General features: G+C 32.8%; 5 protein-coding genes and 4 long non-coding RNA genes across 13 annotated transcripts; 8 read left to right on the forward strand and 1 right to left on the reverse strand.

The window, feature by feature from the left end:
• Positions 1–5,837: 5,837 nt before the first annotated feature.
• Positions 5,838–8,200, forward strand: LOC144545329 (uncharacterized). 2 transcript variants are annotated; one of them, XR_013508475.1, is made up of 5 exons: positions 5,838–6,193; positions 6,779–6,864; positions 6,979–7,016; positions 7,358–7,427; positions 7,964–8,200. It is a non-coding gene; the product is annotated as an uncharacterized LOC144545329 (long non-coding RNA). The 2 variants fall into 2 exon arrangements; XR_013508474.1 differs by having other exon boundaries at positions 6,782–6,864.
• Positions 8,201–13,466: 5,266 nt separating this feature from the next.
• On the forward strand, positions 13,467–20,007 carry LOC144544924 (putative LRR receptor-like serine/threonine-protein kinase At1g51880). Of its 4 annotated transcripts, none has more exons than XM_078293484.1 (13): positions 13,467–13,774; positions 14,046–14,604; positions 14,916–15,379; positions 15,463–15,622; positions 15,776–15,847; positions 16,492–16,563; positions 16,645–16,728; positions 17,149–17,277; positions 17,609–17,840; positions 17,952–18,078; positions 18,185–18,244; positions 18,616–18,805; positions 19,340–20,007. In XM_078293484.1, the coding sequence occupies exons 1-13, from the start codon at positions 13,696–13,698 to the stop codon at positions 19,770–19,772; spliced, it is 2,661 nt and encodes an 886-aa protein (XP_078149610.1). In that variant the 5' UTR covers positions 13,467–13,695; the 3' UTR covers positions 19,773–20,007. The 4 variants fall into 4 exon arrangements, with proteins under 4 accessions (XP_078149610.1, XP_078149607.1, XP_078149609.1 ...); XM_078293481.1 differs by having other exon boundaries at positions 17,149–17,273; positions 17,515–17,840; XM_078293483.1 differs by having other exon boundaries at positions 15,484–15,622; positions 17,149–17,273; positions 17,515–17,840.
• Positions 20,008–23,739: 3,732 nt separating this feature from the next.
• LOC144544925 (putative LRR receptor-like protein kinase At1g51890) lies at positions 23,740–51,824 on the forward strand. The gene is made up of 11 exons (XM_078293485.1): positions 23,740–23,877; positions 23,986–24,124; positions 24,274–24,345; positions 24,872–24,943; positions 40,060–40,143; positions 40,560–40,684; positions 41,322–41,557; positions 41,666–41,792; positions 41,899–41,958; positions 42,278–42,467; positions 51,377–51,824. The coding sequence occupies exons 1-11, from the start codon at positions 23,832–23,834 to the stop codon at positions 51,816–51,818; spliced, it is 1,593 nt and encodes a 530-aa protein (XP_078149611.1). The 5' UTR covers positions 23,740–23,831; the 3' UTR covers positions 51,819–51,824.
• Positions 31,381–32,393, forward strand: LOC144544755 (putative LRR receptor-like serine/threonine-protein kinase At4g20450). Its single transcript, XM_078293317.1, has 4 exons — positions 31,381–31,609; positions 31,774–31,900; positions 31,995–32,054; positions 32,347–32,393. Exons 1-4 carry the CDS (start codon positions 31,451–31,453, stop codon positions 32,391–32,393), a joined length of 393 nt encoding a protein of 130 aa, XP_078149443.1. The 5' UTR covers positions 31,381–31,450.
• On the forward strand, positions 47,388–48,525 carry LOC144544926 (uncharacterized). Its single transcript, XR_013508360.1, has 4 exons — positions 47,388–47,532; positions 47,638–47,776; positions 47,928–47,999; positions 48,488–48,525. It is a non-coding gene; the product is annotated as an uncharacterized LOC144544926 (long non-coding RNA).
• LOC144544756 (leucine-rich repeat receptor-like serine/threonine-protein kinase At2g14510) lies at positions 48,952–50,800 on the forward strand. Its single transcript, XM_078293318.1, has 6 exons — positions 48,952–48,983; positions 49,143–49,276; positions 49,476–49,801; positions 49,890–50,016; positions 50,099–50,158; positions 50,604–50,800. Exons 1-6 carry the CDS (start codon positions 48,952–48,954, stop codon positions 50,798–50,800), a joined length of 876 nt encoding a protein of 291 aa, XP_078149444.1.
• Positions 51,825–54,008: 2,184 nt separating the features above from the next.
• Positions 54,009–54,499, reverse strand: LOC144545235 (uncharacterized). The gene is made up of 3 exons (XR_013508437.1): positions 54,392–54,499; positions 54,183–54,321; positions 54,009–54,100 (listed from the first exon to the last, which is right to left on the reverse strand). It is a non-coding gene; the product is annotated as an uncharacterized LOC144545235 (long non-coding RNA).
• On the forward strand, positions 54,019–54,528 carry LOC144545236 (uncharacterized). The gene is made up of 2 exons (XR_013508438.1): positions 54,019–54,088; positions 54,169–54,528. It is a non-coding gene; the product is annotated as an uncharacterized LOC144545236 (long non-coding RNA).
• A 6,588-nt stretch (positions 54,529–61,116) lies between these two features.
• LOC144544927 (cysteine synthase) lies at positions 61,117–66,476 on the forward strand. The gene is made up of 11 exons (XM_078293486.1): positions 61,117–61,275; positions 61,470–61,525; positions 61,620–61,729; positions 61,826–61,883; positions 63,064–63,327; positions 64,654–64,791; positions 64,876–64,927; positions 65,283–65,362; positions 65,470–65,529; positions 65,633–65,713; positions 66,233–66,476. Exons 2-11 carry the CDS (start codon positions 61,484–61,486, stop codon positions 66,323–66,325), a joined length of 978 nt encoding a protein of 325 aa, XP_078149612.1. The 5' UTR covers positions 61,117–61,275; positions 61,470–61,483; the 3' UTR covers positions 66,326–66,476.
• The last annotated feature ends 5,613 nt before the right edge of the window (positions 66,477–72,089 follow it).

A 72,089-nucleotide genomic window follows, 5' to 3' on the forward strand; every position in this document is an offset into this window, starting at 1 on the left:
AAAGAATGCATTTAATCAAAGGAAGGAAGATTTTTTGACTGTAGGGTTCAGATTCAATCCGAATTTAGATCAATAAATCCCAGCCACACGATTTTCTGTCATCTAATTCAATTTAAGGTGCATAATATAGATGAGAGATGAGAGATGAGAGATATATGTATATATAGATGGGATATGGTACATTGCAATGCATAGGCATTTTTGTGCATTCGACCATAAATCACCGATTCAAAGTCCAAATGACCAATCCAAACCGTTCATCTTGTTCTCCATATTAATATGTGCTTGGAGACCAAAATTTACATTTTTTTGGAATTTTTTTACTATTTATTAAGCCACTTTGAAAATCGCTGATCCAACAGTAACAGTAAAATCAAAAGGCATCGTTGGATCAACGATTTTTAAAGTGGCTTAATAAATAGTAAAAAAATTCCAAAAAATGTAAAATTTGGTCTCCAAGCACATATTAATATGGAGAATAAGATGAACGGTTTGGATCGGTCATTTGGACTTTGAATCCGGTGATTTATGATCCAATGCACAAAAATATTTATGCATTGCAATGTACCATAACTCATCTCTCTCTCTCTATATATATATATATATATATATAGAGTTAGGCTGGGGTGCTATGGATAGCATAGTGGCCTCTATGCTACGGCTCAATATTCGAGTTTTCAAAATCCAAACGGTCGATCCGAACCGTTCATCTTATTCTCCATATTAATATCTGCTTGGAGACCAAATTTTACATTTTTCTGAATTTTTTTACTATTTATTAAGTATTTTACAAAATTGTTGATCCAACGGTGGCTGCACAAAACAGTAAAACCGTTGGATTAGCGATTTTCAAAGTGGCTTAATAAATAGTAAAAAAATTCAGAAAATTATAAAATTTGGTCTCCAAGCAGATATTAATATGGAGAATAAGATGAACGGTTCGGATTGACCGTTTGGATTTTGGAAACTCGAATATTGAGCCGTAGCATAGAGGCCACTATGCTATCCATAGCACCCCAGCCTAACTCATATATATATATATATATATACTCATATATATATATACTCATATATATATATATATATATATATATGAGGAGGGTTCAAATGCCTCCATGTTTTTGTGCCTCCATCATGCCTCCATCTCTCTCTATCATTTTCAAAGTTCAAACAGTCGATCCGAACCGCTCAACCTAACCTCCATACTAAAATATATTTGGAGACCAAATTTTATATTTTTAGGAATTTTTTTACTATTTTTTTAGATAGGTACAAAATCAGTAAATCTGAACCATCTAAAAACAGTATTTTTGTAGCTATCTAAAAAAATAGTAAAAAAATTCCTAAAAATATAAAATTTGGTCTCCAAACATATTTTAGTATGGAGGTTAGGTTGAGCGGTTCGGATTGACTGTTTGAACTTTGAAAATAATGGAGAAAGATGGAGGCATGATGGAGGCACAAAAACATGGAGGCATTTGAACCCTCCTCTATATATATATAGAGAGAGAGAGAGGAGGGATCAAGTTAAAACAAGTTATCACAACCATTTTCTACATTTTCAAAGTCCAAATCGTCGATCCAAACCGTTAGATGTGATCTCTACAATAAAATGTGCTTGGAGACCAAATTTTACATTTTTTTTGTATTTTTTTACTATTTATTAAGATGGGTACAAAATTGAATGGTCTGAATTTGACTAGTTTTTGTACCCATCTTAATAAATAGTAAAAAATTCCAAAAAATGTAAAATTTGGTCTCCAAGCATATTTTATTGTAGAGATCACATCTAACGGTTTGGATCGACGATTTGGACTTATAAAATATAGAAAATGGTTGTGGTAACTTGTTGTAACTCAAAAATTGTTGTAACTTGATCCCTCGTCATATATATATACATATAAAGAGATGGACTATGGTGAGTTGCGAAATAAAATGTGTTTCTACTTCATGCAATATCTTCATTTTCAAAGTTCAAAATGTCAATCCGAACCGTCAGATGTATCTCCATATTGAAATGTGCTTGGAGACCAAATTTTACATTTTTTGGAATTTGTTTACTATTTATTAAGCCACTTTGAAAATCTGAAAATCCGGATGAACAGTAAAAACAGTAAAAATTTCTGGATCATTGGATCGGTGGTTTTCAAAGTGGCTTAATAAATAGTAAAAAAATTCCAAAAAAATATAAAATTTGGTCTCCAAGCACATTTCAATATGGAGAACAAGATGAACGGTTCGGATCGACGTTTTAAACTTTAAAATCACAAAATATGAGTGTGAAGTAAAATAGTCGCTTTACTTCGCAACTTACCGTAGCTCATCTCTCTCTCTCTCTCTATATATATATATATATATATATAAGTTGGTTACTCTACTTATATAAGCATATGAGGGTATATGCTTATAAGTCATTTTTTTTGTTTTCAAAATCTAAAAAGTCGATCTAAACCGTTATATGTGATTTCTATATTGAAATGTGCTCGGAGACCAAATTATATTTTTTTGAATTTTTTTTACTATTTATTAAGCCACTTTGAAAATTGCTAATCCAACGGTGGCTTCTGATTTTACTTTTTTGTTAAGCCACCGTTGGATCAGCGATTTTCAAAGTGGCTTAATAAATAGTAAATTTTTAAAAAAAATGTAAAATTTGGTCTCCAAGCACATTTCAATATAGAGATCACATCTAACGGTTCGGATCGACTTTTTGGATTTTGTACCTATCTTAAAAAATAGTAAAAAAATTTCAAAAAAAATATAAAATATGTTGAACGGTTCAGATCGATAATTTGAACTTTGAAAACGAAGATATAAAATATGAGGTATGATGAGGTATAAAAAAGATGAGGCATTAGAACCCTCCTCTCGCTCTCTCTCTCTCTCTCTCTCTCTCTCTCTCTATATATATATATATATATATATATATATAGTACGGCTAACGCGCTTCCTCTAGCATATGGGCCGAAATGCTTCCGGTGGAAATTTGAAATTTCAAAATCCAAAAAGTCGATCTGAACCGTTCATCTTCTTCTCCATATTAATATCTGCTTGGAGACCAAATTTTACATTTTTCTGAAATTTTTTACTATTTATTAAGCCACTTTGAAAATTGCTGATCCAACGGTGGCTTACCAAACAGTAAAAATCAGAAGCTACCGTTGGATCAGCGATTTTCAAAATAGCTTAATAAATAGTAAAAATTTTCAGAAAAATGTAAAATTTGGTCTCCAAGCAGATATTAATATGGAGAAGAAGATGAACGGTTCAGATCGACTTTTTGGATTTTGAAATTTCAAATTTCCACCGGAAGCATTTCGGCCCATATGCTAGAGGAAGCGCGTTAGCCGTACTATATATATATATATATATATAGAGTAAGGCTACCATACATTGCAATGCATAGGCATTTTTGTGCATTGGACTATAAATCACTGGATTCAAAGCCCAAATAACCGATCCAAACCGTTCATCTTGTGCTCCATATTAATATGTGCTTGGAGACCAAATTTTACATTTTTTGAATTTTTTTTACTATTTATTAAGCCACTTTGAAAATTGCTGATCCAACGGTAACAGTAAAATGTATATATATGGAGTAAGGCTACCATACATAAATTTTAGAAATTTCTGTTTATACTCAAATTTCTGTTTCATTCTACTCAAATTGCATAATTTATACCCTAAATTTCTGTTTATACCCCCTTTAGGTTGATTTTGTAAAATTGAGTTGAACCCTAAATTTCTGTCTATTAGAGTATCAAAGATGGACAAGTACTATAAGAGGACATCTAAATCTCCAATTGATTCAACTTCACAAGAATCACATGAGGTCGATATTGTTGAACAAGAACCTCCCTTTGATCCTGCCCTAAGGCCACCTATATCTGAATATAATCCAAATGAGCATGACAGAATTCGTCAATTTTATCTAGTAAAAGGCCCATGTCAACCTAATAACCATGATTTTCCCCAAAGAGATATAGTCATTGGCTTGAAAATTTCGTACTTATTGTTGGATTATTGAAGTTATTAGATCAATAGATGAATTCTTGAATTGTTGAATTTTTTTAAAATTTTCATATTTATTGGTGAATTGTTGGACTTATCGGATCATTGTATAAATCGTTGAATTTGTTGAAAATTTTGTATCTATTGTTGAATTATTCTGCCCACCTCTGGCTCAAATTCTGGCTACGCCACTATATATACACACACACACACATATATGTAGATATATATATATATACACACACACACATAGAGGTTGACTAAGATCAAAGTAGTAGTTCCTAAGCTTTGGTGCTACCAATTCGTTTTTTATTTTTCAAAGTTCAAAACGTCGATCGAACCATTCAAGTTGATCTCTATATTAAAATATGCCTGAAGACCAAATTTTACATTTTTCTGAATTTTTTTACTATTTATTAAGCCACTTTGAAAATCGTTGATCCAACAGTGGCTTCTGATTTTACTGTTTTGTTAAGCCACCGTTGGATCAGTGATTTTCAAAGTAGCTTAATAAATAGTAAAAAAATTTAGAAAAATGTAAAATTTGGTCTCTAAGCATATTTTAATATAGAGATTGACTTGAACGGTTCGAATCGACGTTTTGAAATTTGAAAATTGAAAAATGAATTGGTAGTACCAAAGCTCAGGAACTACCACTTTGATCTTAGCTAACGTCCACACACATATATATGTAGATGTATATATATACAAACACACACACACACACACACACATATATACACATATAGAGTAAGGCTACCATGCTTTGCAAATTAAAGTTTGTGTTTTAATTTGCGCTCATATGTCTAATTTCAAAGTTCAAATAGTCAATCCGAATTTCTCAACATGTTCTTCATATTAAAATGTGCTTGGATACCAAATTTTATATTTTTTTGGAAATTTTTTACTATTTGTGGAGAATTTTTCAAAATCAATGTTTTTCAGAAAATTCTGGACCATAAAAAACAATGATTTTCAAAATTTCTAAAAAAATAGTAAATAATTTCCAAAAAATATAAAATTTGGTCTCCAAGCAAAATTTAATATAGATATCAACTTGAATGGTTTGGATTGACTATTTGAACTTTGAAACTTGAGATATGAGCGTAAATTAAAACACCCACTTTAATTTGCAAAGTATTGTAGTGTAAGTGATATTTGCCATCGGTTGAGTCATCGAAACAGATGACAAAGCTAAGTTATCTAAGACTTGTCAAATGCAACTCAAACAAAATATATGTTGTTAAGCACCATTGACATCGGTCGAAAAACGCAAGAGATGTCGACTAGTGGAAAAACTAGAATCAGGATCGGCCTATTTGGATCGGCTATATGAAACAACTGATCCTAATAACTATCTGGATCGGTTTTTTTAAAAAAACCGATCCTAAAAACTATTCAGATCGGGTTTTATGGTCAACCGATCCTAATTTATAAACTATTAGGATCAGTTGTTTGTTAGAACCGATCCAGATACTATCAAGATCGGTTTTTATAGACAACCGATCCTAATAGTTCATTAATTAGGATTGGTTGTTTGTAAAAACCGATCCTGATAGTATCTGGATCGGTTCTAACAAACAACTGATCCTAATAGTTAATTAATTAGGATCGGTTCTTTATAATAACTGATCCTAATAGTATCAGGATCGGTTATTTCGAAAGAACCGATCCTGATAGTATTAGAATCGGACTTCTCAAAATAACTGATCCTGATTATTTTTAGTATCGGTTTTTTTCAAATTAACCGATCCAGATAGATTTTTTATTTGGCACTAGGGTTCTTTATTTTCGTTTCGCGGCTCTCCCAATCTCTTTCGTTTTCAACTTCGAAAATAATAATCTGCCTCTCCCAATCTCTCTCTATCTCCGTCTCGCCCAATCTCTCTCAACTCCTCCGTCTCTCCCTCTCATTCTCCGCCAGTCTCGTCACCCTCTCCGCCACTGCCACCGGTCTCTCCCTCTCATTCTCCGCCACTGCCACCGATCTCTCCCTCTCATTCTCCGCCACTGCCACCAGTTTCCGTCGGTGAGAGCGGCGATCGTCTCACTCGCGCTGCTAAAGTTAGTTTAGATAGTTTTATCTTTGATTAATGAAAATTAGAGAAATTGCAAAGACCAATTGAGTGCTCGTAGCTTGGATAAACTGGAGGCGGCTATTTCCCTTCTTTTCTTCTCCGAGGTTTATTTCTCTACTCTACTCTACCTCGCTTTATTTCTGGTTCGTGTTTAGTTCTTTTTTATTGCTACCAATTTGTGTGAGGTTGTTTTATTAGTTAGTCGATTTGTATTTTAGATTTCTTGATAAATTGATGATTTTGTAAGTGGATTCCTTTAAAAATAGTTTATCTCCTTACTGAATTCCAAGAAGTATTCTTTCTAATTAGCTCCCAATTTCTCTCATCTTTTGCTTAATTAGTTGCATAAAACTGAAATAAATATATTCAATTTCAAGCCCTCGCTTGGATAAACCTATCTTTTAGTTCTTTCGACCAACAGTTGCATGCTCAAGTTGCTCTTTTGAGAGGTTTATAATATATCCTTGCATTCACCTGCATTTAGTTGTACTGTTCTAAAGACTTGTTGTTTAGTTATTTGGTTTGCTTCAAAGGTTTTCAAATTTTAGATTGGGATTTTGATGTAAGAATTATATTTCCAAGAAATAACTTATTTTGTCAGAAGAGAAAATTGAAAAATCATTCATTTGTTCTGAGAATTAGGTTGCTTTGACAAATAACAGCTTTCTTTTTTTTTTTTTTTTTAAAAGAAGAAAATTTAATAGGATGGATCGAAAGAAGAAGAAAATTGCGATGGCGAAAGAAATGTCCATTATATGCATTATCCATTTATCAGGTATACATAATAACACTCTAGTTATTTCAATTTATATATTTTATAATTTCTTCTAATAAGTTTGGGCATAACTAATATTAATCTGATATAAACATTTTTACTTTACATAAATAGGAATGGGCCAGCGACCATGATGAAATCGATGTTCAAAGGTATGAAATGATAACCTTTTATAAGTTTACATTAGTAGTGTTTAGTTTTTGTTGTTATTGTTTAGATCTGTGTGTAATTTAGGGGGTACATATATTGACAGAGCCAGTGCCAGTACCGGTGCTGTTCAACATTCATATGATGTGCCATATTGTAGCATACCAACTGTACCAACTGTGATAAATTGTCCTACAGATACTAGTAACATGCTGCCTGAACTAATTGATGAACTAATTGAGGATGATCAAAGGTAAAAATAAACATAGCTGTATTTCTTGCCCCAAATATGCATATGCTCCCTTCTTCTAATAAGTTGCTCACCATTCTCTATTTTTCATTTTAGGAGGTTAATATATATTCAAGGCATGCTAGAGTGCGACTCGTTGGTATATGAGGGGCTTGACTGTACCAGTGTAAGCCTTTTTCTTTTCTGAACTGATTCTATAGTTCTTGGTTTTATTTGGGTATAGTTCCTGATTATGGCTTTTGGGTATTTTGGGTGTTTTTGTGTTTTTAGTTGGTAATTTGGGTTAATTATGCAAATTTGACCAACATATTACACGAGTATAATCAATATACAAGGGTGTGTTTGTTTGTGTAGATTTAGATATACTCAAATTGAACCTAATACAGCAAGCAATTGGCCACCATATTTGCATGTTGTTTATGACTACAAAAACATAAATATTTTTATTTACGATCTTGCTCATTAACCATTGCTCTTTTTGGGAGGTGTGAATGCACAACATTTAAACACTTCGGTCTATTTCTGCTACTTAGTTAACTTAATTTTTGTATGAAATCTTCAACAGAACTGTATGGTCTATTTCTGCTACTTAGTTAACTTAATTTTTGTATGAAATCTTCAACAGAACTATATGGTCTATTTCTGCTACTTAACTTAATTTTTGTATGAAATCTTCAACACTTGGCTTTTATATCCTTATAGAGCTTGCCATCTTGGACTGCGCTGGATGATGGAGAAAGTGATTTTGAGGTGGTATCAGACCTTGAGGCAGATTGAAAAATGGAGTCACGCTTGAAGTCTCAAAGTTAGTTAGTATAGACTGTAATAAATATGTACTGCTGTGTGTAAGTATTAAAATACTGGTTTAGGAATTAGTATTTTTCTTAAGCTTGTGTATTAGTTAGAACTACTCATGTATAATTTTAATGGTTAATGAAATGGACCATCGGGTATGAGATTTTAGATTTTTTTTTCTACCAATAGTGCATAATATAGCTAGCCAAATACAAAAATGTTTTTTAAAAAAAAAAAGAAAAAAAAAAGTAGTTTCAGGTTCGGCTATTTCTAAAGTCCGACCTTGATAGTGTATAATTAGGTTCGGCTGTTGCAATTGCCCGATCTTGAAAGTTCAAATTAGGAACGGCTGTTTTAATTGTCCGATCTTGAAAGTTCAAATTAGGATCGGCTGTTTTAATTGTCCGATCTTGAAAGTCAGAATTAGGATCGGTTATATTAAACAACCGATCCTGATAGTTACTATCTGGATCGGTTGTTTAAACAACCGATCCTGATAGTTATTATCTGGATCGGTTATTTAACCGATCCTGATTATTGTAGTATCAGTATCGCCTTCATCAGGATCGGTTGTAATCCGATACTAATATGCGTGTATAACCGATCCTGATTCTATAGTTTCCACCAGTGGTCATTACATGGCTAACAATGTTAATTTATAACACTGTTTGGAAGCAACGCCATTGGTTCATTACCTCGACCCCAATGATGTTACACCATTAAATGACTTAGTTAACGATTGAACAACTATTATTCCCATTTGTTCATCACCTCGAATATATGGCCTTAGGTAACATAAAATGCTATTTCCTGATATTGATGTTTAATTTGTTGGTGGAATCGGTACCACGTCTATTGTAATAAAAATATTGACAACTTGATTTTATATATTATTTTGAGCTATTTGACTTCAATTAATACTTTGCTCATTACTATGCAAATTGAAGTCAACATCTATAATTAGTATTAATTGAAGTCAAACAGCTATAATTAGCTCAAATTAAAAATATTGGCAATTTATTTATAGCTGTTTGACTTCAATTAAACAATCAATTTGTTCATCACCTTGAAAATAAAATATTGACAACTTGCTCCAATATTATTGTTATATGAGAAGGGTTAAAATGCACCATCTCTTTTGTACTCCTAACGTGCATCCTTCTCTCACATCTTCATTTTTAAAGTTCAAATAGGCGATTTGAATCTTCTAACGTGTTCTTCATATTAAAATATGCTTGGAGACCAAATTCAGCAAAGTGCTGATTTCCAAATAGACCAAATTTTCAAATAGACCAAATTCATATTAAAATCTTCTAAAGTTCAAATAGACCAAATTTTACATTTTTTGGAAATTTTTTACTATTTATTTTAGAATTTTTTTATTAAACTAAACAATAATAAAAAATTCAGCAAAGTGCTGATTTTCAAAAATTCTGAAAAAATAGTAAAAAATTTCCAAAAAATGTAAAATTTGGTCTCCATGCACATTTTAATATGAAAAACACGTTGAAAGGTTTGAATCAACTATTTAAACTTTGAAAATGAAAATATGATGAGAGGATGCACGTTAGGAGCATAAAAGGAAGGGTGCATTTTAACCCTCCTCTTGTTATATCAGTCATTCAAAATCAAAATTAAATAGTTCAGAGACTCTAGGTAACATAAAAAAATCTCAATGGATAACCGTGAGATCAGAGTGCAGTCAGCAGGTATTGCAAAATTTCTGATTACTCCAGAAATTTGAAGAACCAATCTTCTTTCTTCTTATTTTGGTATACAAATTACTACGTAACGAGCATGACATCATTGTATTAATTTATGTTTTCTTTTGGAAAGTCAAATTTTCATTTTCTAATTGTACTAAATTAAACATAATTAATTCATTTTATCAAACTGTTGCATTACAAAAAGCAGCCTAACTTCATTCTTGGTTATTTTCAAGGGGAGGAAAACATCTGATTGGCCTCCTTGAAAAGAATTAATGGTTCTGTGGCGCATAATTCTTCTGCTAATATTCGCAGTTACAATTCGAGTTCATAGCCAGCTTGATTCTAACGGTTAACCTCTTCATATGTAAATCTTCCCTCTCTTTTTACATACACAAGTGCAGAAAAAGCCATCATACATGATCCAAAAAGTTAATGACACACGGTTACACAACCGTGTCAGTGAGCTAACATACACAGTCAATAGAAATGAGCCGTGTCAGATCTCCAAAATAAAAGACACTAAAAATAATGATTTCTACACGGTCGAAGTAACCGTGTACAATAACAATAATTACATACATGGTTTGTACAAGACATCCATGAATTATTTTCTTAATCCTACACGGTTTGCTATTTAGAACCATGTGTGTGTTTTTTTTTAATGATTTATAATAGGCTAACACCCATATTTAATAGCCATTAAACATACAATATTACACATCCTTAATTCATTTACAAAACCACAGTATACAAAATAAATATTTATTTATAATTCAACATGCATAAAATAGGATTCAATATTTCAACATTTAACATGCATATACATTCATAATTCAACAGATCAGTTGCCGAATTCGGAGAAAAGAGAAATCCCCAAAACATGGTTTGCTTGTTCACCATAATAAATAAGTAAAAATTATAAAAATAATTTTAAACAAATAAAACCCACAAACAGAACCTGAGGCATGGCATAAGTAAGCAAAGGCGATGAGGCATTGCATGGTACTTTACACCATGCCATGAAATGTCCGCGCCTTGTACACTATGCCACCTCTGATTTTGCTTTCGGGTGAGGTAATCAAGAATTGTCATTGGTTTCACAAGCTACTCCTTGCTCATATTTCTTCCCTATCATAATTTGCAAATATACAACATTAATAAAGTCATGAGTTAATGAGACGCCCATGAAGCACTAGCAAAACAATAGCTAAAAATAGTTCACAACGGATGCACTGCCAAAAATAGTTCAATTGCAAACGTTTGATGAAAGAAATGTGGGACAAGACAAGAATTTTCAAATATCAATTAAATGAAGTCAAACACCTAAAAAAGAAAGAAAGATAAAATGCTCTTTTATGATGTTGTGGTTTACTAGTGGGATCAGGACCACGTCTATTGTAATAAAAATATTGACCACTTGCTCCTATATTATTGTTAGAGTAAGGCTACGATGATATGGGTTGCATAGAGGGCTACGGTGCTATGGTTCAATATTTGAGTTTTCAAAATTATAATGATTGATCCGAACCGTTAATCTTGTTCTCTATATTAAAATATGTGTTTGGATACCAAATTTTATATTTTTTTGAAAAATTTTACTATTTTTTTAGATAGGTAGAAAATAACTTGATCTAAAAAATTCTGCACCATTCAGATATTGATTTTCTACCTATCTAAAAAAATAGTAAAATTTTTCCAAAAAATGTAAAATTTGGTCTCCAAACACATATTAATATGGAGAACAAGATGAACTGTTCAGATCGACCGTTCAGATTTTAAAAACTCGAATATTGAGCCATAGCACTGTAGCCCTCTATGCAACCCATAGCACCGTAGCCTTACTCTATTTGTTATATCGGTCATTCAAAATGAACCGAGTCCGAGTTGGAACCATAGTGACAAATGAAAAATTCGGATTTGGTTCGACTGGTTCAAAAATTTGTGATTCGGGTATAATTCGGATATAATTCGGAAATGATTTGTTTTTACAAGGAAGCAAAAAAAAAATTGGAGGAAATTTTTTTTTTTGAGAAAGTGCTCAAATATTTAGAATTATACATATAATATTATTTTTCTTCCTTTGACATTCAAAATTCTGAAATAAAAAAGTTGATTTAAAGTGGTTTGGGAATTTGGGCTTTGAAATAGAAGTATATTCTCTCCTATACCACTTGGTGGGGTCCACATCTTATTCAAAATTCAAAAGCTTTTAGCCTCAGCCTCACCCACGTGGCCACGTGGTGCCTCAGTCTCACCTCAAAAGCATGGACTACGGAGCAAAATATTATACCGAGCAACGAGTTTTTTGAATAAAATGCGATTAACTCGTAAAAAACATATTATTTGTGAATAAATCAGTAAAAATTTGGTCAACCGTTTTATTCATTGTTCGGTTTGGTAACCTCTAAAAAACGTTTCATTTGCATTTTGTACACGAATAAAATGCGAATCATGTTACTATGGTTGGAACAGCATCAGTCAGGTCCGAGCCTATATTTATCCGAGTTTCTCGTCCGAGCAATTTTTCATCGAAAATCGGTTTAACTGGATTGCACTACTACAAAAAACGCGACTATAAATGGTCAAAAAAGCTATTGACATGGTTCTGTGATCGTGCCCACACGCATCATGTATGAAAAAGTCAATACATCATACGTAGTTGCAGAACTGTGTATATATAGTACTAATATACACGGTCCCTACAAGTGAACCTTGTCAGATCTTTAAAGAAGCATCGAAACTGGAGATTTACACACAGTCACAGTAGCTGTGTATGATTTTCGAAACCATACATGCCTATTTAATACAAACCGTGTATGATTTCTATTTTTTTTATTCAATTTGTGATTGGCTAGCCATTAAAGGGAGGATTGACATAGATCAAATGAGGGTCAATTGGTGACCCCCATTTATGTCCAAAAACTAATTATTACATCTACTTTTGTTGTTTTGTTGTATAGTTTATAGTTAAATGTGATGAGTACCTTAAAAATGATCTCCATAAAATTTTTGAAAAATTTATATTGATAATTCCCATTCATTTTCAAGAAAAAAAAAAGATCATTATACAATGTGTACAACTTAGAGACCTGTAGCTCTCTCTCTTTACATGTCTCTGACTCTCTCTCTCCCTTCCAGCACTCAAATCCGACCAAATATTACCCCAAAATTCAAATGTCTAATTTTGTATAATTAATGTTTTTGTAATAGTCTTGATTCGGCAGAGTTGACCATTTTCCTTCTTTCTATATTTTTTGAGTAAATCCTTCTTTCTATATTTCAGTGTAATCTTTTATCTTAATATAATTTTTTGAACAAATAACTCAATTTTTTCTTATTTTTTTACTAGAAAACAAACTTCTGACAAAATTTGATTTTCCAATCCAATTTGGCCGATTTCTATCAATTCATCCGATTTCGATTCTATATTCATGTGAACGATTCCGATTCCAATTTTCAGAGCCATATTAAAAATTGAGTAGTTCCCACTTCCAGCCTACATAAAAAATCACATTGGGTTTAATCTTAGATTTCTTGACCTGTAGTTCCCAATTTTCAGAGCCATATTAAAAATTGAGTAGTTCCCACTTCCAGCCATATCATGATGTCATGCTTGTCACAAAAAGTACCAGATTGATAACCGTCAGATCAAGTATTGTGAAATAAACGGATGATAATGCATCTGATTAGTACTCCAGAGATATGAAGACCTAATCCTCTTTCTTCTTTCTTTGGTATACATATGTGACAAGCATGACATCATGATATTAATTAATGTTTTCCTTTCTAAAGTCAAATTTTCATTTTGTAGTTGTAGTAAATTAAACATTAATTCATTTTTATCAAACTGTTTGCATTATAAAAGCAGCATAACTTCATTTTTGGTTATTTCAAGGGGAGAAAAACATCTGATTGGCATCCTTGAGAAGAATGGTTCTGTGGCGCATAATACTTCTGCTAATATTCGCAGTTACAATTCATCAAGTTCATAGCCAGCTTGATTCTAACGGTATCCTCTTTTTAAGCAAATCTTCTCTCTCTCTCTCTCTCTTCTTTACATAGTTGTGTGTGGGACGATTTTGTCTGACTTCCTTGGGCTAACTTATTCCTTAAAAAAATTGTTGAACTCTGCTTATTAGTTTATGTTCTAATTAGGATATGATAACATAATCATTTTGAGTATACATAGAACATCAATCTGTTTTGGTACTTTGTAGCTTGATTGTAAAGTTTCTTAAAAAAAAAAAAAAAAACTTCTGGTGATTTTTTATTTTTTACAGGATTCCTGAGCATTGACTGTGGGCTTTCTGTAAACTCTAGCTATATCGACAGTGAAACAAAATTAACTTATGTATCCGATGAGCAATTCATCGACACAGGAGTCACATCCCAAATCTCTTCCTCCTACATCATCTCAAATAGCCCACTTAAAGAATTGGAAACTGTTAGAAGCTTTCCCACTGGAATTCGAAACTGCTACACCTTAAGATCCATGACAGTAGGCTTTAAGTATCTTATAAGGGCAACATTCTATTATGCAAATTATGATAACTTAAATAAACCCCCTACTTTTGATATTTATTTGGGAATCGATTTTTGGGATACAGTAGAAACATTTAATGATGGTGACACTTTTTATTATCATGAAATTATTGTCCTTGCTGCCGCCAATTACATACAAGTTTGTCTGGTTAATAAAAATCTTGGCAATCCGTTTATCTCTTCGTTACACTTGAGGCAACTGAATTCGAAAATTTATCAATTTGCAAATGCAACCCAATCTTTGATTTTGGTGGAGAGGAAAGATTTAGGAGGAAGCAAAGATATTTCGTTCTTACGGTCAGTGTGCAAAGACCTATCTCTTACTTGAATCTTTTCAATTTGTACTTATCTAATCATTTTGTCAAAAACTAGTTTTATTTACTTTAAAATACTATACCTATTTTCCAAAATATTTTGTGGCAACTTATATTATTGCAATGTAAAAAAGTTTCAATTTGTTAATTAATTGGAGCACTGACTGATTAAAATAGAAGCATATATATATATAGTACTTATCCCGCTAAAGATAGTAAATTAAAGAAGTATTATAATATGGTGATAAATACTCTTTTTTCCTTCCTCTGTTGCTTGATTTGCACCAAAAATAGGTACCCTCAAGATAAGTATGACCGGTGGTGGTTTCCGGAGACATTGACGGGAACAATAGATATCTCAACAAACTCCACCTTAGTACCTGATGTTGACTTTGAGCCGCCGTCTGTTGTGATGCAGACTGCTGCCACCACTTCAAGTATCCTAAAACCCCTTAACATTAATTGGACAGTCGACAACAAGTCCACTACATATTATTGGATTCTTCATTTCTATGAGATCCAGCCACCATTGATTGGTCGAAGGGAATTTGATACACTTATGAATGGAAAAAAGGTACTCAATGAACCAACTATCCCGCAGACTTCGCACTGGACAACTATCTGGTGGCGTGGTGTTACTAATTATAACATCTCACTCGTGGCAACTTCCAATTCGACTCTTCCGCCCCTATTGAATGCATATGAACTGTATAAAATTGCACCCGTGGGGGTCACAGGCACTACGTACAGTGCAGATGGTAATTTTCTGGATGATATCTTCAAAAGCTACTTAGAAAAATTTAGTCTTATTACATTAAAAAAAATAGATTTTTCAAGGTAGATATGCTGTTTTTACTCGCAGTCGCTGCCATTAATAGTATCAAGCAGGATCATCAGATAAAAAAAGGGTGGAGTGGCGATCCTTGTCTTCCAAAAGAGTTCATATGGACTGGTGTCAGCTGCACCTCCAACTTATCCAACATAATAAGGATCACATCCTTGTCAGTTCTTTCCCCTCTTTTTTCTCTCCCCAATTTTCATAATAAAAGACTCAAGTGTGAATTATATATTTTTTTCATATTTTGTTTTGTATTAACGATAAGCTAAGATAATTAGGTCCATCTACTGAACTATTTCTTTTTTTTTGGTTTCAGAAATTTATCATCTAGTGGATTGACAGGTCCATTGAGTTCTTACTTTGGAAATCTTAATGCGCTTGTGTCATTGTAAGTTTGTTCAACCTAAGATCCAACACTTCCCTTTTTTGTTTAACCATGGAACCTAATTATTTTGTTTAATGGATTTGGTTTCAAAGCGTATGAAATATTATACTAACTTAAGATTCAACAAACTAAAATTGCTTAAAGGTGAAATTTGGACTAAAGGATTTGGTTTCAAAATCTAATGTTACATACCAGTCATTTCAGTCAATTTTTTTGGGTCAAAATAAACTCATATAGAAATAGCAAAACTCCCTATGAATTTGGCCAATCCAGTTGGGAATAGCTGATTAATTCTGGTTTAACTAGGCTGATCCAGTTTGGAATTGGCATAGCTTTTCAACAAAGTTATTGTGGAAGGACATATTTAAAGTACACTTGTATTTCTTTTGTGTTGTTGGAAATGTTTACTTTGTCAACAGCCGGCTTACATATTGACTATAACTTCATCAGTTTAATGACTTTATCGCATCTCTTTTTTTTTTAATGTCACTGTCTCAAAGGGCCATTGACGATTTCAGTGATAAATAAGATTATATACATAGATAATTACATCACAACTAATTTTAATCTAATTACAACTCATTTTGTTTCCTATGTATACAATATAAACACATTTCTTCACTAACTACCGCTTCTTACTTTTTCAGGGATTTATCTAGCAATGACTTGTCTGGATCTCTTCCTACTAATCTAGACCAATTAACAGCTCTCACACACCTGTATGCAATTCAAAAGTATCCTCAATATTCGGTTTCTGTTCTGACTAAAACCATTTCATAATTATTTTGTTAATTTTTCAGTGACATAAGAGGAAATAGCAAGATTTCGACCACCCTTCCTCTTGGGCTTCAGAAAAAAGTAGAAAATGGAAGCCTAACATATATGTAGGCTTTTTTCCATCAAATGATAGCAACTAGTTTTCATTTATGACTTATGATTTACTGCATCATTTTTTATATTGATATAAATACAAATAATATAGATACATACATATAATTAAGTAGATACAAATAAATATAAGTTCCCATATAACTGCCATGATTCAACTCTAATATTTATTTGAATAGAAAACAAACAAAAAAAATTATCCCAACAACTAAGAGAGGAGCTAAAGACTAGTCATGCATTGCATTGCTGGTTGTGAGAGAGAAGTTAGGATGTTAATTTTCCTTTCAAAAAAAGGTTTCTTTGATGACCAAGTAAACATCTTACTTTTTAATGTCTCAATATAAATTTAAACAATGTTGGCAGGCTCTAATAAGTAATTTCCATTGACTTTGATTCTTTAATATTTTGGATGTTAGGTATGCAGATATAAATCCGACTTCATCTGGTTCTTCAAAGAAGACTATTATAATTATAATACCAATCCTGTTGCTGGTTATAATAGCAGTGGTCGTTGCAACTGTCTGTTATTTGAGAAAAAAAAGTAAGTTCTGTTTCATTAGATCTTTTTTCCCTTCTTGCTTAACAATACCACTCCTCTCATCTTTTTATATATACAGATGATATGTGTGATTAATCTGCACATTATATATTAAGCCACTAATTTCCTCCAAGCATTTTAATGGAAAAATGGCAAACTGCTTACAATAAAAAACAGTTTATACATACATCTTTATAAATAAAGTGTCCATACGTAAATGTACATCTCTAAATTTTATATACAGATAAACAATCAATGGTCACCGCAGCAAATGATCATGCCATAAATTATGAAAATATCCCACAAGAAGGCAACCCCAACGGAAATTATGCTGGAAGTGCCTCTGCAATTTCAAATCAACCTAAAGAAGAAGCACAAGGTATTCCGAATATTAATAATCGTCAGTTCAGTTACAATGATATCAAGAGAATCACAAATGATTTCAAGAATAATATTGGCACTGGAGGATTTGGAAGTGTGTATTCGGGCTACCTGGAAAATGGACTCCAAGTTGCCATTAAGGTGCTCTCTCAATCATCTACACAGGGGGTTAGGGAGTTCATGGCTGAGGTAATCACAATATAGAATATTTATATGTACAGCTATATATATCATACAACTATTTATAGATATTAGTTTCTGAATAGTCTCTGATCATGGTAATAATTAATATATTTTTAGGCCGAAAATTTGACAAGAGTTCATCACAGAAACTTGGTCTCGCTAAGGGGCTATTGCACTGATAAAAGTTGCATGGCGCTTGTGTATGAGTACATGCAGGGAGGAAATCTACATGATAAGCTTAAAGGTGATTATAATCGATTAAAATTCCTCGTGTCTTTTTCTCAAAGTAGTAGGTATAAAATGCCATGTATATAGTATGGGTTATAATGTTTTAGAGTCATCGATTGCAGACAATGAAATGCCTCTTTCTTGGAAGCAACGACTTCGAATTGCATATGAATCTGCACTAGGTTCGTTATGCGAGCACCTCTTATAATTTGTAATAATTTCTCATAAGCTATTCCCATAATGTTGATCCATTCATTTTTAAAATGTATCTGTCAAAAGATTTTATGTAGTGCACTGAATAACAATTTAAAGCTATATGACCTTCAAAAAAAAAAAATTGACCTTGAAAAAAACAATTTAAAGCTATATACTCTTGTATAAAACGTAGTGTAATTCTACTTAGGCAATATTTGCTTTCTTTATTGCAAAAAAAAATATCCCCAATTCTTATCCTAGAACAAATGGATAATATGGCTAACTATAGAGAACATCTTGAGCTTACTGAAATATTGCATAGTAACTAATTAATACAAATGAAACAAATGAAATGAAGGATTGGAGTACTTGCATAAGGCCTGTAATCCACCCCTTATCCATAGAGATATCAAGACCAGCAACATTCTCTTAAATTCGAATCTCGAGGCAAAGATTGCTGATTTTGGGCTCTCCAGGGCTTTTGACAGTGATGCAACAACTCATGTTTCAACGAGAATAGTAGGCACTCCTGGTTATCTAGATCCCGAGTAAGACCTTTTTCGCTATGAAATTCCATCTTTTCTAATTAGTGTTCTCAACATCACTAATTATTTGACAACAATCACAAATGACATCGAAACTGCAAAACATAAAAAAGAAGAAGTGATCTATGCTTAAATTGGCAAATTATAAAATAAGACGTTTGAATTTTAGAGATGGAGCAAATGTATTAAAAGAACAACCATTAAATTAGTTTTGAAATTGTCTCTATTTTGATGGAATGTTAGTGTGATTAATTGAAGATAACATATGTACAATCTTGTGCTCCGATACATTTTGATTTTTTTTTATTGGTTGTCATAGTTACAAGATTAATATATTAACCAAATTTTATTCATGCTGGAAATCTTGCATGCACATGCGTGCGGTATTTCACAATGCACTGATCAGCTAGTATCTTGGATCTAAGAAAATCAAAGAGATATCTACATATGAAAATCTTGTAGAAACTAGAAACTAATTCCTATTAAATGGTTCCAAACTTCTCACACATAGTAAATAACTATGGCATGCATTTTCAGATACTATTTATCAAACCAGATAAGTGCCAAGAGTGACGTGTATAGTTTTGGAGTCGTCATGCTAGAAATCATCACAGGCCGCACCCCTATTATTAAAGAAGGAGGTAACTTGGTACAATGGGTGCATCAAAAACTATCTGGTGGAGATATTGAAAGCATAGTGGACACTAGAATGCAAGAAAAGTATGACATAAACTCAGTCTGGAAGGTTACAGAACTAGCATGTCGGTGTACTGAACCCACCTCATCTCAGAGGCCTACAATGAGTGCAGTAGTTGCTGAGCTAAAGGAAAGCATGGATTTCGAAATGTCGATGGAGGAAGTTCCTATAAAAAGCACAACAAACTTACCAAGTGACGTAAGTCAGGACAGTTCTACTTTTGAGATGACTTATATGGATGGCAAGCCAACAATAGGACCCAGTGTGAGGTAGTTTTGCTTGCCACTAAATTTCATCGGTTGAGTGTTCTGCCATATATGGGAAACAATATATGATTTGTTTCTTGTATATATACAACATTATATATGATTGCATTTGAATTTGGCATTGTACTGTATAACTTTTGTGATTAGATTTGCTTTAGTATATTTTAATATTGATTCTGTATCGCAAAGTGCTATTTTCAATCATTAGCAATGTTTTATATTATTTATTGTGTTTTAATTCCGATGATTCTTTTACCAATTACTTCTCTTAATCCTTAACAGTAATTATCAAACTACTATAAATAGATGAGTTATCATTTGTAATATGTATGAGAGTTGGAAAATATTAATATAGTATACAAATTTCTGCTATCCTTCTTCTCCTTACTATTTCACTCTTCCACTAAATATAAAATAACAGCCATGAATGGGCCAACATATAGAGTATTTTCATACAAATTTTTTTTTCTGAGCCGCAACCCACTTATATAATCTTGATTATTAATCTATCATGCCTAAAATTTAAATTTCCTAGCAGATTCATATTGCCTTAATAAACATTTCCTTTACCACATTATTTCATTAATATTACACTGAAAGTAAACAAATCTTACATTGCAGGTAAACAAATCTTCTGCCTTGTTCACCACTCTTATTCTGATCTTCTGTGACTCACGTCAATGTGTCATGGTTTATATTCCGACAAATTGAAAACAATTACTTGTGCGATCTAGTTAAATTTTTGTAATATCAACAGGTTTGACAAATAGGAGAATGCAAATCAAATGACCGGCCCTTTATTTTTCTAAAACCGAGGCGCTGAGGGTGAGACCTGAAAGTGAGCACATCCCGGAATGAAGTGTGGATTGAAGTGGAGACGAAGTTGGAGGCTATGGCTGAGAAATATTGCGGGCTTGTGGCAAGCAAAGGCGGAGGGGCAATGTCAATTTGGGAGGGGTGAGAGAGGAATGGCGTCGGGGTCGGGACGCGCGAGTGGGTAAGAAGCATAACAAAGAGAGGCAAGGAGATCAGAGAGAATTGGAGGCAAAGTGATACTTTGATCCAGCCCTCGGATCTGTACGGATCTTGACGCTAATCCGAGGATCTAGATTATGGCCTATTTTTGGAGCATCAATTGTCGGAGCAGTGAAACCCTCTTATATAAAATGCAGCACATCTTTATTTGTTATAAGATTTCGTTTGTTTGGGTTGGGTCCATAAATGGATATTGGAAAGCATTGGCTGGGCCTACGTAAGCCAGGCATCAGGGTCCAAATGGATATTTGCGGATCATATGTGAAAAGAAGGCCTTGGTCAGTTTCAGAAACATTTAATAAATTAGTACAATAACCAAATTATCTTTTCCCTTATTTAGCAAAGAAAGGGATTATTTATTTTTATTTTTATAAACTACTGTTGTAGACTAATTAATTAATGTACTTATTTTGGTATATATGTGACACTTTTCTTGATTTTGTTTTACCAAAGCAATATCAATGGAAAACAGCTATAATTAAACAAACAATATTGTGCATAGCAAGTAGCAGCTAAGAGTAACCAGCACATATAATAAGTAACAATGCCAATAAATTAAAGTCAAACACCTCCAATAAAAATATAAAATGCTATTTCCTCGTATTGAGATTTTATTAGTGTGATCAGGTCTCCACGTCTATTGTTATAAAAGTGCTGACACCTTGCTCCAATATAATATTGCATATCAATCTTGATCAATCAAAATTGAATAGGTCAGACTCCAGGTAACATAAAGATCGAAGATCACATGCAATGGATTTTTCTTTGCTAAATTTCTTCACCAGTACAAAAAGTACAAAAGGTACTAGATCGATAACCGTCAGATAAGAATAATCATTAGGTATTGTAAAATAAACGGATGAGAATTAATGCATCTGACAGTTTGAGAGATTTGAAGATCCAATCCTCTTCCCCTTTCTTTCATATAAATATTACTACGTGACAAGCATGACACCATATTAATTTATTAATTAAAATATTATTTTCTCTCTGTGAAGCCAATTTTTTTTTATTTGTCTAATATGAGGAAATTGTCAAACTATTACTTTATTTTAATAAACCTGTTGTACTATAAAATTTAAGCTGCCTTCATTCTCTCCATGATTTCAAGAGGAGAAAAATATCTGATCGGCCTCTTCTTCAGAAGAATGGCTCGGTGCCGCACAATTCTTCTGCTCATATTCGCAATTACCATTCGAGTTCATAGTCAGCTTGATTCTAACGGTAATTTTCTCTTATGCAAGTGTAGTGTTACAATCTGCTCCCTCTTAATTATTGACATCTATGTGTGTGTGATATAATTTTGTTTTGAAGTCCTTGGGATAATTAGTTACTATGAAAATTGTTAAACTCTTCTTCTTGTTTTATATTCTAATTAGGATAAATTTAAGCAATTAATCATTCTAAGAATATACAAAACTTGAGTATATAAGAGAACAAATTAAAAACAATCATTTCAAGCAAATTAATATGCTAATCATTTTATTAGTGCTGGAAAAATAAATCATATATGTGTCTAAATAAATATGTATGGGTGAAAGGATCCCAAAAACAAATGTTGACTGCAAAAATAGTTTGCAAACGTGTGGTGAAAGAAATTTTGGACAATAGAGGAATTCACATTTTTCAGTGAATATAATTAATTTGGGTACGTTGTCATGATTAAGCTAGATTGTAAATTTTCATAAAAAAAAAACTTTTGTTGACTTTATTACTTTTTACAGGTTTTCTGAGCATTGATTGTGGGCTTTCAATAAACTCTAGCTTTATTGATAATCAAACAAAATTAACTTATGTATCCGATGAGCAATTCATCGACACAGGAGTCACATCCCAAATCTCTTCCTCATACATCACCTCAAGTTGGCCACCTAAAGAAATGGAAACTGTTAGAAGCTTTCCCACTGGAATTCGAAATTGCTACACATTAAAATCCGTGAAAATAGGCCTAGCTTTAAGTATCTTATAAGGGCAACCTTCTTTTATGCAAATTATGATAACTTAAATAAACCCCCTACTTTTGATATTTTTTTGGGAGTCGATTTTTGGGATACAATAAAAACCACAAATGATGCTGACACTTTTTATTATCGTGAAATTATTGTCCTTGCTGCCGCCGATTACATACAAGTTTGTCTGGTTAATAAAAACCTCGGCAATCCTTTTGTCTCTTCGTTACACTTGAGGCAACTGAATTCGAAAATTTATGAATTCGCGAACACGACCCAATCATTGATTTCGGTGGACAGGAAAAATTTAGGAGGAAGCAAAGATTTTTTGTTCTTGCGGTCAGTCTACAAAGATCTGTCTCTTCTTAAATCTGTATTTGTACAATTTATCTTATCATTTTGTCAAATTAATTGTTTTTTAATTCAGATACTATAGACAAAAATGAAGACCCCTAAAAGATCAATAAGGGAAGCATAGAATTATTTGCTAGAAGAAGAGGAAAACAGAACTTTATAATTGTTAATTAATGGGAACATTAACTAATTTAATAGATACATATATATTACTTATGCTGCCAAATCAAGCTAATAAATTCAAAAGGTACTATTCTATATATGGTGATAATTACTCTTGTTCCTTTCCACGTTGCTTGATTTGAACCAAAAATAGGTATCCTCAGGATAAGTATGACCGGTGGTGGTTGACCGAGACGTTGAAGGGAACAATAGAGATCTCTATAAACACCACCATACAAACTGACGATGACTTTGAGATCCCTTCTCTTGTGAAGCAGACTGCTGCCACGACTTCAAGTCCCATAATCCCCCTTAATCTATATTGGAATGATACTGATGAGTCCACTAAATATTATTGGATTCTTCACTTCTACGAGATCCAGCCATCATTGACTGGTCGAAGGGAATTTGATATACTTTTCAACGGAGATAAGCTATTCAATAAACCAACCACCTTGGAGACTTGGTACTGGAACTCTATCTCGTCGTACGGTGAAACTAATTATAACATCTCACTCGTTGCTACTTCAAATTCGACTCTTCCGCCTATATTGAATGCATATGAAATGTATAAAATTGCACCCGTTGGGGCATCTACTTACAGTGCAGATGGTAATTTATTTCTGCACCAAATCTTCAAAAGCGACTCATGACAATTTAGTCTTATTAATCCTCGAAAAATTAGAATTTTCAAGGTCGCTTTACTATTTTTACTTGCAGTCGTTGCCATTAATAATATCAAGCAGGGTCATCAGATAAAAAAAGGGTGGAGTGGGGATCCTTGTCTTCCAAAAGAGTTCATATGGACTGGTGTCAGCTGCACCTCCAACTCATCCAGCATAACAAGGATCACAGCCTTGTCAGTTCTTTAATCTCTTTCTTATTTATCCCCTATTTTGATAATAAAAGGCTTAAGTGTTAACATGATATTTTCATATTTTTGTTTTGGAGTTATGAGAAGCTGAGAGAATTATGACCAACTTGTGAACTATTTCATTTTCTTTTCAGAAATTTATCATCTAGTGGATTGACAGGTCCATTGAGTTCTTACTTTGGAAATCTCAATGCTCTTGTGTCATTGTAAGTTCCTTCAACCTAAGATCCAACACTTTTCAATTTTTTTATTTAACCATGGAGCCTAATTATTTTGCATAATGGATTTGGTATTAAAGCGTATGAACAATTATACTAATTTAAGATTCAACGAACTAAAATTGCTTAAAAGTGAAATTTGGACTAAAAGGATAGAGAGCTAATGTTACATAAAAGTCATTTCAGTAATTTTTGTTTGGTCAAAATACTCTTATATAGAAATAGTAAAACTCATTATTAATTTTACTAATTCACAATCGTGTGGTTGATTCCGGTCATACTTGGCCAACCCAGTTGGCTAGTCAATTCCAGTCTAACTAGGCCAATCCAGTTTGGGATTGGCCTAGGTTTTCAATCAATTTTCATTATGGAAGGACATATTTTAAGTACACTTTTATTTCATTTGTGTTGGGAGAAATGTTTATTTTGACAACATTTGGCTTATATATTGATTAACTTCCGTTTAATGGTTATATCGCATCTCTTTACTAACTGTTACATGTTTCTTTTTCAGGGATTTATCTAGCAATGATTTGTCTGGATCACTGCCTAGTTCTCTAGACCAATTAACAGCTCTTACATACCTGTATGCCATTCAATAGTTACGTCAATATCCAGATTCTGTTCTGACTAGAAAGTACTTTATAATTATTTTGTTGATTTTTTTAGTGATATTAGAGGAAATAGCAAGATCTCGACCACCCTTCCTCCCGGGCTTCAGAAAAAACAAGAAAATGGAAGCCTAACATATAAGTAATTTTTTTTTAATTCCTTTCTCAGATGATGTAGAATGATGGCAACTTTTATTCATTTATGACATATGAATACAAATAAATATATATACGTACCTATAATTAAGTAGTTACAAAATAATTTTAGTGCTCAAATAAATGTCATGATTCAACACTAATATTTATTTGAGGAGAAAGCAAACAAAAAACATATCCCAAGAACTGACAGAGGAGAGCTAGTCATGCATTTCTGGTTGTGAAAGACATGTTAGCACGTTAGCTTTCCAAATATATATAAAAAAGGTTTCTTTGATGACTCCAGTAAAATCCTGCTTTTTAATGCTTCAATATAAATTTTGAACCATTATGGAAGGCACTAATAATTAATTCCCATTAACATTTTATTCTTCAATGTTTTGGATGTTAGGTTTGATCCGACGCCTACTCCTCCGAAGATTATTATTATTATTATTATTATAATATCAATTGTGGTGGTTATAATTGCAGTTGTCGTTGTAACTGTATGTTGTTTGAGGAAGAAACGTAAGTTCTGTTTTAGTACATCCTTTTTTCCATTCTTGATTAATAATGTCACTGTTCACCTTTTTTTTGTATAATTACAGATGATATGTGTGATTAATCTGAACATATTAATTAAGCCACTAATTTCATCCAAACAATAAAAAGTCGTTTTTATATACAGATGAACAATCAATTGTCCCCACAGCAAATAATCATGCCATAAATTATGCAAATATCCCAAAAGAAGGCAACCCGTATGGAAATTATGCTGGAAGTGCCACCGCAATTTCAAATCAACCGAAAGCCGAAGCACAAGGTATTCCAAATATTGATAATCGTCAGTTCGGTTACAATGATATCAAGAGAATGACAAATGATTTTAAAAATAATATTGGCACTGGCGGGTTTGGAAGTGTGTATTGGGGTCACTTGGAAAATGGACTCCAAGTTGCCGTTAAGGTGCTCTCTGAATCATCTTCACAGGGCATTAGGGAGTTCATTGCTGAGGTAATCATGGCATAGAATATCATACAATCATTTATAGATTTTAGCTTCTGAATAGTCTCTCATGGTAACAATTATTACATTTTTGTAGGCCGAAAATTTGACAAGAGTTCATCACAGAAACTTGGTTTCACTAGTGGGCTATTGCATTGATAAAAGTTGCATGGCGCTTGTGTATGAGTACATGCAGGGAGGAAATCTACATGATAAGCTCAAAGGTGATTATACTCAAGCTTGCTCTTGTGAATTTTCTGAAAGTAGTCGGTATGGAATATAAGGTTTTAAAGTCATCAATTGCAGATAATGGAACACCTCTTTCATGGAAGGAACGACTTCAAATTGCATATGAATCTGCACTAGGTTCGTTATGAGAACACCTCTCACAATCTGTAATAATATAAATACAGTACATCGAATGAGCTATTCTCGTAATTTTGCAATTGCAGAAATTTTATTAATAAGCTATTCTCGTAATTTTACAATTGTTGAAATATTTCTAATAAGCTATTTTTGTAATTTTGCGCCAATCATTTTTAAAATGTATTGTATAAAAGAGTTTATGTAGTTGCATTGAATATAATTCAAATTTAAATAAATTCGAAGGAGTTTATGTAGTTGCATGAAAGAGGCCTTATGTAATTCTTCTTAGGCAACATTTGCTTTCTAAATTACAAAAAAAAAAAATCCCATATTCTTCTTCTAGAACAAATGAATAATATGGCTAACTATAGAGAACATCTTGAGTTTGCTGAAATATTTTATATAGTAACTAATAACTAACTCACATAATACAAATGAAATGAAGGATTGGAGTATTTGCATAAGGCTTGTAATCCACCACTTATTCATAGAGATGTGAAGACTAGCAACATTCTCTTAAATGCAAATCTCGAGGCAAAGATTGCTGATTTTGGGCTCTCTAGGGCTTTTGACATTAATGCAACGAGTCATGCTGTTTCAACAAGAATAGTAGGCACTCTTGGTTATCTGGATCCCGAGTAAGACATTTTTTTCTCTATGAAATCTCTATCCTTTCGAACTTTTTTTTTCTCGACATCACAAATTGTTTGCTAACTTTCACAAATGACATTGGAGCTGAAAAAACAAAAATGTGATCTTAAGTTGACAAATTATTTTTCAAATAACTTTTAAAACAATAAAGAAGCTTTTAAATTGCATCTGTTTTGATAGAATGCTAGCCTGTTCAGATAAGATTTGTACAATCTTTTGTTCCTACATTTTGTTGATTTTTTTTCATTGGTTTTTCTGGTTCGATACAAATATGTTACTAAAATATTATTCATACTTTATCACTTTATGTGTTTTCTGGCATGCATGTGAACACGTTACTTTATGATCGATGTACTGATTAGCTAGTGGCTCTAAAGTTTCCATTTCAATATTCCGACCAATTCAAGAAACTCAATGAGATATCTCAATATGAAAATTTTACAGAAAACTGATTTTTTCAAATAGCCTCACTCTTTTTTTTTGCTGGACAAGTAGAAACTGATTTCTATTGGATGGTTCAAAACTTCTAGACATAATAATTAACTATGGCATGCATTTTCAGATACTATTTATCAAACCAGCTAAGTGCCAAGAGTGATGTGTATAGTTTTGGAGTCGTTATACTAGAAATTATCACGGGCCGCCCCCCTATAGTTAACGCGGGCCGAGAAGGAGGTAACTTGGTACAATGGGTGCGTCAAAAACTATCCGGTGGAGATATTGAAAACATAGTGGACACTAGAATGCAATACAAGTATAACATAAACTCAGTCTGGAAGGTTACGGAACTAGCAAGTCGGTGTACTGAACCAACCTCATCTCAGAGGCCTACAATGAGTGCAGTAGTTGCTGAGCTAAAGGAAAGCATGGATTTTGAAATGTCGATGGAAGGTATTCATAAAAAAAGCACAACAGGCTTAGTAAGTGATGTAAGTCAAGACAGTACTAATTTTGAGATGGCTTATATGGGTGGCATGCCAACAATAGGTCCCAGTGTGAGGTGATATTGCATGCCAGTTTATTACTTCTATTGGTTGTACTGCCATATGTGGGAGTCACTTGCTGGAAATTGAAAATAGTAATTTTCTTATTGTATGCAACAACTTGAATATATAATGTTGCATTTTAATTTCATAATGTAATGCATTATTTGACTTTTGAGAGCATATCCATAGTGATTTGTTTGTTGAATGCAACAACTTGAATATATCATGTTGCATTTTAATTTCATATCGTACTGTATTATTTGACTTTTGAGAGAACATATCCATAGTGATTTGTTTGTTGCATGCAACAACTTGATATATGATGTTGCATTTTAATTTCATATTGTACTGCATTATTTGACTTTTGAGAGCATATTTGCTTTAGTAAATTTTATTCTTGATTATGAATAGCAAAGTGCTCTGTTCAATCATAAGCAATGTTTTATATTACTCTATTGTGTTTTAATTCAATTTATTTTTTTGAAATATAGTAATACTTTTCCTAACAAGAACGCTTCCACCATTCATTAATTAATTATATATTGCTCTTCTTCCCAATTTCCACTCTTTTCTTTCACAGTATTTCTCTAATCACTAGTACTAATTCTTATATTTTCAAATGGGCCTTTTTGGACTGAGCGAATAAAGAGTCAACTCATACTAGTTTCGGCATATTCCTTTCAATTGCTCTCACTTGACTAAAAAGGAGATAAAGAAAACATGTCATATTAGGGAGTATATGTACATAATTATGGATATATCTGAAGGTCATGTTATCTTTATTACCTGGACCAAATGGTAATCAAAGCCATTACGATATATAATTTTACATTGTCCTTTTTGCTATTCTGTTTTGAGCACCAATTTTAATTTAAAAGCTCCAAATTCATATACACTGGTTCAAGATCAATTTACCAATATCTAGAATGTTTATTTTAAAAGAACAGATATTCATTTACAGATGTTATACAATTAAATACACCATTAATTACAATTAAATAATCATGATACCCACCAATACAATTAAATTCATGGTATGTGTGTTAGCTTAATTGTAACATTTCGATTTGTTCATAGATGATATTATAATTTGGGTTTAGTGACGAGAACCTTTTGCTAGATAAGCAATATTGACCAAATTATTTTTTCCTTATTTTTAAAAAGAAAGGTTTTCAATATTTTATTAATTATTTTTTTCGGACCAATCATTAGTCTAGTAATGTGGGAGGTTGTCCCGGATGTGGAATCGCTTGTGGATATTAACACAGTTGGGTTAATTGATCCCCCAACTTTAATAAAATAAAAAATAAAAGAAATATTAATTTATTTTAATTTTATGAACTCCTGTTGACCTCGAGCTTCTTAATGACTAATTTGCTTATTTTGGTGCTTCTCACTTTTCTTAATTTTGTTTTGCCTAAGCAATGTCGTCAAATGGAAAACAGCAGTAGTAAGTTGCAGCTTAGAGGATTCATACAAAAAGTAACCAGCAGTACATAGAATGATAGAAATGCGCTGTAACAGAAATTGAACCAAACGTGAATTAAGGAACAAAATCAATTGAAGTCAACACCTAAAAAATAGATTACATGCTATTTTCCGGTATAGAGATTTATTCGTTGGATCAAGTCTTACTCAGGATCCAGATAAATGACTAGAATAGTAGGCACTCGTGTTTATCTGGTCTCACTCCTGGTTATCTGGATCCAGATAACCAGGAGTGCCTACTATTCTAGTTGAAACATGACTGATTACATTACTGTCAAAAACCCTGCAGAGCCCAAAATCAGCAATTTTTGCCTCGAGATTTGCGTTTAAGAGAATGTTACTGGTCTTGACGTCTCTATGGATAAGTGGTGGGTTACAAGCCTTGTGCAAATACTCCAATCCTTCATTACATTTGTTTTTTATTTGTATTAATTATTTAATGTACAATATTGCAATAAACTCAAGAACTTTACTATAGTAAGCCATTAAATCTGTCAAAATTAATAGAACAACTCAAGAACTCAAGAATACAAGACTCCCATAAATCTCCTTTACTATAGTAAGCCAGATTTTTTATTTTTTTTTCTTTCTTGTATGAATTACATGACTCTTGCATGCCTATTTATCAATTCAGAAATATTTTGTATATCATGTTAAACATGAAAACCAATCCTTAGAATTAATGACAAATAATCAAATACTATATATTGCCTATTTCACTAGATATAATTGATATCCTTGAATTTTTTTTTCCTTCTTTTGAGTAGATATAGATCTTCTAGAGGATTCAGCTTGATCCCTAAGTTATGCTGGAACCGAGTGTAATCTTAACACTCCCCCTCACGAGGGTACGTAAATGTCTAACATTCCGATCATCTCCAGCATTTCTTCAAATGGTTTAGTTGCTACCGCCTTGGTTAAAACATCGGTCACCTGTTCTGTTGATCTAACAAAGGGAAGAGAAATAACGTGAGAATCAAGTTTTTTTTAATAAAGTGTTTGTCTACCTCTCTATGTTTTGTCCTGTCATGTTGCACTAGATTATGTGAAATATCAATTGCAGCCTTATTGTCACAATAAAACTTCATCTCATTTTTCGTTCCCAGTTCTAATTCATTGATCATTTTTCGTAGCCATAATAGTTCACAAATCCCTTTCACCATGCCTCTAAATTCGGCTTCAGCACTAGATAAGGCGACCACATTCTGTTTCTTACTTCTCCATGTTACAAAGTTTCCCCCAACGAAAGTAAAGTAACCCGATGTTGATTTCCTGTCCATGATATTTCCTGCCCAATCTGCATCTGTATATCTTTCAATCTTTGTATGTCTATTTTTCTCAAATTTGATTTCTTTGCCGGGTGTCCCCTTCAGATATCGTAAAATACGTGTGACAGCTCCCATGTGATCTTCACTTGAATTATGCATGAATTGACTTACTACTCCCACTGCATAAGTTATGTCAGGTCTAGTATGTGACAGATATATGTGTTGTATTGATTTTCTTATTAGGCTTAAAAGAATTTCTTCTCATTTTTTTTGTCTTTATTTTAGTGTTGAAAAACAAAGGCTATTATTTTCCAATTACCAGGAGTGTTATATCTAATCTTCAATAAATATTCAAAATTTTATACTCATTTCTACATTAGTGTAAAAGTGCCTAACTGCTTACAAGTTACAATCAAAATCTGTATCTATATACGTGTTTTTAAAATGAAGTCTGTGAATGTACATCTCTCTATTTCATATACAGGTAACAAATCAATCATGTCAAATCCAAATGTAAGTTTTCAATCAAACCCTGAAGCAGCACAAGGTTTACTAGAGATCGATAATCGTCAATTCAGTTACTATGATATATCTCAAGAGAATTACAAATGACTTTAAGGATAATATTGGCAATGGAGGATTTGGAAGTGTGTACTTGGGCATCATAGAAAATGGATGCCAGGTTGCAGTTAAGATGCGCTCTAATTCGTCTAGACAGGGGGTTGAGGAGTTGGTGTCTGAGGTAATCACTGCTCACACATAACTCTCCTAAAAACTTGCAAAATGTATTTGTGGTATAGTGGCTACTCAGAAAGTTATACCTTATAATAATAGTTGAATTGACAACTAAAAGGTCCTCTACCACAACAGGTTAAAGATAAGTATTTCTTCATAAATTCTTTATAGGCAAAAAACTTGGCAAGAGTTCATCACATGAACTTGGTCACACTAATGGGCTACTGCATTGATGGAAATTGCATGGCACTTGTATACGAGTACATGCATGAAGGCAATCTACAACAAAAGCTCAAAGGTGTTATCTTGATTTATCGTGTGAATTTGATGAAATGGTAATGTAAAATTACAGAGTAAAGAATCTTAATCTAACAAATGTCGTCAAATAACAGATGACGTAAAGCCTCTTACTTGGAAGAAACGACTTAGAATTGCATATCAGTCAGCACTAGGTATGCTTGAAAAGGATCTTAAAGACAATAATAAGATATAATAAATTATTGTCATAATTTCTCTCTATTCGTTTTTAAAAATATATGTATCCTAGAAAAAAAATTTAATGTAGTCAATCGCATAACAATTAAATCTTATGCCTCTGATGAAATCAGAGTGCCATGCTCTTTACTGCAACATCTTTGTGGTAGTTCTTGTATATTGTTTTCTTCACGTCTTGTCCTTTAAAATAAATAAATTATAGAGAACATTTTGGGAACATTTTGAGTTGATTGAAATATTGTAATGAAGGATTGGAGTATCTGCATAAGGCTTGTAATCCACCAACATTCTCCTAAATGCAAAACTCGAGGCAAAGATTGCCGATTTTGGGCTCTGCCGGACTTTTGACGATGATGCAATCAGTTATGTTTTAACCAGAATAATAGGCACTCCTGGTTATGTGGATCCCGAGTAAGACATTCTTTTGTCTATGAAATCTCCATTTTTTTTTTCTCAACATCACAATTTATTTGACAATCATGACAAATGACATTAAAGGGAAAATAATATATTTGTATCCATGCATGTATGTATGTATGTATGATATGGTACTTCACGATGTACTGAACAGCTAGTGTTTTCGCTTAAAAATGTTCACTTTAAAAATTCCAACCAATTCAACAAACTAAATGATATATCAACATATGATAATCTTATATAAAAACTGATTTGTTGATAATATTTTTCATTTTCTGACAAATAGAAACTGAATTCTATTGGATGATTTCAAATCTGTCTGACATAGTAACTATGGCATGCATCTTCAGGTACTATTTATCGAACCAGCTATGTGCCAAGAGCGATGTGTTTAGTTTTGGAGTTGTTCTCCTATAAATCATCACTGGCCAGCCCCCGACTAACGCGGGTGTACAAGGAGTTAACTTAGTTAGATGGGTCCGTGAAAAACTATCCGGAGGAGATATCGAAAACATAGTGGACCCTAGAATGCAAGACAAGTATGACATAAACTCAGTCTGGAAAGTTACAGATCTTGCATGTAAATGCACCGAGTTCACCTCTTCTGAAAGGCCAACCATGGCTGTAGTAGTTGCTGAGCTCAAGGAAAGCCTGGATTTGGAAACCTTAATCGAAGAAATGGATAACAAAAGTACTGAGAACTTATTAACTGATGAAAGCAAGGACAGAAATTTTGAGGTGGCTTCCTTGGGTGGCATTCCAACGGTAGGCCCCAGTGAGAGATAATATAATTATTTTCCCTTCTTAATTTTTCTTTCTTCTTAGAATTTATTTCTTGTAAGATTGTTACGGTGCTATATATGTTTTTTGCGAGTGCATTTATGAATTGGGGGGCTAAAATGGGTTTTCGCCAACATTTAGGTACTATTCCTACAAAATTGTTTTGTATATATGGTGTTTGCAAAGTGGTATCACTATTCTTTTAATTAATTAACTGTGTACAGATCTGATTGATATTTATTTGAGATATGAATGTTAGAATAACATAGGAAAAAAGTTCAATTCTTAAAAAAGTTTGGTATTTGATTAATCATTGTTCATTATTTGTACTAAATGTAGTAGGTTTCTTAATTGTTTATTATTGTGTTCTTAATATTTTTTTTTTTGCACCATGCCAAAAATGGGGACAAAAAGTTAGTATTGAAAACATATACATGGTATTGGAACTAAAAAGTTTATATTCACATCAATGCTGTGGACTTACAATTCAGATCCACTGCAATGTGCACCGAGTATAATGATATGTGAGTTGTTGGTTTTAATTGTACACAAATCTCAAAACAAACACTTTTATTTCTAGACATCGATATTATAGAGCACATGGATTCCTAGACTTACGCATGCTAGAAGGTTAATACCGAATCCATGTTCTCTTTGCCGAACATCCACAGATTATGGACATATATGCATAAAATTAACCCAAAGAAATCCACAGGAATAATAATTACTCCCCTCAAATATAAAGGCAAGCATATTAATTTTTTCGAAGATAACTATATCTCCCACAGCTTACACACGAAATGAGTCAATTTTTTTTTTTTTTTTTTTTTATGCACACAGATTCTTGTACTGCCTGGATCGAATGGTAAACCACGAACCCCCACCCCAAAAAAAAAAAAAAAAATTAATAATTCACTAATTCGACATTATACGGAATCAATTTGATAGATAGTTAAACAAAAAGTAAGATATCATATTGAATCAACCTACCATGGGATTCATGTGAGCCCAAAACTATCCAGCCCATTGATAAAGTCGATCACTAGCCTTCGTCTAAAACGATAATTGTAGAGAGGGAAAAAATTATGTTATGACCGACTCTAAAACGATAATTGCAAACATACTTATTTTGTAACATAATATTTTGGAGTTTTGTTCGTCTCTTTTCTTTTACATTTATTTCCCATTGATCAAGGATGTCATTACCATCGCTAAGGTAATTAATCTCTTTTCTTTTACATTTATTTCCCTTATTTTTTATCATCGTTTTTTATAATTTTCCACTAATTGACAGTGAAACTAATGAAATTTATTTCATTTCATTCGAAAAAAAATAGTCGCCAAAGTTGCGGTAAAACTGGAGATGATGGAACCTTGCTCTGGGGTCAAGGATAGGTAATTTAAAAATTGCATGTGCGGAGTTTCTGGCACGAAACCATGGCATGACAAAGTTTCCTCGTGGTTGCAAATTAGGATCAAAGCATTGTCATTTTGGTATCTGGGACTGAATCACTGAAGGCAAGTACAGGCTTCTTCTCCTGTCATTCAACATCTCGCACGGACTCTATCTGGGTTAGAGCAATCGTTTTGGTTATAGCCCGAAAGAAAGATAGTTGTAACATCAGCCTTTCTAAGCTGGGTGGTTCAGATCCGGGGGGCGGGAACGGGTTTGTGGAGGCGGTTTCAGTTGTAATCTGTCGCCCAAATCGATGTTCCTTCTCTCGATTTGAATCACCATTTAAATCCCACTTTATCGTTTAAAAACCCACAAATTTAAATTTATTGAAATAATATCAGACTTTTTTTTTTTGGGTCTAGTCAAGAAACAGATTGAGTTTATTTTTTCATCCATGTTTTTTTGGTCTCGTCAAAGAACTTGAGAAGGGAAATAAAAATGGAGAACATGGATTCTAAAATTGTGAAAATTTTAACACTGCATTAATTCAATCTAAGAGCAATATTGACAAAATACAGAATATTATAATCATATGTTATTTTTCCCGAGTCTCCAGTACAATATAAATGGATGGCAGTAATTTATGTTAAATTGTGAATAGAATTTTGGAAGCTGATAACAGTACCCTCACTGTAACCCGTAGGGGGGCCATCGAAAATTAAATATGAAAAAAAAAAAATTTGTAGGGATCGCAAAAACTGCACAATTCGAATTTTTTTTTCCTAAAGTATTAATATCTATGCACGGGAGTATTTATACCTATGCACGGAAGTATTTATAGCTATGAGGTGAACAATTATTTATTGTGCAGGTACTGTAGTGCGAAAATAATAGTACCTGCAGCACTATACCCACATTGTACCCGTAAGGGGACCACCGAAAATTAAATGCAAAAAAATAACTTCCTACAGGTACTGTACAATCTCCACAATTTTAATTTTTTTTTCATATTATTAATATCTACGTAATTTTTTCTTTCAAATGAGATCCATAATGATGTACTTTCAGACTCGTCATCGTGCAAGTATTTATGCATATACTTGCAAGTATTAATATCTAAGTATTGAAAGTATTAATTTATACTTATACATTGAAGTATTTATACGTATGAGGTCAACTATTTTTATTAGAGGAGGCTGACGCGAGAATGATTGGAGAACTCGAAAAAGAATAATTATAACAAGTTACGCATCAAAGTATACATATTTTTTTAAGCGTTAATATCTTATCTTCTAAGTATTTATAACTACAAAAGTATACATATTTAAGTTTTTTTACATATGATACTGAAAATATTTTATAACTACAAAGGTATACATATTTAAGTATTTTTTACATATGACACTGAAAGTATTAATATTTAAGTACTAAAAGTATTTATATTTATGCATTGAAGTATTTATTTCTATGAAGTCAACTATTTTTGTTAGAGAAAAGTTGACGTGAGAAGGAGTGCGGGGATTGTAAAAGAGAAACTATATAATTAGTGGGGACCATAGAGAAATGATACTCCTGGAATTTTAAAATAATAATTAGTTTAGACTATATAATTAGTAAGGATCATAATACATTATTTCTCTAAGTGCAAATACTGTAGCACATGTACTAAAATAATTATTCTAAAAATTTTACAAGCAAAATTAATAACAAATAAGGAGAGATCGAGGTCTTCTTATTGCAATTCAGAAGCATGCTTAATTTAAAATTGGCACTCTGAACTCATGAAATTAAAATAAGGTAGTCAAAGATATGAACAATATATCATCATTTCCATCCTATAAAATAGATCTGGTTCTCTATGGCGTTAAGATCATAGCTTACATGCAATCAGTTGCCACCAGCCAGGCTCCTATATAGGATTAGGGTGTTCTTAAGCTCACCGAGTTCTTTGAAGAACTTAACTTCAAATTCTATTAGATTGATTTTAAATTATAAATTCAAATGTTCAAACCGATCTACTTCACAAGTGATAAGTGACGCAAAATGGTTCTGTTACGATCTTGACCATTAAGCTTACGTACCAATTTAGTAATAGAGAAGAGTATAAAAGATGAAGTCTCAAATAAATGCTCAAATAAAACTTTTCTATTTTATTTTCTGATTTCCAAAGACAACCCTATTATATACATATTTAAAGTAAACAAAAAATAAAACGGTTCCCTAAGATATCTCAAATTTTGAGTTGATTGTGGAAAATCCAGACTAAAACAGTCGATCCAAACCAATTAATATTATCTCCATATTATAATGTGTTTGGAATTTTTTTGGAAACTTTTTATTATTTTTTAGATATGTATAATATTACCGTTTATGGACTAATCAAAAACTGTAATTTTGTTCCTATTTTTGAGATTTATTAATTAGTGAGATCAGGACTCCACGTCTAATTGTTATGAAAATAATGGCCACTTGCTCATATTATTTTTAGGGATTGACTAACAGTACCCTCCATTCAATCCTCTATCTGTCTCTCGCACTAAATGACAAAACAAAGTACAATGAGGGACCACAACCACACTTGCACATGGTGACTGCTGGCAAAAAGGAAGGGCTAACACGATTCTATTCATCATCAAAAATCATAGTATTCATACCTACACATTTAAGTACTATTACTTACTTTCTATAATATTCATCAAATGTAAATACATAACTGGGGGGCCATTAATTTTGGGCACCAGTAACGACCAGAGGGGACCAGTAACGACGTCTAACATATTGGATTGGGGACCGCAACCGTCTCTTGAAAGCGATAATTGCCAATATTTGGGGACCACTATCGTGAATCACAATATGAGCGAATCCATGTACTAATTATTAAGCATTCATATCTAAATAGTAAAAGCTATACCTCTAGTTATTGAAGTATTAATATCTAACAAATTCATATGAGATATTCATATTTAACATAGAAAGTATTCATATCTAACAAAATCATATGGGGTATTCATATCTAATTAATATAGGAGTAAAGTATTCATATCTAACTTATGAAATATTCATATTTAACCAATGAAGTATTCATATCTAACCAACGAAATATTAATATCTAATTAAAGATAATATAAAATATTTACATCTAACGAATGAAGTATTTATATCTAATAAATAAACATTTCATATATAACTAATAAATTAATTATTTATAGAAGTATTCATAACAAATTAGTCAAGGAATCATATGTTTTCATCTATTTTTGAAGTACAATCATTGAACGTGATGGTTGAATGATTAAGGGAGAAAGGGAATATGAGGAGAAAGGAGAAAGGCAATAGGGGAAGGAGAGAAATGTGAAATCAGAACAAACATATTTTCCTTATTAATTGTTTCATTTATAATTTTGTATTAATTAAGCTAGATGATAAAGAAATAGAAGGATAAAATATTTGTTATTGGTAATAAAATTTCTCTTATCACTCAATATTGTAATAACTTAGCTGAAAATAACACTCTCCTTTTTCTTACCCATGTTAGTTGCGTGTGATAGTTGGGCTACAGTACTTTAAGAAAAAAAAAATTATTAAGGATACGGTACTATACATATTACATATAATTTGATATGTACTACGAATTCATATTTTCATTTTTAAAGTGCAAACAATAAATTCGAACTGTTCATCATGTAATACATATGAAAATGTATTTGGATGTCAATTTTATATTTTTTTAGAATTTTTTTACTATTATTTTAAATTAGTACAAAATAATTACTTTTGAATAGTCATTGATGTTTAAATCAAGTGATTTTGTATCTATCTAAAAAATAACAAAAAAAATCTAAAAAAAAATATAATATTTGGCACCAAACAAATTTTTCTATGAAAATACGAACGATTAAAATAAATTATTTAAATTTTAAAAATAAAAATAAAAATTGTTAAAACGGACAAAAGTGCGTTCAACGGAACAGAATCACATACTAACCGGGTCGTTAGTACATTAGTACAAAGTCGTAAACCCGCGTCAGTACAAAGAACAATGCTTGTATATCCTCTTTAGCCCGACTCTGTTCACGATTATTCATAGCGTCTCGGTTCAATGAACCTTGTGCACACAAAATACAAAATCAAAATTCTCCTGAAATCTTCTTATGTAGACCTCCTTCATCTAGCGGTCCACATCACCCAAGGTAACTTAAATTTTATATTTCATTTCAAACCGTCCGATCATAGTCAGTACATCCGGTCCGACGTGTCAGAGAAGATCGGACAGTCCAAATGAAAAGTCAAAATTTGACTTACATTTGAATTTATGTTTATATCAGGTTGTCCCATCGGCCATCAACATTTAATGAGACTTTAATATTCGTGTAGATTCTAATCGGACAGTCAGGGTCCAAAATTAAATATTCTGTTACATTAGGTCATATTAATTCGACCACAAACTGTTAGTTTACAAAAAATACGGCAATAGACCAGGTCCATGATGAATTCTTTCCCAATTCCATTCCAGCTTCTTTTCTCCTCTCACAATTCAATCATGCTCAGTATAAACGCATTTCCTTCCACTGGATTCCCTTGGTTTTGCACCAAATCAACTGCGCACTTTCTAGTATTCAACATCTCTCTCTTATTTTACAAGGTCCGGATACATGTTCTCTTCCTTTGATTTTGACTTTCTGTATCTTGACGCTTTTCGATTCACATTCATTTTCCACCTCTTTGTTTTTTTTTCTCAGAAATGATTTCTATATATAGCAGATTCTAATAAGGTAATAGATCATCATTTTCATTTGTGCTTAGTTTCATTTCACAATTTTGAATAATTTCCGTAGCATTTTGATCATCAATGGGTGAAGCAAGCACTACCATCGCTAATTCTCGTGGGATTGACATAGCTTTTAAACAAAGTTATTGTGGAAGGACATATTTTAAGTACACTTGTATTTCTCGTGTTGTGGGAAATGTTTAGTTTGTCAACAGCTGTCTTACATATTGATTATAACTTCAGTTTAATGACTTTATCGCAATTCTTTTTTTTTTTTTTTTTTAATGTCACTGTTTAAAGGGGCCATTGACGATTTCATTGATAAATAAGATTATATACATAGATAATTACATCACAACTAATTTTAATCTAATTACAACTCATTTTGTTTCCTATGTATGCAATATAAACACATTTCTTCACTAACCACCGCTTCTTACTTTTTCAGGGATTTATCTAGCAATGACTTGTCTGGATCTCTTCCTACTAATCTAGACCAATTAACAGCTCTCACACTCCTGTATGCAATCCAAAAGTATCCTCAATATTCGGTTTCTGTTCTGACTAAAAGCATTTCATAATTATTTTGTTAATTTTTCAGTGACATAAGAGGAAATAGCAAGATTTCGACCACCCTTCCTCTTGGGCTTCAGAAAAAACTAGAAAATGGAAGCCTAACATATATGTAGGCTTTTTTCCATCAAATGATCGCAACTAGTTTTCATTTATGACTTATGATTTACTGGATCATTTTTTATATTGATATAAATACAAATAATATAGATACGTACATATAATTAAGTGGATACAAATAAATATAAGTTCCCATATAACTGGCATGATTCAACTCTAATATTTATTTGAATAGAAAACAAACAAAAAAAAAATCCCAACAACTGAGAGAGGAGCTAAAGACTAGTCATGCATTGCATTTCTGGTTGTGTGAGCTAAAGACTAGTCACTTGACCATCCCAAAAAGGTTTCTTTGATGACCAAGTAAACATCTTACTTTTTAATGCCTCAATATAAATTTAAACAATGTTGGCAGGCTCTAATAAGTAATTTCCATTGACTTTGATTCTTTAATGTTTTGGATGTTAGGTTTGGAGATATAAATCCGACTTCATCTCATTCTTCAAAGAAGACTATTATAATTATAATACCAATCCTGTTGATGGTTATAATAGCAGTGGTCATTGCAACTGTCTGTTATTTGAGGAAAAAAAGTAAGTTCTGTTTCATTACATCTTTTTTCCCTTCTTGATTAAGAATACCACTCCTCTCATCATTTTATATATATACAGATGATATGTGTGATTAATCTGCACATTATATATTAAGCCACTAATTTCTTCCAAGCATTTTAATGTAAAAATGGCAAACTGCTTACAATAAAAAACAGTTTATACATACTTCTTTATAAATAAAGTGTCCATACGTAAATGCACATCTCTAACTTTTAAATACAGATAAACAATCAATGGTCACCGCAGCAAATGATCATGCCATAAATTACGAAAATATCCCACAAGAAGGCAACCCCAATGGAAATTATGCTGGAAGTGTTGGCAATTTCGGAAGGATACAATGAAACAAAGAGAAGAAATTTGCTGCTGAAATTAACTTCTATTGCTTGATTAAAAACAGATTACGACTTCTATATTTAAGGCATACCAAAATGTCTAAATATAGAGACCACTAACTCCACTAAATACATGCCTCAACTAAATACCACTAAGCCTATTCTAAATTTAGCACCCACTAATCTGTCCTTGCTATTATAAACATATACTCAAAATAACTTAGCACTACTAACAGTTATTCTAAAAAACGTGCTCCTATTTTTGGATCAATTTTCAACAGGAAGTGCCTCTGCAATTTCAAATCAACCTAAAGAACAAGCACAAGGTATTCCGAATATTGATAATCGTCAGTTCGGTTACAATGATATCAAGAGAATCACAAATGATTTCAAGAATAATATTGGCACTGGCGGATTTGGAAGTGTGTATTCGGGCTACCTAGAAAATGGACTCCAAGTTGCCATTAAGGTGCTCTCTCAATCATCTACACAGGGGGTTAGGGAGTTCATGGCTGAGGTAATCATGATATAGAATATTTATACGTACAGCTATATATATCATACAACTATTTATAGATTTTAGCTTCTGAATAGACTCTCATGGTAATAATTAATATATTTTTAGGCCGAAAATTTGACAAGAGTTCATCACAGAAACTTGGTCTCTCTAAGGGGCTATTGCACTGATAAAAGTTGCATGGCGCTTGTGTATGAGTACATGCAGGGAGGAAATCTACATGATAAGCTTAAAGGTGATTATAATTGATTAAAATTCCTCGTGTCTTTTCCTCAAATTAGTAGGTATAAAATGCCATGTATATAGTATGGATTATAATGTTTTAGAGTCATCGATTGCAGACAATGAAATGCCTCTTTCTTGGAAGCAACGACTTCGAATTGCATATGAATCTGCACTAGGTTCGTTATGCGAGCACCTCTTATAATTTGTGATAATTTCTCATAAGCTATTCCCATAATGTTGATCCATTCATTTTTAAAATGTATCTGTCAAAAGATTTTATGTAGTGCACCGAATAACAATTTAAAGCTATATACTCTTGTATAAAACGTAGTGTAATTCTACTTAGGCAATATTTGCTTTCTTTATTGCAAAAAAAATATCCCCAATTCTTATCCTAGAACAAATGGATAATATGGCTAACTATAGAGAACATCTTGAGCTTACTGAAATATTGCATAGTAACTAATTAATACAAATGAAACAAATGAAATGAAGGATTGGAGTACTTGCATAAGGCCTGTAATCCACCCCTTATCCATAGAGATGTCAAGACCAGCAACATTCTCTTAAATTCGAATCTCGAGGCAAAGATTGCTGATTTTGGGCTCTCCAGGGCTTTTGACAGTGATGCAACAACTCATGTTTCAACGAAAATAGTAGGCACTCCTGGTTATCTAGATCCTGAGTAAGACCTTTTTCGCTATGAAATTCCATCTTTTCTAATTAGTTTTCTCAACATCACTAATTATTTGACAACAATCACAAATGACATTGAAACTGCAAAACATAAAAAAAAAATGTGATCTATGCTTAAATTGGCAAATTATAAAATAAGACGTTTGAATTTTAGAGTTGTAGCAAATGTAATAATTAAAAGAACAACCATTAAATTAGTTTTGAAATTGTCTCTATTTTGATGGAATGTTAGTGTGATTAATTGAAGATAACATATGTACAATCTTGTGCTCCGATACATTTTGATTTTTTTTTTATTGGTTGTCATAGTTACAAGATTAATATATTAACCAAATTTTATTCATGATGGAAATCTTGCATGCACATGCGTGCGGTACTTCACAATGCACTGATCAGCTAGTATCTTGGATCTAAGAAAATCAAAGAGATATCTACATATGAAAATCTTGTAGAAACTAGAAACTAATTCCTATTAAATGGTTCCAAACTTCTCACACATAGTAAATAACTATGGCATGCATTTTCAGATACTATTTATCAAACCAGATAAGTGCCAAGAGTGACGTGTTTAGTTTTGGAGTCGTTATGCTAGAAATCATCACGGGCTGTACCCCTATTATTAAAGAAGGAGGTAACTTGGTACAATGGGTGCATCAAAAACTATCCGGCGGATATATTGAAAGCATAGTGGACACTAGAATGCAAGAAAAGTATGACATAAACTCAGTATGGAAGGTTACAGAACTAGCATGTCGGTGTACTGAACCCACCTCATCTCAGAGGCCTACAATGAGTGCAGTAGTTGCTGAGCTAAAGGAAAGCATGGATTTCGAAATGTCGATGGAGGAAGTTCCTATAAAAAGCACAACAAACTTACTAAGTGACGTAAGTCAGGACAGTTCTACTTTTGAGATGACTTATATGGGTGGCAAGCCAACAATAGGACCCAGTGTGAGGTAGTTTTGCTTGCCACTAAATTTCATCGGTTGAGTGTTCTGCCATATATGGGAAACAATATATGATTTGTTTCTTGTATATATACAACATTATATATGATTGCATTTGAATTTGGCATTGTACTGTATAACTTTTGTGATTAGATTTGCTTTAGTATATTTTAATATTGATTCTGTATCGCAAAGTGCTATTTTCAATCATTAGCAATGTTTTATATTATTTATTGTGTTTTAATTCCGATGATTCTTTTACCAATTACTTCTCTTAATCCTTAACAGTAATTATCAAACTACTATAAATAGATGAGTTATCATTTGTAATATGTATGAGAGTTGGAAAATATTAATATAGTATACAAATTTCTGCTATCCTTCTTCTCCTTGCTATTTCACTCTTCCACTAAATATAAAATAACAGCCATGAATCGGCCAACATATAGAGTATTTTCATAAGATTTTTTTTTTCTGAGCCGCAACCCACTTATATAATCTTGATTATTAATCTGTCATGCCTAAAATTTAAATTTCCTAGTAGATTCATATTGCCTTAATAAACATTTCCTTTACCACATTATTTCATTAATATTACACTGAAAGTAAACAAATCTTACATTGAAGGTAAACAAATCTTCTGCCTTGTTCACCACTCTTATTCTGATCTTCTGTGACTCATGTCAATGTGTCATGGTTTATATTCCGACAAATTGAAAACAATTACTTGTGCGATATAGTTAAATTTTTGTAATATCAACAGGTTTGACAAATAGGAGAATGCAAATCAAATGACCGGCCCTTTATTTTTCTGAAACCGAGATGCTGAGGGTGAGACCTGAAAGTGAGCACATCCCGGAATGAAGTGTGGATGAAGTGGAGACAAAGTTGGAGGCTATGGCCGAGAAAGATTACGGGCTTGTGGCAACCGAAGGCGGAGGGGCAACGTCAATTTGGGAGGGGTGAGAGAGGAATGGCGTCGGGGTCGGGACGCGTGAGTGGGTAAGAAGCATAACAAAGAGAGGCAAGGAGATCAGAGAGAATTGGAGGCAAAGTGATACTTTGATCCAGCCCTCGGATCTGTACGGATCTTGACGCTAATCCGAGGATCTAGATTATGGCCTATTTTTGGAGCATCAATTGTCGGAGCAGTGGAACCCTCTTATATAAAATGCAGCACATCTTTATTTTTTATAAGATTTCGTTTGTTTGGGTTGGGTCCATAAATGGATATTGGAAAGCATTGGCTGGGCCTACGTAAGCCAGGCATCAGGGTCCAAATGGATATTTGCGCATCATATGTGAAAAGAAGGCCTTGGTCAGTTTCAGAAACATTTAATAAATTAGTACAATAACCAAATTATCTTTTCCCTTATTTAGCAAAGAAAGGGATTATTTATTTTTATTTTTATAAACTACTGTTGTAGACTAATTAATTAATGTACTTATTTTGGTATATATGTGACACTTTTCTTGATTTTGTTTTACCAAAGCAATATCAATGGAAAACAGCTATAATTAAACAAACAATATTGTGCATAGCAAGTAGCAGCTAAGAGTAACCAGCACATATAATAAGTAACAATGCCAATAAATTAAAGTCAAACACCTCCAATAAAAATATAAAATGCTATTTCCTCGTATTGAGATTTTATTAGTGTGATCAGGTCTCCACGTCTATTGTTATAAAAGTGCTGACACCTTGCTCCAATATAATATTGCATATCAATCTTGATCAATCAAAATTGAATAGGTCAGACTCCAGGTAACATAAAGATCGAAGATCACATGCAATGGATTTTTCTTTGCTAAATTTCTTCACCAGTACAAAAGTACAAAAGGTACTAGATCGATAACCGTCAGATAAGAATAATCATTAGGTATTGTAAAATAAACGGATGAGAATTAATGCATCTGACAGTTTGAGAGATTTGAAGATCCAATCCTCTTCCCCTTTCTTTCATATAAATATTACTACGTGACAAGCATGACACCATATTAATTTATTAATTAAAATATTATTTTCTCTCTGTGAAGCCAATTTTTTTTTATTTGTCTAATATGAGGAAATTGTCAAACTATTACTTTATTTTAATAAACCTGTTGTACTATAAAATTTAAGCTGCCTTCATTCTCTCCATGATTTCAAGAGGAGAAAAATATCTGATCGGCCTCTTCTTCAGAAGAATGGCTCGGTGCCGCACAATTCTTCTGCTCATATTCGCAATTACCGTTCGAGTTCATAGTCAGCTTGATTCTAACGGTAATTTTCTCTTATGCAAGTGTAGTGTTACAATCTGCTCCCTCTTAATTATTGACATCTATGTGTGTGTGATATAATTTTGTTTTGAAGTCCTTGGGATAATTAGTTACTATGAAAATTGTTAAACTCTTCTTCTTGTTTTATATTCTAATTAGGATAAATTTAAGCAATTAATCATTCTAAGAATATACAAAACTTGAGTATATAAGAGAACAAATTAAAAACAATCATTTCAAGCAAATTAATATGCTAATCATTTTATTAGTGCTGGAAAAATAAATCATATATGTGTCTAAATAAATATGTATGGGTGAAAGGATCCCAAAAACAAATGTTGACAGCAAAAATAGTTTGCAAACGTGTGGTGAAAGAAATTTTGGACAATAGAGGAATTCACATTTTTCAGTGAATATAATTAATTTGGGTACGTTGTCATGATTAAGCTAGATTGTAAATTTTCATAAAAAAAAACTTTTGTTGACTTTATTACTTTTTACAGGTTTTCTGAGCATTGATTGTGGGCTTTCAATAAGCTCTAGCTTTATTGATAATCAAACAAAATTAACTTATGTATCCGATGAGCAATTCATCGACACAGGAGTCACATCCCAAATCTCTTCCTCATACATCACCTCAAGTTGGCCACCTAAAGAAATGGAAACTGTTAGAAGCTTTCCCACTGGAATTCGAAATTGCTACACATTAAAATCCGTGAAAATAGGCTTTAAGTATCTTATAAGGGCCACATTCTTTTATGCAAATTATGATAACTCAAATAAACCCCCTACTTTTGATATTTTTTTGGGAGTCGATTTTTGGGATACAATAAAAACCACAAATGATGCTGACACTTTTTATTATCGTGAAATTATTGTCCTTGCTGCCGCCGATTACATACAAGTTTGTCTGGTTAATAAAAACCTCGGCAATCCTTTTGTCTCTTCGTTACACTTGAGGCAACTGAATTCGAAAATTTATGAATTCGCGAACACGACCCAATCATTGATTTCGGTGGACAGGAAAAATTTAGGAGGAAGCAAAGATTTTTTGTTCTTGCGGTTAGTGGACAAAAATCTGTCTCTTCTTGAATCTTTTATATTTATACAATTTATCTAATCATTTTGTCAAATTACTTGTTCTTTAAATTAAGATACTATATTCCAAAAAATAAGACCCTTAAATGAAGGGAAGCATAGAATTATTTGCCAAAAGAAGAGGAAAGCAGAAGTTTACAATTGTTAATTAATGGGACCATTGAGTCTTTTATAGATGCATAGATAGTACTTATATACTGCCAAATCAAGCTAATAAATATAAAAGACACTATTGTACATATTGTGATAATTAATCTTGTTCCTTTCCCCATTGCTTGATTTGAACCAAAAATAGGTATCCTCAAGATAAGTATGACCGGTGGTGGTTGACCGAGACGTTGAAGGAAACAATAGAGATCTCAACAAATGCCACCATAGAAACTGATGATGACTTTGAGATCCCCCCTCTTGTGATGAAGACTGCTGCCACCACTTCAAGTATCCAAAAACCCATTAACCTAAATTGGACAATCGCCGACAAGTCCACTACATATTATTGGATTCTTCATTTCTATGAGATCCAGCCATCATTGACTGGTCAAAGGGTGATTGATATACTTATCAACGGAGTTAAGCTCAAGAATCCAACCATCTTGGATACTTGGAACTGGAGATCTATCTGGTGGTCAGGGTTTACTAATTATAACATCTCACTCGTTGCTGCTTCAAATTCGACTCTTCCACCTCTATTGAATGCATATGAACTGTATAAAATTGCAACAGTTGGGGTCACTACTTACGGTTCAGATGGTAAATTTCTGGACGATATCTTCAAAATCTACTTATAACAATTTAGTCTTATTAAAATTATGGGATTCAATTCTTTCAAGGTTGCTATATTATTGTTACTTGCAGTTGCTGCCATTAATAGTATCAAGCTGGAACATCAGATAAAAAAAGGGTGGAGTGGTGATCCTTGTCTTCCAAAAGAGTTCATATGGACTGGTGTCAGCTGCACCTCCAGCTCATCCAACATAACAAGGATCACAGCCTTGTCAGTTCTTTTCTCTCGTCTTTTTTTTTCTCCACAATTTTCATAATAAAAGACCTAACTGTGATCTACATTTTTTTTATATTTTGTTTTGTAATAGCGACAAGCTAATATAGTTAGGTCCAACTACTGAATTATTTCTTTTTTTTTTCAGAAAATTATCATCTAGCGGATTGACAGGTCCATTGAGCTCTTACTTTGGAAATCTTAATGCTCTTGTGTCATTGTAAGTTCCTGCCACCTAAGACCTAACACTTTCCCTTTTTTTTAACAATGGAACATATTTTTTTTGCATAATTGATTCGGTTTGAAAGCGCATGAACAGTTATGCTAATTTAGAATTTCACGAATTAAACTTGCATGAAGTTGAAATTTGGACTAAAGAATAGTAGCTAATGTTACACACAATTCATTTCTGTCAAATCTTATTGGGTAAATTCAACTTATATAGAAATAGAAAAAATGACTATGAATTTTACTCGTTGATAGTCGTGTGATCGATTCCGTTCAAACTTGGGCAATCCAGTTGAGAATTGGCATAGCTTTTCAAACAAGTTTTCATTGTGGAAGGGCATATATATTTTCAGTACACTTGTATTTCATTTGTGTTGCCACAAATGATTATTTTGACAACATTTGGATTAAATATTGATTAACTCCAGTTTAATGATTTGATCACTTCTCTTTACTAACTGTTGTTTGTAACTTTTTCAGGGATTTATCTAGCAATGATTTATCTGGATCTCTTCCTAGTTCTCTAGACCAATTAACAGCTCTTACATACATGTATGCAATTCAAAATTAACCTCAATATCCGGTTTCAGTTCTGACTAAAAGCATTTCATAATTATTTTTTTTATTTTCAGTGATATCAGAGGAAATAACAAGATTTCAACTACCCTTCCTCCTGGGCTTCAGAAGAAACAAGAAAATGGAATCCTAACATATAAGTAATTTTTTTTTTTTAATTCCTTGCTCAGATGCTGTAGAATGACGGCAACTTTTATTCATTTATTACATATGAATACAAATAAATATAGATACGTACCTATAATTAAGTAGTTACAAAATAATTTTAGTACTCAAATAAATGTCATGATTCAACAATAATATTTATGTGAGGAGAAAGCAAACAAAAAACATATCCCAACAACTGAGAGAGGACCTAGCGACTAGTCATGCATTGCTTGTTGTGGGAGACATCAGACATGTTAGCACTTTCCATATATATATAAAAAAAAATGGTTTCTTTGATGACTCCGGTAAACATTTTGCTTTCTAATGCTTGAATATAAATTTTGAACCATTATGGAAGGCACTACTAATTAATTTCCATTGACATTTTATTCTTTGATGTTTTGGATGTTAGGTTTGGAGATATAAATCCGACTCCATCTCCTTGGAAGAAGATCATTGTAATTATAATATCAATTGTGGTGGTAGTCCTGTTGCTGGTTATAGGTGCAGTTGTCATTGCAACTGTATGTTGTTTGAGGAAGAAGCGTAAGTTCTGTTTTAGTACATCCTTTTTTTTCCATTCTTGATTAATAATATCACTGCTCTCCTTTTTTTTTTAAGATTACAGATGATATGTGTGACTAATCTGAACATTATTAATTAAGCCACTAATTTCATCCAAACAATAAAAAGTTGTTTTTATGTACATCTTTATAAATAAAGTTTCCATATATTTTATATACAGATGAACAATCAATTGTCCCCACAGAAAATAATCATGCCATAAATTATGCAAATATCCCACAAGATGGCAACCCGTATGGAAATTATGCTGAAAGTGCCGCCGCAATTTCAAACCAACCGAAAGCCGAAGCACAAGGTATTCCAAATATTGATAATCGTCAGTTCGGTTACAATGATATCAAGAGAATGACAAATGATTTTAAAAATAATATTGGCACTGGCGGGTTTGGAAGTGTGTATTGGGGTCACTTGGAAAATGGACTCCAAGTTGCCGTTAAGGTGCTCTCTGAATCATCTTCACAGGGCGTTAGGGAGTTCATGGCTGAGGTAATCATGACATAGAATATCATACAATTATTTACAGATTTTAGCTTCTGAATACTCTCTCATGGTAATAATTAATACATTTTTGTAGGCCGAAAATTTGACAAGAGTTCATCACAGAAACTTGGTCTCACTAGTGGGCTATTGCATTGATAAAAGTTGCATGGCGCTTGTGTATGAGTACATGCAGGGAGGAAATCTACATGATAAGCTCAAAGGTGATTATACTCAAGCTTGCTCTTGTGAATTTTCTGAAAGTAGTCGGTATGGAATATAAGGTTTTAAAGTCATCAATTGCAGATAATGGAACACCTCTTTCATGGAAGGAACGACTTCAAATTGCATATGAATCTGCACTAGGTTCGTTATGAGAACACCTCTTACAATCTGTAATAATATAAATACAGTGCATCGAATAAGCTATTCTCGTAATTTTGCAATTGCAGAAATTTTATTAATAAGCTATTCTCGTAATTTTACAATTGTTGAAATATTTCTAATAAGCTATTTTTGTAATTTTGCGCCAATCATTTTTAAAATGTATTGGACAAAAGAGTTTATGTAGTTGCATTGAATATAATTCAAATTTAAATAAATTCGAAGGAGTTTATGTAGTTGCATGAAAGAGGCCTTATGTAATTCTTCTTAGGCAACATTTGCTTTCTATATTACAAAAAAAAAAAATCCCATATTCTTCTTCTAGAACAAATGAATAATATGGCTAACTATAGAGAACATCTTGAGTTTGCTGAAATATTTTATACAGTAACTAATAACTAACTCACATAATACAAATGAAATGAAGGATTGGAGTATTTGCATAAGGCTTGTAATCCACCACTTATTCATAGAGATGTGAAGACTAGCAACATTCTTTTAAATGCAAATCTCGAGGCAAAGATTGCTGATTTTGGGCTCTCTAGGGCTTTTGACATTAATGCAACGAGTCATACTGTTTCAACAAGAATAGTAGGGACTCTTGGTTATCTGGATCCCGAGTAAGACATTTTTTTCTCTATGAAATCTCCATCCTTTCGAACTTTTTTTTTCTCAACATCACAAATTGTTTGATAACTTTCACAAATGACATTGGAGCTGAAAAACAAAAATGTGATCTTAAGTTGACAAATTATTTTTCAAATAACTTTTAAAACAATAAAGAAGCTTTTAAATTGCACCTGTTTTGATAGAATGCTAGCCTGTTCAGATAAGATTTGTACAATCTTTTGTTCCTACATTTTGTTGATTTTTTTTCATTGGTTTTTCTGGTTCGATACAAATATGTTACTAAAATATTATTCATACTTTATGACTTTATGTGTTTTCTGGCATGCATGCGAACACGTTACTTTATGATCGATGTACTGATTAGCTAGTGGCTCTAAAGTTTCCATTTCAATATTCCGACCAATTCAAGAAACTCAATGATATATCTAAATATGAAAATTTTACAGAAAACTGATTTTTTCAAATAGCCTCACTTCTTTTTTTTTTTTTTGCTGGACAAGTAGAAACTGATTTCTATTGGATGGTTCAAAACTTCTAGACATAATAATTAACTATGGCATGCATTTTCAGATACTATTTATCAAACCAGCTAAGTGCCAAGAGTGATGTGTATAGTTTTGGAGTCGTTATACTAGAAATTATCACGGGCCGCCCCCCTATAGTTAACGCGGGCCGAGAAGGAGGTAACTTGGTACAATGGGTGCGTCAAAAACTATCCGGTGGAGATATTGAAAGCATAGTGGACACTAGAATGCAAGACAAGTATGACATAAACTCAGTCTGGAAGGTTACGGAACTAGCAAGTCGGTGTACTGAACCAACCTCATCTCAGAGGCCTACAATGAGTGCAGTAGTTGCTGAGCTAAAGGAAAGCATGGATTTTGAAATGTCGATGGAAGGTATTCATAAAAAAAGCACAACAAACTTAGTAAGTGACGTAAGTCAAGACAGTACTAATTTTGAGATGGCTTATATGGGTGGCATGCCAACAATAGGTCCCAGTGTGAGGTGATATTGCATGCCAGTTTATTTCATCTATTGGTTGTACTGCCATATGTGGGAATCGCTTGCTGGAAATTGAAAATAGTAATTTTCTTATTGTATGCAACAACTTGAATATATAATATTGCATTTTAATTTCATAATGTAATGCATTATTTGACTTTTGAGAGCATATCCATAGTGATTTGTTTGTTGAATGCAACAACTTGAATATATCATGTTGCATTTTAATTTCATATCGTACTGTATTATTTGACTTTTGAGAGAACATATCCATAGTGATTTGTTTGTTGTATGCAACAACTTGATATATGATGTTGCATTTTAATTTCATATTGTACTGCATTATTTGACTTTTGAGAGCATATTTGCTTTAGTAAATTTTATTCTTGATTATGAATAGCAAAGTGCTCTGTTCAATCATAAGCAATGTTTTATATTACTCTATTGTGTTTTAATTCAATTTATTTTTTTGAAATATAGTAATACTTTTCCTAACAAGAACGCTTCCACCATTCATTAATTAATTATATATTGCTCTTCTTCCCAATTTCCACTCTTTTCTTTCACAGTATATCTCTAATTACTAGTACTAATTCTTATATTTTTCAAATGGGCCTTTTTGTACTGAGCGAATAAAGAGTCGACTCATATTAGTTGCGGCATATTCCTTTCAATTGCTCTCACTTGACTAGGAAGGAGAATAAGAAAACATGTCATATTGGGGAGTATATGTGCAGAATTATGGATCTATCTGAAATTCATGTTATCTTTATTACTTGGTTCTGTTTGCAAACTTCACTGCAAGAGGAGCAGCGAAACTCGTCTTTCCAACTCATTTTCCTCCCACGCTGTCGGTAGAGGCGCAGCTCCTCCTCCTCTGCCTCGAGATTCCGATTCAAACCCATACGAGCGATCTGGTTGAACTTCGCCGCTGCGTCAACGAAGATACTGTCTAGAAGGCCGTGGAAGAAGTTATAAATTGATTTTGATCCATTGTAGCTGGCGATCCATATTTTGTCAGAGGAGGTCCGATACGGCCATAGATTTTGTCAGAGGGGAGGCTGTCGAAGGTCGGAGGAGGTCCAACACGGTCGTCGAAGCTCGCGAACGGAGAGATTTGAGAAAAGGACTTGGAGAAGAGACACTACAGCAGAAACATGCTTCTGCGACCGGAATTTCGGTCGCTGATAATTACGTCGCCGGTCGCTGAAACTGTCGTCGCTGTTGCTTTCCCGCTGACGTCACCGGTCGCTGAATGACGTTAGCCGGTCGCTGATAATTGTTCTGCGACCAATTTATTTTGGTCGCTATTTTTTTATTGACATCAAAAAAACAGGTATCTACGACCAAATACACGGTCGCTGATACTTTAAAAACGGTCACTGATAGTTTTTTGCTGACGTCAGAAAATAGGTATCTGAGACCAAAATAACGGTCTCTGATACTTTACAAACGGTCACTGATATTTTTTTGCTGACGTCATAAAATATGTATCTGAGACCAAAATAATGGTCGTTGATACTTAAAACCGGTCGCAGAAAGTCTTCTGTCAGTATTTTAGAATTTTTTTATTATTTAAATTTGCACCATTTTATAATTGGTACAACACGTACCAACATACAACATAGTACACATCCAACACATCGATACATGTATACACATAATAGAACATAACATCAATACATACACATAACACAACATATCGATACATACAAAACATATATCATAAATATCAGAAAACTGTATACCATATCATCAAACATAAAATACAAAATGTCAAATAACATAAACATAAATGTCGAATAACATCAAGTAACAGATAATCTAAATGTCAAGTAACATCTAAATCAGGAATGTCAAAACAAACATCTGAACATGCTAGATACAAATACCTAATCCCCGCCGACATCTGAGAACTGGTCCTCGTCATCATCGCCGTCATCAGTGTCGTCATCATCGCCGTCATCAGTGTCGTCGTCATCCTCGTCATCCTGAGGAGCAGGCGGCGAGGCCTGGTGCGAGCCCGAACCTCCCTATGAAGTTGTAAGAAAATATTTGAGATAATTATGATTTAGTGTTTAGGGTTCACAATTAAAACATACTGAAATATCAAATTTCGTACCGAAAAAGCTCTGAACCGAGCCTCCATCCGAGCCTCAAACTGATCAAGTATGTCGATATCTTCTTCTGTGAGGCGTTGCGGAGCTGGTGGCATAGAAGAATATGATTGTGACGAATGCGATTGAGCACTGCTGGACCCACTGGAGCGAAACATGCGTCTCGTGCTGCCTGAAACATTAAAAGTAAGACAATTAGTATTATCTGACAAAACTAAAAATAAATTTCAAATTTTAAAGAATGTTTATTTTACCTATAGCACCGAGACCATAGTTATCTCCATGGACATTCTGATCATCAATGCCCATAGAGTACCAGAGGTCGCTGTCGTATGTGGGCCATTTTTCTTTATCCGCTCCATACTTCTTCGCCATAGCTCTCTCATATTTTAGCTGCAAATTTTGTAAATCAGGTACAACAGGAACGATGATATTTTATAAAACAATTCAAAAGTATTATTACCTATGCGTTTTTAGCCTTAACATTAATGTATTCTCCCATCTTTTTTTTCGTATGAGTTGGCTGGAACAACTCATAGGACCATCGGGGTTCGTGCCCTTTTTCTAGCTCCTGTTAAGAATTTGAAAGACAAGTTCATTAATTATCAAGGTTAGTTCAATTAGATTTAATTGGAATGAAATAGATTAATTTAATGAAAAATAACTTATGAAGCACTGTTTGTGAACAAGCATGTTCACAGATCCCGTCGTGGCCCCTGAACCTTCAGCATTGGCCCTATTTGAGACATTCTGCACGCTTCGACTGGCAAAAGTGTCGCTGCACTAGTGATCGACGAGATCGGGCCAGTACGATGGCAAGATCCAGGAGTCGTAAGGGCGAGGAGCATGCATGAACCAATTATCGTAAAAAGGTCGGAACCCGATTTCATCAGGTGTTTTCCAATAGTTTCCTTATCTAACCATCGGGTACACCCACACTTGGCACATGGACACCTAATGCGATCACCACTAATTATATTTTCTTGAATACTAAATGCATATTCAAAAAAACCCTCAACCCCCTTAACAAATGTGGGATTCATTCGCTTGTTCACGTAACGAGGACTGTACATCCAACTACGATCACCCTCCATTTCTCCTAATCATAACATACACATTTATAATTAAGATATTGTATAAACATGACCTAAATACAACAATTAATAGATGACATTCTTGATTACTTAGGTTTTCTAACTACACCTTAGTTCATTCAATTTAAAATATTATATTACTTTAACATTCAAACAATTTAAACGAATCTTTCTTAAATACTAGATCCATAAACATTTCTTCACATCCTAAATGAGACAAAGCATTCAAAGAGCAGTCCCAAAACGGGGGCTATTCAAAATTAATCCCTATTGGATTAATTTTGAACAGGTATGAACCTAAAAGGCATACTAAATATTCCAGTTTTGTTGGATCATAAAACAGTACTATACTAATAACTAATGAATTGTACTACACAATTAATAATATAATTAAATACCATTTCATTAAGAGGGAGAAAACTTGCCTAACTACAAGCAATTATTCTACTTCTTCCCCGTACCTCTCTTTGAGCCTCTTTCCTTTTGCACCTTTTAATTCAACATTTGATTGATTAGAATGCAACTATGTAACATATGCATAACAATTATCTATTTCATATCAATTATCTCATTGATAAACTATATAACAACTCAAATAAATACAATGAACTCAAGTGATTCATATACAACTTTTATAAAAATATAGTAAAGTATGTATATGATAATACTCACACAATAATAATATCTACATAAGGTTAACAATGTTCAACTTACCTAAGTCATTCTTATAACAATAGATAGATTATATAAATTATAATTAATACTCATAACTAACACATAAAATAGTCAAGGAGGAGAGGCGCAGATCAATACCTCAATCTAGTAGTTGAGATCGGGAAGGAAAGGGCGCGGCGATGCAGACTTCTTAAACATCCCATTACCTGTACCAAATGACGAGCAGGAAACCCTAAAGGATGCCCTCGGCAGTTTCACTGCATGGCCGATGTCCAAGATAGTGGTAGTGGTAGGTTCAGATGAGTTATATTATTATTACAAGTTCTTATACTTCCGAATTAGTATATATGTGATAGAGTTATAGTTGGTTCTGTATTTTATTTCAATTTATTATGAAATTTTGTAGGAACCAGGCAAAGAATTAGGCGTTCCTGGAGGTCCGAAAGCAACGAGTCACTGCAAGGCATTTGATGGTATCAATTTTGACAAGCTGGGACGGACATTCAAGCAGATTCGTGATCAATTTTTGGAGCTAGATGGTAGTCCAATCGAAATCGATTCGCCAGTTGATCTTTTATGTTCAGATGACTCCATACGCGTTTATGCAGATGATTATGCGGCCTTGCTTACACCACGGGAGTGGCTCACTGTACCAGTTGTTTAGATCTGGATGCTGTGAGTTAATATTCGTAATAATTGCATAATTTTAGTACTTGTAATTCAAATTTCACAAAATTGAGATCACCTTTGTATCTTTATTTTGTAGGTATTGGCACAAATAACTCAAGGAGGAATATTCCGATGAGCAAGTTGGTTTCATGGACCCCAATCGAACGAATGCCAACTTGTTGAATGATGACCGAGGACGTGTTCTTCAATACATAGGGAAAGCACTCCGAGAAAATCGGGACAAGAGATTGATCTTCATACCTTACCATCAGATGTCAGTGTTATATATATATATATATATATATATATATATATATTCTGATTTTATTATATTTCTTTCAATTCATATAAATTGAATAATATGACATGCTACAAACCTAACATGCAGAAATCATTGGATATTGGTCGTGCTTATGCCAAGAGAACGTGCATTGTACGTGTACGATTCCGATAAGAAGTGTAAAAGAATGCTAATGATCACTGCTGCTATCGAGGAGTAAGTGCCTTCCTAAATTTTCCGTTTGTTTAGAATACTAATGATTTTATTATTATATTATCATTTTAAATATGTCTCGTAAGTACTGATTGTTCAATGTTTTCATATTTCAACAGTGTCTTCATGAAGGAAATGAGTACTTCTTTAACGGTTCGTAACGATTGCAAGGTAATAGTTTCTATTGCGATATGATTATAATGACCTAGATGCACACATTTGTGAATATACATATAAGCCATTTGTATGCTCGTAATACAAACATTTTATTTTTTTGAAACTTGTTATATAGTGCCCACAACAACCAGCTGGCTGGGAATGTGCATATTATACCATGTTGCTCATGCAAGACATAATAAAGAAATTCCTCGATGTTTTTCCGCAATTAAAGGTATATATGCATTTATAAATTTTTCAAAAATAAGCATTGTTGGTTCAAATATAATAAAATACACAATTTAATTGTATATATATGCTCTTCTAAATTCTAAAAATGCAGGATATTCCCGCTAAATATACGGTACAACGCTTGGCCGACTTTCGCCAGATGTGGGTCCAAATTTTGCTGAAAGAGATAAAGCCGAGAAGAAGTACAACAATTTAGGGTGTTTTATCCGAATTTGCATGCATATGAACATGAATTTTTTGTAATAAGTTAGGATGTGTATGATATATAATTAATTTAGGATGTGTTTTATTGATAATTAAATTAGGATGTGTTTTATTGATAATTTAGGATTTGTGATAAATTAGCATTTTGACCAGCTAAATAAATATGGAAGCTAGTCATTTAATAAAAAATATTTTTTTAAAATTCAATAAAGTATCAGGATCGGTTCTTATCTAAGAAACCGATCCAGATATCATTTTTTTTTTAAAAAGGCAAAATAACTATCAGGATCAGTTCTTATTTCAGAACCGATCCTGATAGTCACTATCTGGATCGGTTCTTAAATAAGAACCGATCCTGATAGTTATTTTCTGAATTTAAAAAAAAATCTAATTTAAATTATACATCTGGATAATTTAAAAATCTAATTTAAATTATACATCTGGATCATTTAAAAATCTAATTTAAATTATACATCTGGATCGGTTCTATAGTACAGCCGATCCAGATGAGTTCTTATCTGGATCGGTTCTTAGCTAAGAACCGATCTAGATAGTGACTATTAGGATCGGTCGTAAAACCGATACAGAATTGTTTGGTATCTATATCGCCCTGATCAGGATCGGTTGTGAACCGATACTAATATGCGTATATAACCGATCCTGATTCTATTTTTTCCAATAGTGCTTTCCTCCAGATTTTCATAAGATGAATACTGTAAAATAACAAGATCAATACTCTCTATCGTCTTGCTTTCATCTCTCATCCATATCGCCTCTCTCAGATCGTCTCCTCATATCTCCATATCGAAATTCAAAATAAATAAAGAAATAATTACGAGATCCGTTACTGCATCAAATAAAAAGTTCAAATAAAAGTTCAAAACAATGCTAGATCCGTTACTGCATCAAATCAAACAACAAATTCAACAAAAATAAAGAAATAACTCACTAGATTTAAATTTCGCCCTGTTATTCAACCCTGACAAATTCTATTCAATCGAAATCCACTCCTGAAAGTTCTGTCGTGATCATGTTTAAACAACGAGATCGAGTTAGTAATCTAAAAAAAAATTGTCATTACGAAGTTGCAAAGCCAATTGATTTTGATAAGCAAGGAGAAATTATGATAAGCACTCAATACCTTACCACCAGATTGCAATGAAAAATCGATATAGAAAAAGTGAAGGAAAATTAGGAAAAATAAACAACATGGAAAAACGAGCTCCGCACCAGCAGCAAATGAAGGTAGCCAATTGATTTTATATATTCGAATTGGTGCGATATTGCGAAGCCAATTGATTTTATTCAAATTGGTGCGATGTCTCTACAAAAAATGTACCGCTCAAGTGGCCATCCCGAGAATAGGTCGAAGTGGATCCAAATTGTTTTTTTTTCTAGATCTGGGTTAAAAGTTAGCGAAGATGTGAGAGAAAGATGGATTTGATTTGGGACTGAGCGTCAGTAATTGATTGAATAAAATCGCCACGAAATAGAGATGAGAAATCTGAAAGAGGAAGGAAATTGCCTCAGCAAGGAGATAATTTGATCAAAAATGAAGTTTTTGAAAATGAGATTCAAAAAAGGAAAGAAACGATCGGAAAGGAAGGTTTAAATACGCAAAATATGGGATGGTTTTGAATTTTCGTTGGAATGTGGGGACCAAAAGGAAGTTAAAGTCAGTTGAACCGGGAGTCGGATAAGGCTGTGAATAGACAGTGGACAAAACAGTGTGGACGAAAACCTTTTCTCATTGAAAAATTATCTAGCGTTTTATTAAAATAACAACATGTGCCACAAATATATTATGCATCATGTGTTAAACTATTGAAACTTTATTTAACCGATAGACACTACAACAAAGTAGACACTTTTTGCGAGAGAAAAAACGCTTTTACGACGGTCGTTCGTCGCTAAAAGTACCGTCGCAAAAAGAAAAAACTGAACAATGAGAGTAGTCCGTCGCAAAAAGTCATTTTTTTATCCTCGCGAAAAGTGTCTCATTCTTGTTGTGAGAGAAGACAAAACAATATTAATATATATACTCACAAATCAAATAATAGTTTTATGAAATCAAACTGAGATGATTAACGAAGAAATTCATTTGTAATAATCATAGGTCTACTTATGAATTCGGTTCATGAATCAATTCTATTTTAAAAATTAATCTACTCTAATCCTGATCATAACCTAATTGATTCAACAAAATACTCACAAATTTAAAGTACCTTGATGCATAATTTTCAGAAATTAAGAGGAGATTTTGGGAGAGTTATATTCGGTGGTGTGAAGAAAAGATGAGAGAGAGATAGATGTGTCAGGGAACAAAATATAGGATTGAGCGGTTTCTAACCAACACAGAAAGAAAGGGGGAATGAATAGATAGAGGGGATTGGTGTTTAAATAGATGGGACGGTTCAGAGAGGACTCACATAAATTTGAATTTAGTAGAGAAGCGAGATTAAGATGAGGGGGCGCAAATCATGATTGAACTGAGATGGTTAATAGTAGTGGTCATAGTTATAAAATTTTTTGTTAGTTATTTTGAGGAAAATAATATATGGATTGTTGTTAATTGGGTTGGGCTGCTTTTGGTATGGAAATCAATTTTCATTTATATCATAGTCTATTAATTAAGTTATTTAAAACTGAAAATTTAAACCATTCATCATGTAATACATATGAAAATTGATAGACTATGATATAAATGATAGACTATGGTTTGAAAAAAAAAAATATGAAAATGAAAATGAAAAAAACTACAAATTCATATTTTTTTTCAAAGTACAAACAATAAATTAAAACCATTCATCATGTAATACATATGAAAATGTATTTGGATGTCGAATTCTATATTTTCTAGAATGTTTTTATTATTATTTTAGATAGTAAAAAATAACTACTTTTGAATAGTCATTAATGTTTAGATCAAGTAATTTTGTATTTATCTATAAAAATAACAAAATAAATATAAAAAAATGTAATATTTGACACCAAACAAATTTTCATATGAAAATCATAATGAACGATAAAAATTAATTATTTAAATTTTAAAAATAAAAATTCTTAAAACGGACAAAAGTGGGTTCAACGGAACATAATCACATACTAACCGGGTCGTTACTCGTTAGTACATTAGTACAAAGTCGTAAACCCGCATCGGTACAAAGAACAATGCTTGTATATCCTCTTTAAACTCTGTCCACGATTAGTCATAGCGTCCCGGTTCAACGAACCTTGTGCACACAAAATACAAAATAAAAATTCTCCTGAAATATTTCTTATGTTGACCTTTATCTAGCGGTCAACATCAAATTTTATATTTCATTTCAAACCGTATCATAATCAGTACATCCGGCCCGACGTGTCAGAGAAGATCAGACGGTTCAAATCAAAAGTCAAAATTTGAGTTACCAGACATGATTTGAGGAATTCTTCATTAAGACCATATGGAGTTCATATCTCTGAGGTAACGGGAACATTTATGTTTACATCAGGTTGTCCCATCAACATTTAGTGAGACTTTAATATTCGTGTAGATTCTAATCGGACGGTTAGGATCCAAAATGAAATATTCTGTTACACTAGGTGATATGAATTCAACCACAAACTGTTAGTTTACAAAAAATACGGCAATAGACCAGGTCCATGATGAATTCTTTCCCAATTCCATTCCAGCTTTTCTTCTTCTCTCACAATTCAATCATGCTCAATATAAACGCATTTCCTTCCACTGGATTCCCTTGGTTTTGCACCAAATCAACTGCGCACTTTCTAGTATTCAACATCTCTCTCTTATTTTACAAGGTACGGATACATCTTCTCTTCCTTTGATTTTGACTTTCTGTATCTCGACGCTTTTCGATTCACATTCATTTTCCACCTCTTTGTTTTTTTTTTCTCAGAAATGATTTCTATATATAGCAGATTCTAATAAGGTAATAGATCATCATTTTCATTTGTGCTTAGTTTCATTTCACAATTTTGAATAATTTCCGTAGCATTTTGATCATCAATGGGTGAAGCAAGCACTACCATCGCTAAAGATGTTACTGAGGTAATTAATCTCTTTTCTTTTGTTGCTAATTTGGTACTAATTACATTCTAATGTAATTAATTTCTTATATTGATTTCAAAATTTGGTGTTTCAGTTAATTGGGAATACACCATTGGTGTATCTGAACAAAGTGACAGAGGGATGTGTGGCTAAAGTTGCAGCGAAACTGGAGATGATGGAGCCTTGCTCCAGTGTCAAGGATAGGTAGTTCAATTTTCTTTGTTTTCTTTGGAATATTGTCATGATTTTGGATTTAATTTTGATTCTGAAATTGATTATGTGTGGTTAAAATTGGGTCAGGATTGGGTATAGCATGATCAGTGATGCAGAGGCTAAAGGCCTTATTACTCCAGGACTGGTACGTAATTTTGTAATTTCTTTATAATTTGTTTCATTTCAGAATTATAATTGAACACAATTTATTATTTAAGATAAAAAATTGTGTAATAGATAATTGCTATCGTTGTTCGGAGTGGTATTATTCAGCACATGCTTTCCTGACTGTTACCTATTGTTTGTATTACTTGACTTTTAAACAGTACTTGATGTGACCTACATGTTAGTGGTTTGCTGAGGTTTGACTTGTTCAATTATCTTATCTTGATTTGTATAAGACAACCAGATATGGGACCAGATAAGATTATTCAACTTTTATAAAAGATTTTGTGCTTGCTATTTGGAATTTTGCTAATATGTTTCTATTAAATAAGAAATAACAATATTTTCTCATAAATCATAACAGTACTTTCTGATTTTCTAAGGTATTTGAATACTCTTGGCAAGTCTTTGGGGGCAAATTAGTAAAAAACTCTTTGAATTTGACATTTTTTGCTGATTTAACTTGAGACCTGATTGCCTGAACTGTAATTTTAATAATTACTTCAAATATATTTTCTTCATACTAGAACTAATGAAAGAACCATTAGATGAATCATTTCATTCATATCTTTTTTAGCACTTATATAACTTTTTTTTTATGGCAGCAAAGAATGAACTCGGTCCAACAATAATTCAAATTTATGTTGCTCAATATACAGTTTAGCAAATTTGCATCAGAATATTACTACATAAATTTTGCATTAGCAAAGAATGAACCCAGGGCCTATTTGGTTTTTTCAAGGACATTTGGGATTAAATAAGTAATTAACAAAAATATTTTGTTGGCACAGAGTGTGTTGATGGAACCAACAAGTGGCATTTCACTTTTTTGTTTTTTGGATTATTTAATATCTGAACTATTATTTCCATAGATTCAATAGATAATTATAATGTTTTTAGCATTTAACTTGTTTTATAACAGCTGAAAATTCCACTTGAACTGGGCATAGGATGAACTCATTCCAATAATAACTCAAATTTTTGTTACTCAATATATACATTTTTCTGGTAACAAATGAACACTGGATGCATGATATAATCTGTGTAAATTCGCATCAGAATATATTACTACATAAATATTGCATTTACCAGGACCTATTTGGTTTTTTAATGACATTTTGGGTCAAATAAGTAATTTCACAAATTTTTTTGTGGCACAGAGTGTGTTGATTGAACCAACAAGTGGCAACACTGGAATAGGCCTTGCATTTATGGCCGCAGCAAAGGGGTATAAGCTTGTTTTGACAATGCCGGCTTCTATGAGTATGGAAAGGAGAATCATTTTGAAAGCATTTGGCGCTGATTTGGTACTAACGGACGCACTTCTCGGCATGAAAGGAGCGGTGGCAAAGGCCGAGGAATTGGCTGCTAAGACACCGAATTCATACATCCTTCAGCAATTTGAGAATGCTGCTAATCCTAAGGTAGAATTTTATTATTTGTTTCTGTTATTTATGTTTAAGTGAGGCTATGGTACTATGCATAGCATGGATTAGTATGTACTATGGATCAATAACTCCAATTTCAAAGTTCAAATAGTCGGTCTGAACTGTTCAACATGATCTCCATATGAAAATGTTCTTGTAGACCATATTTTACATTTTTTACAGTTTCTTACTATTTTTTATTAGATATTTGGAAAATCAGACCATTCATAAGTAGTGATTTTCAACCTATCTGAAAAAAAAAATATTAAAGAAATTTAAAAAAATGTAAAATTTGTTCTGAAATTACATTTTTATCTTGAGATCATGTTGAACAGTTTTGACTATTTGAATTTTGAAAATGAACATATTGATCCATAGTATGGACCAATTTGCTCTGTGGATAGTACCATGGCCTCATTCTTGATGTTTTGAAAGAAGGGCTATGGCCTAGTAGCAGTGACTTATCTTTTGAACTTGTTGAGTCAACCTTTTGTTGTTTATTTTTTATTTTTTTATGTTTTAGCCTAGAATAGGCCTTGCATTATATATGTTAGAACTTAGAAACTTGAATTTGAAGAGATTCTGAGAGTTGTGTTAGATTTACCAATGATAGGTTTTGGTTCAGCGCTTCATGGCCTATTCCTGTCAGAATTTTACCATGAATTAAAAAACCTACCAATCTGACCCAACCTGATGTATTTCTGTCACTAATCAAGGCTGTTAAAAATGAAAAGGATATCAGAAGATAGTTTCATAATTGATCAAGGGCCAAGATTAAATCAAGCATCAGCTTCTGATTTACAAATAAAACTAATGGTACATTGGTATACTTGTATCGCTGGATACCAAAAATAATAATAGCATCGAATGGTACAATAAATGGCAATTTGGGATATTTGTAAAGAGCATAGAGTATACAGTAAAATATATTTTCTACTCAGAATTTGCGAAATTCAACAGATGCCATATGGAAATTGTGATAGTTCAGTATAGTTACTCTAGTTTGTCTCTGGATTAAGTCATTTTGGATTTCATGTCAGTTTTTTAAGGTTTTGGCTGTTCACATTAGGATCATCTATTGATTAAACGTTAGATATGGTTCCAGTCTGCTTAGTATCAAGTTTTGTTATTACACATTTAGTTGCACTAATTGTTGGAAGAAATTCAATCAGTTGTGTAATTTTTTGCAATCGTTATATATTGTTAAAAGTTAACTCTACAAGCAAAACGAAATTCAGTTGTTCAAATTCTCAGTAGTTGTATGTGTGATTAATAAGCTTTTTCTTTGAGTATCTTAATTTTGTTTTATTTTTCATGATTTAGATACATTATGAGACAACTGGACCGGAGATATGGAAGGGAACTGGAGGCAAGGTTGATGGTCTTGTTTCTGGAATTGGTACCGGTGGTACCATTACTGGAGCAGGAAGGTATCTTAAAGAGCAAAACCCTGATGTCAAGGTTAGTTTTTATTTATCTTTATTCCTATTTAGTGAACTTTCAAATTTAGGTGATTTGGCAGTTGACATTTATTTATTTGTGAAGCTATATGGTATTGAGCCGGTGGAAAGTGCGGTCTTGTCGGGTGGAAAACCTGGTAATTCCCCATAATTTACAATTTTTTAAACTCCATTATAATTTAAAATGTTTGAAAAAACATTTGATAATATATGCCTAGAAAAATCAAATTTGAATTTCCCACTTTGTTCATAGGGATGCCAACCGGGTATGAAATGGGTCGGGTCTGAGCATTTTCATACCATTACCCGTTAACAGATAAAAGGGTGCCATTGAATAGATAAATATGGGCCATGAATAAAACAAAATCATATCATGCATAATTCCCATATAAATTTCTATCTTAATATAATTTTATAATTTTATTTTTAATAATTACCTCCTAGGGTATCCTTTACCCATATCCTTACCTATTATGTTCAATTGCAAATTAGGTCCACACAAGATTCAAGGAATTGGAGCAGGTTTCATTCCAGGTGTTTTGGCTGTTGATCTTATTGATGAAACTGTTCAGGTATAATAACTCCAATTTATTTCATTTACTTTTTGCAATATATATGATATATGCTTTTATCACCGGCCACTTGATTTTTATTTTTTTTTATTGTTGGATGTTTTTAGGTCTCAAGTGAGGAATCAATTGAGATGGCAAAAACCCTTGCTTTGAAAGAGGGATTACTGGTATATGTTCTCTTTTTTTTTTCTTTGGAATGTATCTTTGGATTTAGATGACACTCTTTGGTTCTGCATCTGTAGCTGTTCTAACATGCAATTCCGGTTGTAGGTTGGAATATCATCTGGTGCTGCTGCCGCTGCTGCAATTAAGCTTGCAAAGAGGCCAGAAAACAAGGGAAAACTCCTTGTTGTAAGTGATTTACTCATTCTGAAAAAAATAATGAAAAATTGTTTAAATATTTTGATTTTCTGTATTTTCTTTAATGGATAAATCTATCAGTGCAAAGGTTGTAAAATAAGATTGGTTCTCTAATTATTAAGCTTGGAACAATCGATCTTTAAAATTTCTATTAATTTTTTTAGTGAGGGTACGGGACTATGCATAGTGCACATTGGTCTTTACTATGGATCAATATCTACATTTTAAGTTCAAATAGTCAATTTGAACCGCTCAACATAATCTCCATATAAAAAATGTACCTGTAGACCAAATTTTACATTGTTTAGAATTTTTTTACTATTTGTTTTAGATAGGCAAATGATTTTCTACCTATCTGGAAAAAAAGAGTAAAAAAAATTATAAAAAATGTCAAATTTTGTCTAAGTAGATTTTCATATGAAAATTATGTTTAGAAATGAAGACATTTCGGATGGAAATTATTTTGAACAGTTCTAATGCAATAACAACATGCTTCTTTAATTGATATAGGCTGTGTTCCCAAGTTTCGGAGAGCGATATCTTTCCTCGGTGCTTTTCCAGTCTATCAAGAAAGAAGCTGAGAGCATGGTTGTTGAGCCTTGAATTTCATTTTTCAAAATGTAAGAAATAATGTGTTGTAATAATGAGCCATATGCCTACTTGTAATTTTGATTTCCTATTTCTGTGATGATGGATTTGTTGTGGTGTTTCATTTGTGTGAATTACTCAATATATAATGCAATTGGATTTCTTTTATATTAAATTAATTTCTGAATTTGTCTGTTGCCACAATTTTTTTTTGTATTGTTTTGCATTCTAAAGTTGGAAATTTTGATTTGGAAGAGTGAAGTTTAAGCTATTGTTTGGGAAAAACAAGCAAGAAACTTTTTAGTAATTTTATATGGTACTTTTTTACCAATTATTAAAAGAGATCTGGTGAATTTCCAACTTATCCAAAATTGATCCAAATTCTGAACAAAATTGTCAAGTCAGGATCTAAACTAAAACAATTTACTTTAGTGATCAGGACCTCCAGGCTCTGGTCACAGGAAATAAATCTGCTGCAATCCGATTCAAAATTAGTGAACAGTAACTCTGAAATTCTTGTAATTTAAATTCAGCTTTCGTAATTCTTTTGAGAATGCATCTCAAAACAACAGATTTTTTTATACACACATTTCAAAATAGTTTAACGACTAGATTCGAATTGCAGATATTTCAGAGTTATTGTTCACTGGTTTCAAATTGCAGCAGATTCAGAACTTAGGGCACATGGTTTGCCTTCTAGAAGATTCTAGAGATGTATGTGCTCACAACTCGGTGCACTTATTTTGACAATTTGATCCACATTGTCAAATTCAAATTAGTTCTCATATGGAAGCAGCTAACAGTCTCCGGCCCTCAGTTTTTTGAAAATCTTCAGACTTTTTACACTAATTCTATAAACAAGTTCATTAGATTCTGTAATATTATGAAAATAATTCTATAAACAAGTTCAATGCATGTTCTGCAGATGAAACCACATGGTCCCAGATAAAAACGCGTGGTCAACGAACAAAGTACAATTGAAATACAATCGGCAGTTAAAACTGGGGACCACCTTCTAAAAGATATTTAACGACCACCTTCTAGAATGTATATATCGAACCGGGACCAAATTTAAATTCTACAAATATACTCATAAATTCTTTTTTTTTTTTTTGAAATTTTTTTTTTTTTTAATTATTTGATAATTTTTTTGGGCACCTTCTAGAAGGTCTTTGTTCAACAATTTGTACATTCTATCCACTTGCTAATTTTGTTTTGTTTGCGTGATACTTCTGTAAATAATAGTGAACAATTCTGTGAATTTAAAAAAAAATTAATTCTTTCAACAAATACTGTAAACATGTAGGAATGATTCTATTAACAAGTAAATTTTTTTCAACAATTCTGTCAACATATACAACGTAACACTGAAAAAAAAATACAACAATTTTACATCAGACAAATCACTACTTGCATACTCTCTAAAAATTATTATCCTGTGAACATACATATATTATTCTGTGAACATATACATATTATCCTATGAACATACAAATATTATCCTGTGAACATACACATATTATCCTGTGAACATATACATATTATCCTGTGAACATACATATTGTACTTGAAATCTATATTTATGTATTTGGTTCATCCTTGTTGAAATGTACTCATTTTATAAAAAAATTGTTTACATATAAATATACTTCAGACAATCATAGATATTTGACATTGTAAAAAAAAGAAAAGAAGGTTAAAAAAACGATTCAATTTTTTTTAAAAAAAGGAAAGCGGTAAAAAAAGGAAGGGCTTAAATAGGAAAAATGGCAGTTGTAGTAGTGGGGACCGCGTCATTGCTGGTTATGGCAGTTGAAAACGCGTGGCCGAAAAAACGTATCGGAACTAAGCTAAAAAAGAAAGGTTTTTATACGCGGAGATTTTCGGAGGACTGTAGCCCGAGAGACGTTACTTTTCCTCATTTTAAATAGGTACTGAATTAGTTTTGATTTGACCGAAAATAAATCTCAACCGTAAAGTTGTGGACTCAACTTATATATATGCACTTGAGAGAATATTAGTGATTTCGACATATCTATGACATCTTTACATTTAATGCTTTTATGTCTTCTGTGATCGATCTCTCTTTCTCAACCACACTCGGTGCGTACTTTTAGGCATTTGAAGTCAGCGTTGGTTATATTTTTTTTAGATTTTAACAATATGATGTTATATTTGAAGTTTTTACTTTCTTTTATAGTTTTATGTAATAGTTTAAAAAAAATTCGGGGGAACCGCTATGCAAATTTTCCAATCGTCAAGCTAGAATATTCCATTTGTATTCGATCATGGAACATATACACGCGGAGCACATTAAATTGTGGCACTGAAGCACTAGCTACACGAAAGTTTAAGAACCCGAGGAAGTCTTCCCTTGTGTTCCAGGTGCAAACAAATTTTCACTCTTTCTGATTTGGATATCGAGTGCGTATCCTCTAAGATATCTCATATTTTGCGTGACCGACGTGTTCGGTCTCTATTCGGGATAGCGCAGGGGGCAGTATTATTTGAGCTTTGAGATTCGTGCAAAACATCTTTGAACGGTTGTGATTTTCCAAAATGTCACGAAGAATATGAAATATCTCAGAGGATTTGAATTCTTGGATATCCCTCTGTGTAGTCAAAACAGTTAGTTGCGGAAAACACGAATAGTCTACGATAGAAGTTTACTCAAGTTTACTATAACTCCTCGGATTATTCTTTTTACGCGTCACATATTTTTTTTTTCATTTTTTATTAAGGAGTAAAATGAAAACTTTATCAACTGAAAATAAATTTTAATAGAAAAAACAATAAATTAAATACATTTTATGAATTTTTAAATTTAAAATGATAGATATGCTATTATAAATTTTAGAAGAAAAATATATACATGGAATTTCCTCTTGAAATATAGCTAGTAATTACATTCAGATTTTTAACCGTAGAAAACTTCAAAATATAATGGACAAAATACTTTTAGTGTTAACAAATAAACATATGCTAGGCAAAAACACCAAATTGATGTATTTGCTAACACTGAATTCACAAAATGCTCCCTATCTTTTACTGCAAAGCAGATCGCACGTATAAGTTCTAAACTCAAAATTTTTGTTACCTCAGATGATATGAATTCATCTCAATCGATGCTCGCAGGTAGGGGTGGTAAAAAAGCTCGTAGCTCATGGTTTGATCATGATTACTCGCAACTTATTCGTTTGTTAACACCTTGTTCGTTACTGGACTGAGTTGTTAACGAGTCAGTTCTAGCTCGGTCCAGAATTAACGAGTTCAAGTTGGAGTCTAGCTTGCTCATCAGCTCGCGAGCTAGCTCGGCTAGACATCAATTTGTAATTTTGTATGAATTTGTGTTCATTTTATACTATCTAACTCAGTCCAGTCCAGTTCAACTCCATCCAAAAAATTTGTAGAATTTATTTTCTTCTTAAACAAAATACAGTCAGACTTAGCGCCAACTCGTCAGGTTTGCGAACTAACTTGGGTTGAGTTGTTATAATTTCAAGATAAAGTTTTAACTCGGATGCCCTAAGTTCAACTTGTTTGGCTGTAACTTAGTGTAGAATTAGCAAGCTGAGTTAGAACCTAGCTCGGACCGAGTCTCAGACTCTCAGCTTCTCTGTCAGAATATAAACACATCTCCATTGTACCAATTCAAGTGCGCATGCAGCTTCTAGTTTTTTACATTTCTCTCTGATTTTTTTTTTTATACGGAACGGATTCATTTTCTCTTCTTCTGATTTTTGCTTTCTGTATCTCGACGCTTTTCGATGCACTATTCATTTTTCTCTGATTAGCACTAAGTATTCGATCATTTGATGTGAACCAAAGCTTGCTAAACAGTAACAAAAACGGTGCTGGAATTGAGAGAACAACAAATGGCGCATTAATTACCTGCTCTGCAATCATCCCAAGCCCCATACTATATCCATGCATGAAATCTTTAACCCCTGTTCCACCACAAACCTCCTCCCTAGGGGTGTACAAAAATACTGTCGACTCACCCGACCCGTCTGACCCGTCCGACCCGACCCATATTTTACCGGGTTGAGATGTTACTGGGTTGGGTACGGATTGAATTTTGACAAACCCGTTACTCTGGATTGGGTCATGAGTTTGCTCTTAATAACCCGTTTATATCCGGACCCGGTCTCAAATCTACGTTTATTTCTACACACTGACAAGGCTGTGCATGGAGGGTTTACCAGTATCCGACAAACTAGATTTACAACATGTTTTCTTCTCTTAAGTTCATTTTTATATTGTCATTTTACATTTTGTCTTCTTCTGGTTACGTACCTAGATTTATGTAGTTAGTCGCTATGGCATTCAAACCTTTTGAACTGCCAATTCTGATTTTATGTTGTATTTTCACTTTCTCATTTACTTGTCTACTTGGCTTTCTGTTTTGTTTTCTTTTTTTCTTTTTTCTTTCTGGACAATACATAACTCATGTAACACCACTTTATCAATGAAATGGGAGCTTGACTCCTATTTTTACTCAAAAAACATTTGAATTTGAATTATTATGTTTTTTTTTTATTTCATGAATTTTATATGCGATTGTTATATGTCGCTGCTTTTTTTTTTAGGATATTACATTCTAGATATGTTTTTTTTGTTATGGATGTTATATGCTAAATTATTTCTATTTTATTTATGTTTGTCACTTTTATCTGTATTTAGTTTTAATAAAAATAATAAAAAGATATATAATAGATTTTCGATCAAAATTATAACCCGTTTAACCCGTATAACCCGCATAACCCGTAATAACCCGTATATAAAAAAATAGATGGGTTGGGTTAGGTTATGGGTGGATCAAGTAAATAATTTTTTTAATCCGGTGTAATCGGGTTGGATTCAAATTTTAATAAAATATCATCGACCCGCCCGTTGTACACCCCTACTCCTCCCTAGCATAGTTCAAAAAATCGGCCGATTCAACTCGAAATCGGACGGGACCTGGCCGATTTTTGCCCGATTATCGAGTTTGTGCGATTTTTTCAAAAAAATCGGATGAACAGTGACGGAATCGGCCGATTTTCTGATTTTCCGGCCGAGTTACACCGATTCAAGCTGATTTAAAGAAAATTGAGCCGATTTAAAGAAAAAATATTTTCAATCTCACTAACCTGTGCCGATTCAAGGCGGAGGAGAAAGAGGAAATAGGGTCTATGCGATTCTCGGGTCTGTGCACCTGTGCCATTTGAGTGAAAGGAGGAGGAGAGAGGAATTCGTGTGCGCCTGTGCCATTTGAGTGAAAGGCGGAGGAGAAAGGACTCCTTTCGCGTGCGTCATTTGAGTGAAATCGCGCCAGAGGAGGGAAGGGAAAAAGAGAAGGATAGCGCAGGTGGGCCAGTATTATTTGAGCTTTGAGATTTGTGCATAACTTATTTGAATGGTTTTGACTTTTCAACAAGTCACGCAAAATATGAGATATCTCAGAGGATGAGAATTCGGTGCCGGGCCCGAAATTTTTATTCAAATGAGTTTAAATCCCTTCCTTTCATCTATTCAAAAATCAAAGTGTAGGATGAGTTCAAGATTCATGTTGGGATTAAATCCAATGGTCCAAGCAATCCAGAACTTAATATGTATTCATTTAATTTATTAAAAATCTGTTTTCGTCCAAATTTCGAATCAAAGATTCGTAACAATTTATAATGTCGTACAAGTATTATTACGTGTTTATAATTTGATTCTTAGATCCGACTAATTAAATTTAAAGTAGTGTGTGTATATATATATAGAGAGAGAGTTAGGCTGGGGTGCTATGGAT

Source organism: Carex rostrata, chromosome 27 (genome assembly GCF_964058835.1).
Source record: "Carex rostrata chromosome 27, lpCarRost1.2, whole genome shotgun sequence".
Taxonomy (NCBI): Eukaryota; Viridiplantae; Streptophyta; class Magnoliopsida; order Poales; family Cyperaceae; genus Carex; species Carex rostrata.

Excerpts from the sequence above, each read along its gene's own strand:
- LOC144544924 (XM_078293481.1), top strand. The coding sequence starts at position 13,696 with ATGGTTCTGTGGCGCATAATACTTCTGCTAATATTCGCAGTTACAATT. Across the intron at positions 17,274-17,514 it reads CTGTTATTTGAGAAAAAAAA|ATAAACAATCAATGGTCACC; the intron begins GTAAGTTCTGTT and ends TTTTATATACAG. Across the intron at positions 18,079-18,184 it reads TCTACATGATAAGCTTAAAG|ACAATGAAATGCCTCTTTCT; the intron begins GTGATTATAATC and ends CATCGATTGCAG.
- LOC144544925 (XM_078293485.1), top strand. The coding sequence starts at position 23,832 with ATGTATAAAATTGCACCCGTTGGGGCATCTACTTACAGTGCAGATG. Across the intron at positions 23,878-23,985 it reads ATCTACTTACAGTGCAGATG|TCGTTGCCATTAATAATATC; the intron begins GTAATTTATTTC and ends TTTTACTTGCAG. Across the intron at positions 41,793-41,898 it reads TCTACATGATAAGCTTAAAG|ACAATGAAATGCCTCTTTCT; the intron begins GTGATTATAATT and ends CATCGATTGCAG.
- LOC144544755 (XM_078293317.1), top strand. The coding sequence starts at position 31,451 with ATGATATATCTCAAGAGAATTACAAATGACTTTAAGGATAATATTGGC. Across the intron at positions 31,901-31,994 it reads TCTACAACAAAAGCTCAAAG|ATGACGTAAAGCCTCTTACT; the intron begins GTGTTATCTTGA and ends GTCAAATAACAG. Across the intron at positions 32,055-32,346 it reads TGCATATCAGTCAGCACTAG|GATTGGAGTATCTGCATAAG; the intron begins GTATGCTTGAAA and ends ATTGTAATGAAG.
- LOC144544756 (XM_078293318.1), top strand. The coding sequence starts at position 48,952 with ATGCATTGCTTGTTGTGGGAGACATCAGACAT. Across the intron at positions 49,802-49,889 it reads TTAGGGAGTTCATGGCTGAG|GCCGAAAATTTGACAAGAGT; the intron begins GTAATCATGACA and ends ACATTTTTGTAG. Across the intron at positions 50,159-50,603 it reads TGCATATGAATCTGCACTAG|GATTGGAGTATTTGCATAAG; the intron begins GTTCGTTATGAG and ends AATGAAATGAAG.
- LOC144544927 (XM_078293486.1), top strand. The coding sequence starts at position 61,484 with ATGGGTGAAGCAAGCACTACCATCGCTAAAGATGTTACTGAG. Across the intron at positions 63,328-64,653 it reads AGAATGCTGCTAATCCTAAG|ATACATTATGAGACAACTGG; the intron begins GTAGAATTTTAT and ends TTCATGATTTAG. Across the intron at positions 65,363-65,469 it reads TTATTGATGAAACTGTTCAG|GTCTCAAGTGAGGAATCAAT; the intron begins GTATAATAACTC and ends GGATGTTTTTAG.